Below are 72,089 nucleotides of genomic sequence, written 5' to 3' on the forward strand. Positions count from 1 at the left end.
TTAAATCCAAGGGTTCACATACTTTTTCCACCTGCACTGTGAATGTTTACATGGTGTGTTCAATAAAAACATGGCAACATTTCATTCTTTGTGTGTTATTAGTTTAAGCAGACTGTGATTGTCTATTGTTGTGACTTAGATGATGATCAGATCACATTTTATGACCAATTTGTGCAGAAATCCATATCATTCCAAAGGGTTCACATACTTTTTCTTGCAACTGTAAGTGATTTTACCTGATCTTGAGTTAAATTTCAATATATTATCTGAGATTTTTGTAAATTTATTTTATAATAAATTACAGCTCCAGTCCCCACAATTACAGCTCCTATCCCCCCATCATAGTCCCTATACCCCCATGCTACAGCCCCTATCCCACCACACTGCAGTCCCTATGGATGTAAAGGGTTAAGTGAAAGCTTTCATCTATGCTTGTTTTACATAAGGACAGGGGTCAATCTGTATCTCAAATCTGACCAATGGCTGAGTGGCAGGCATGCCATTCACCCCAACAGGTACACACAGTTCAGAGGGACTGGGTGAATGCACTTTTAGCCCATGTTTAGTTTCATCTTGCTTCCCACTCTTAACCTTTGTCATTACGAGTTGTTTTAAGAGCTCCATGCAGACGCTATGAATTTGTCCTGTCTATTTTTCCTTCTTGCTGCTCTGGTCATTGTGCAGGCCAAAGAGGTGAGTGCAAGCAAACTGATATAGGTTCTTGTATTGAATGTATAATTCTGTATCGATAAGTTGAACTTTTTTTTTTACTAGGTTGTAACTTTTAACAACCAAATATTAAAACATAAACTACAAAATATGTCCAATCCAGTCAGATTAGTTATTATTTTCCTTTTAACCCCTTAAGGACACATGACATGTGTGACATGTCATGATTCCCTTTTATTCCAGAAGTTTGGTCCTTAAGGGGTTAAATTACATAACTTTTTCTTCAAGTCATTGTTTCTCTTTGGGGTTTAGTCACTAAATTATAAATAGTGGAGAACTGACAAACTATTAGAAGTTTAGGTCACTATATAGTGCATATTCCCCTAAGAAACCCAAGAAACAAACATTTTACCAATGGCGGTTAATAGATGCTAATTTTAAACCTTTGGTGTACCATAGAAGTCTTTAATATTTAATGACAAGCAATCACTGTAGTTTGGTGTTGAATATCAGGAATTTGCACAGAGAACTCCCTCCATATTGTATGCATGATCAACAGAGGGACTGCCCGAGAGTGTAACTCCAACTCATCTCGAGAAGTGACAGACTTAGGGTGCTGTCAAAAAGATTAAAGACACCCCAACCGCAGCAATAACCAAAACTATAGGCCTAAAACCCCAAAAAGATAAATTTTACGAAAAAATAATGCTACTTTGGGCCAGTCAGCTTCAGTCTTACATATATTATTTTCACACAAAGCACAGTTCACTGTGCACACAGAGGGGTCAATTTGTAGCGGAGAGCTGGTCTTTCACAGGTTAACTCCACTAAGAATCCCAGTGAGGCTCAGGAACAAGTTATAAAATACCATAGAATAATAATCACAGCAAGCAAGGTAATCCACGAATATCCCAATACGGATCCCAATGACTGGACGACACACAGCATCAGGAGCAGAACTGAACTTTTAATCACTCAACCTTCTTTTAAAGCATTCTCCCATGCAAGGGAGGGATTTACAATAATTAGCACAGTAGCCAATCATACATGAGTTGCCGCCCACACATCCCCTCCCCTTAGTCTGACTCATAATCCTATTATGCAGGACACCAATTCCCTGGGTTTCTGGATGTACCCCTAAACATAGGGGTACCCCTTTAAATATTACATCCCCTGGTAGCCCTGATCTGGGTGAGTGACATATCCAAAAATCACCCAGATCGGACCAAGTAGTAAAAAGACCGACCGCGCTGGAGGTAACAGCCGAAATTGGTCCCATGCGTTTTGGCCCTGCGGTCGGTCACAGAAAAAGGGAATAAACTGCACGAATGACTTGGGCTATGGAGGCTGGGGAGGATTCGAATAAATCACCTTGTTCGTGGGTTTCTATACGAATTTAAGGGCAGTGTGGAGGTCTCAGCGGTGTTTGCCTAGCCGAGTGTCCGATTTGGGTTCCAGACACTCGACGGCAAAACACCGCTGTTCGGGAGTTTAAAATGGCCGCCGTCACTTGTTTGTTTCACGAATGGCGGCCACCCAGAGGACAAAACACATATTACACGAATCGCCAATTACCCGTTTGCAACATTGTTGCGAACGGTAATTGGAGGCACACTTATTCCTGGGTGGTCTGGTTGTTCGGTAGTTTCACTCATATAATGAATGGAGTGATTTTACCGAACAATCAGTCGAATGCTGCATACACATACATACATAAGGCAAAATTTAACCGAAAGCATATGAACATACAGAAGTTTGAGGACAGCCCAATGCCATCCACTACACAATTTAACCATGGTGGGAGTGGGCTGTCCTCTAACCATTAATCATCTCTTTTTTTTAGCACGAAACTCGGAATTTCGAATCAGGTATACTCGGCCATTGCACAAGTTGTTTGGTTATACATTCATGTGGTGATTTTGGAGTTATGGAATTCAGATGACCCGATTGACCAAATGATTGGCCAAATTGCAATTCGACCTAAAACGAACACACAAGTCTAGTACCCATTATAGCAAATAATTGTGAATGATCATGGTTGGCTCTCATATAATGTAATTTCCAGGAGCCTGACCAAAATATGCAAGATCATTATGGTCATATATTTAATACCGCATATGCAAACATAAGAGACATTAGGTTCCCCTGGGTATTAATATAATTTTTTTCACACATGGGTTGGGGCATAAGGAAGATTTTATACTAATATGGGGTTATATGTATTCATGTAGGTTAATTTATTTACTAACTATGATTAAATTAAATGTGATGGCTGGCTAGCAAGCACTGGCACATGGTTAACCTTCTCTCCACCTAGTTTTTTTTTGTTTTGTTTTTTTACTGTGCAATAGGAATTACATACAAGCCTGCAGTGCCACGATAGCAGTGACAGGCTAACTATTTTACCCACTGGCTGCTAGTGCAAAAATAGTTTTGATTTTTATAATTGGGGAGGGATTTGAAGTATCTGGGCCTGTGGGTCTGGATTTCCGTCTCGTTCGGTGCCACTGTTTTGGAAAATCTGGACATTGATTTACATTTTGCATTCTGAGTGACCTCATATGGAGCTGGATTGTGTGTAGTCTGTGTGTGTGTATGGGGGTACAGTGGGGGAAGTGTGTGTATGGGGGGCTGTGGGGGCAGTGTGTGTGTGTAGTTGGAGGGGCAGAGTAAAACAAATGTCTTAAATGTCTTATATTTATATCCCCCCTCCCTTCTTACCTTTGCCTGGGAGGGGGGATATTACTTCCAATCCCTGGTGGTCTGGTGGAATCCCTGGCAGTTCTAGTGGGGAGTGAACTCTAGCCTGCACCTCCTGTGGCTAGAGTTCACCATCGCGAGAACAGAGCGTTGCCGTGGTATTAAGGCTAGAGCTGCAGGCTGAGCTCCTCCTGGGTCTCCTCTACCTCCTCTCTCAGTGCCGGCTGCCAGCAATGTGCCTGCGGATCGGTGAGGGAGATCTCTGATCTCCCCTCCGGTCCGTGAAGGCACATAGCAGGAAAGAGAATCGTCTCCCCCCGAACCCTGGATCCGCCACTGGCTTGTATCTTTATCCCTCCTTCCATTTTTTATCTACTCCTTCCGATTTCTTCCTATGTCTCCTCTTTCTTTCTTCCACCTAATTCTTCTGTGATTTCTACGCTTGAGTTTTTTTACATCTGACTATTTATTAAGGGAAGGAGTCTCTAGCTCTATGCACATATTTTGTTATCATATTATTATTATATTGTTTTTGATTTCTTGTATTAACATGTGTCTGATTTGATCCCATCTTCTTTTTCTTCAGAGAGACTCTATAGGCACCCAGACCATCTCCGTTCTCCGGGAAAGGCAACGTTTTCATTGCAGGGTTAGCCTACCTCTGTGCTTCTGCTAAATAACGGAGTAAAACTCCACTATTTCAGTCAGATGTCACAGAGCAGTGTTTTGTCGCCCATGTGCACAAGACTCGCAAAGCTTTCCTATAGGAAAGTATTGGATTGGCTGAGATCATTGATCTTAATGATCTCAGCCATGGAGGCAGAGCGTCTACAAGAAGACCACCTCCAAGGGAGAAAAGCTAAGCATAGCTCCCAACTGCAGCATCCTGCAAGTCATGTCATCAGTGGAAGATAAAAGGGGCGGACCTGCCCAAAGAGATGGACCCATCCAGAAAGGGGACATGTTAGCCTGGAGTGAATGCAATTATGTAGTCTGGCCCACTGAGGGCAGACCCTGCAGGGAGCACTGAAACTAGTGCCCTAATCATCGCGTGAGTGCTATGTTGGGGACTGTTTCCTGGTATCCTACTTTTGGACAGTGGCTTGAGTGTTTACAGTGGTGGGTGCCAGAGCCCTCCTGGCATTATAACCTCTACAGTGAGCTGTTGTTGTTATGGTGTTTGCAGTGTTTCTTTAAACCAAAGTTCTGATGTCTGTATTTTCAATCTCATTTCTAAAAAAAAAAACAGTTTAGAAAAACATAAAACTATTTAATATTTTTCTACTAAAATACAGAAACATAGAGACGACAAAGAACGTAAAGACAACAAAGAACGTAAAGACTACAAAGACCATAATGAACATAGAGAAAAGACTTTGCACAAATCCAGACATGGTGAGCCTATATATGGATATGCCATGACAAATCTGTGTTATACTTTGTGACCTACTGTACTGTAACCTATTTGTCTTCCTCCCAGTTCTTACAGAGAGTGGGCAGCTGTGTCATTTCCCATTTATTTATGCTCGGAGGATATACAACACTTGTATAAGAAGAGGCAATCAAGGGCCTAAAGAATGGTAAGGCCATTCGTGTAGTAAATTATTTCTATTAGTAGATGAGTTTTATGTATGTTACTATTCAATGAACACTGCATATAATAAACACATATTGGTAATCAATGAAGAGATGTGTTTTGAAAAGCTATTCAAATTTGTAATGCATAACTACTGACACACAAAGGGTCCATTTGCACAAAATACCAAGAAACCAACTACGAATTACTGACACACTGGTACCGAAGGAGTAAAGCCGAGAAGCTCCCCGCCCGCCCAGCCGGGCCGCCACACTGCCGTGCCCAGTAGATATATGAGTGCCCGATCAACCAGACCTTGGGGGGAACCGAACCTGAGGAAGCAAAACATTTAGCTTAATAGACCGGCGGGACGCACATAGAAAACAAACCTCCTAGAGTCCCACCTCCCTATCCTCTGCACCTCTTGATCCGGCAAACCCAGCCGAGAAGCCTCCGGTGCGGCGCCAATCCGGAAAGAGTGCCCACCAAACTCCGCACCCTCCAAGCCCAACGCAGCCATCCCTAAACCAAAAACGCGTACAAATTGAAAATGGAAGAGAAAGCTCCCATCCTCTTGCACCAGTAGTGGGCCAGACAGCCCAGGGCGAACCCTGAAGAAATCCCTGAACGCCAAGACCGGACAGGTGGGCAACCCAAGGACCACAGCCAGCCTAACCCACTTATTCTTCCTGAACACGTCAGTCTTGGAGCATCGAATCTTAAAGTACACTAGGTCCTGCCCCTCCTGAACATCAGCCTGCTCGGACACACCAACTCCCCAATCCTCAAGGCCCCAGAGTATGCGAACGAAAAGGCGAGGCGAAACAGCTGCACCTCAAAGTCCGAGAAACCCCCCCCCCCGTAAAAACCTTGTATTTTATTATTTTTATGGGGCACATGAGGGCGGACCTATATAACTAGACAAAGAGACACTAAAGCGTTACAAATACAGGTTTGTCTTCCTAACACTTTAGTGTTTCTTTAAAAGAAGAGGAGAAACTATGAGAATGCAATTTGAAAGTTCATATGGGTTCAGTGCAGGATAGAAGTTGTTTGTAGGAAAAAAGACTAATAGTAGCTCATGGGCCCAGAGGAGTGATGTAAGGCTAAAAATGGAATATTAATTCATGAGTTATGGAGAAAGAAAGTAAAACCTTTGGCATAATGGAGTAGGAAGGCACGTGTGAGCATAACAAGAAGCACAAAGCAGAAATGATGATGGAAAATAGTTTAAGGGTGTTCTATTTGTTGCTTTTTAGTGGCAGCAACAATATCTCAGCTAATGATGAGAAATACCTAGTAATTCATGTGATACGATTGTATCGATATAAGAAAATAAAGTTACGGTGGGTGTGGGAAACATTAGCTTATTATGACAAAGCTTGGATGTAGTGCAATAATTAAACAGTTTAGAAAGACTGTAGTGGGTCAAACGAGTATTTTGCATTTTCTTTGATACTGTCTGAAACGTATGCTACTAGTTTGTGTGCTTAGTTTATTCTCCTTTTTATTTAACCCCTTAAGGACTGAGGCAATTGTACAGGTTCTGAGCAAAACAAAATGTAAACAAAAACTGGAATTTCTGCTATAGGTCTGTTCAACCATAATCCATCTCTTTAATATTAAGTGCACCCACACTTATTATATATCATTTGATTCAGGAGATACAGTGCTATATATACATATTTTTTTATGAATAAAATCTTTCTCCCCCAGCCCTTATGTGTGTCTCTTTCTTTCCCAGCCCTTCTGTGTCTCTCTTGGCCCCTCTTGGTGTCAATTCCCAGGCGCTCCTTTCCCTCTCCCCGGCCTGACAGGAAGCAGGTTAGCACTCACAGTGAGCACTTCCTGTCAGTCTGGTTTGGGCTTCACCACGCTACTTACAGAGACTGGTAGGAGGGGAGCACTGTGCAGTGCCGGTTACCTGAATCCTGCACCGCCTGGGCAGGTGCGCCTCAGGCAACTGCCTATGCAGCATTGTGGTAGCGACAGCCCTGTGCACATACATACTCCTTTAATAGCTCAGCAGTGATACAGAAACTATTGTAAGTATCAGTCACGTCCTGATTTGGTGAGAGATTATTTCTCATTGCAAAACTCAAACTGCAGTTTTGAGGGTTTTTTAAAAATTATTTTATTTAAATTATCCATAATGGGGATTGCAAAACAAAGGCTCCATGCCCACACATTTTGGTGTCACGCACTGGTCAAATAACAATTAGTTATGCTTTTTTAGGTTTTTATTTTTTAATTTATCTATTTTAAAAAAAAATTGTTTGGTTTAAATTATAATTTGTATTTTGTATTGTAACATAAGCCCATACATTTTGGCCATGAAGCGTTACTGTAAAACATTCATCCATTACAAAGAAAGTTAAAGGGACACTATAGTCACTAAAACAACAGCTGGCCCCTGTAGTATCACTGCTCAGTTCTCTGCCATTTAGGAGTTAAATCACTTTGTTTATTCAGCCTAGTCACCCCTTCCTGCAAGTAACATGCACAGACTTCCAAAACACTTCCTGTAAAGAGTCATCTAATGTTTACACTTTCTTTATTGAAATTCTATTTAATTTAGAATTTATTATCTCCTGCTCTGCTAATAGCTTGCAATACCTTGTAGGAGCCTCTTGTATGTTACTAGTTCAATTTACAGAGCAGGAGATAAAAACTGTTAAAGTAAGTTACATCTGATTGAAAGTGAAACCAATTTGTTTCATGCAGGCTGTGTGAGGCATAGCCAGGGAAGGTGTGGCTAGGGCTGCATAAACAGAAACAAACGTGAATTAACTCCTAACTGGTGAATGGAGAATTGAGCAATGAGACTGCAGGGACATGATCTATACACTATAACTGCTTCATTAATCTAAAGTTGTTTTGGTGACAGTAGTGTCCCTTTAAATGAGTTTGGTGAGAGTGTTACAGCAGTGATTAAGAAGCCTGGGAAGTTAAAGGAACACTATAGGGTCATGAACACAACCATTTAACCCTATAGTGTTAAAACAACCATCTAAGTGGCTTGACCCACCTTGCCCCCTTTAAAAGGTAAGAAAAGTTACATTATTTTCAGCGCCACGCGTGTCTGCTGGCACTGGCCACTCCCCCGATTCACCTCCTTGCTGACATCATCAGAATTTTGGATTTCATCCAATCAGAAAACATTGGATTGGCTGAAATCGTCAAGGAATCAATGCGTCTCTATGAGGAAAGTTCAGCGTCTCAATGCTTTCAACCACTGGAGGTGTCCTTAGGTGGCAATGTAAACACTGCCTTTATTTGAGGCAGTGTTTATATGAAAATGCCTGCAGGGAATGATTATACTCACCAGAACAACTACATTAAGCTATAGTTGTTCTGGTGTCTATAGTGTCCCTTCAAGGTAAATGATGGGACTTCAAAGCTGAGTATCTGTATTTTGTAAGTTAATTTCTCTTTGCATTCTCTTTACTTTGCTTACCTCCTCCTCCTGGCATTCCTGCGGTGTTGGTTGGGGATCCGGACCGGCCTTCCAGCATCCCTGTAGGTCTGGTGCAGAGACCGCAGTCCCATCTGCACCATCCGGCTTAGGGGTGCTGTTAGGGGTGCTGTCCCCCTGTGGTTGGGGAGAGGGATCAGCTGTCTCCTCTTCCTGCAAGAGGGATCAGCTGTCTCCTCTCACTGCCGCTGGGGAGGGAGGACGATGCTCTCCTCTCCCTGTGCCTCTGTCTGCCGCTGGAAGAGAGACCGGTCGTCTTCTCTCCCTACAAGGTACACTGCCTCTGGGGAGGGAGGACGATGCTCTCCTCTCTGTAACTCACCCTGCCCCTTGGGAGCGAGGACGATGCTCTCCTCTCCCTGTGCTTCTGTCTGCCGCTGGGGAGCGAGACCGGTTGTCTCCTCTCCCTGCAAAATATACTGCCACTGGGGAGCAGGACCGACTGTCCCTACTCCCTGAAACTCCAGCTGCCCTTGGGGATCTGGGCCCAGCATCCCTGTAGGGTCGATGGAGAGACCTCGGTCCCATCTCCACCTGCCATATGGGGTTTCCCCCAGGACCAGTCTATCAGGTCCGCTACCTCTGTAGGGGGTACCTCAGCCGAGTCTTCCCCGGCACAGGGCTTTAAGTCTGGGACTGCCACCCAACTCTCCTGCAGGGTATTCTGAATTGAGCAGAGCAGATGTAGGAAGTCCTGCTCCAGCTCCCACTCCAGTGTCGCTAGATATGCCAAGTCTCGTCTGACCTCGTTGGGCTCAGCCCAATCTCGCATACTCTCCCTGAATTCGTAAATCTCACGAAATCGGGTCTTCGTAGTGCTCCCGAACTCCGGTTCTGTGAAAGCCTCCCACAACAGGACAGGGCCATCGTAATCATACCCCTCTGGGTTGTCGTGCTCCGCCGTCCACGGTGTATGCCGAGCTGTATACCACCAGAGTGCCTGGTAGGCATCCTCCAGCCACAGCTCCTGCCATACCTGGTGCTCGAGCTCCTTCACCCACTCCTCCAGGGCACTGGCGGATCCAGAGCCTTATCTCGGGAGGGGCACTCATAGATAATTTAAAGAAACAATCCAGGCACAATAACCACTACAGCTCTCTGTAGTGGCTATAGTGCCAGGATGCCATGGTGCCCTCCCAGAGTAAACAGTCAAACCGTTTAAGAACAGTTTACCTGGGGTCTCCCAGGATAGGGGCTGTAGTATGGGGTAGGGCCTCTAGCTAGGTAGATGTGTGTGTGTGTGTATCTGGGACCGTGTGTGTATGGGGGTGCAGTGGGAGCACTGTGTGTAGGAGGGGCAGTGTGTGTTTGTGTGGGTGGTGTAGTGTGTGCATGGGAGTGCAGTGTATATATGGGGTGCAGTGGAAAAACTGTGTATGGGGCCAGTGTGTGTATGAGGGTGTAGTGGGGGTAGTGTGTGTATGGAGGTGCAGTGGCGGAAGGTGTGTGTATGGGGGTGCAATGGGGGTAAGTGTGTGGTGGGGCAGTGTGTGTTTAGTTGGGGGAGGGGGCTGATCAAAACAGATAAGTGTTGTTGTTTTTTAAATTAATAAATATGCTTTATATCCCCCCTCACTTCTTATCTTTGCCCAGGGAGGGGAGGATATAAAGCATATTTTTTTATTTTTATTTAAAAAACAAAATAAATATTTGGAATTGCTATTATAAATATTATCCCCCCTTTTCTTACCTTTGCCCAGGGAGGGGAGGATATAAAACATATTTTTTTTTAATTTAAAAACAAAACAAAACAAATATTTGGAATTGCTATTATAAATATTACTATCAGTTCCACCACGCAGGCTCGCTGCCTAGGTGTTCTCTTTGACTCCGACCTCTTCTTCAAGCCTCATGTTCAATCTATCGCCAAATCCTGTCATTTCCATCTCAAAAACATTGCACGCATCTGCCCCTACTTAACGCCTGACGCGACTAATGTGTTGGTCCATTCCACTGTCCTTTCTCGCCTTGACTACTGTAATCCACTTCTCAGTGGTCTTGCGTGCTCCCAACTTGTGCCTTTACAGTCCATAATGAATGCGGCAGCGAGGCTCATCTTCCTGTCCGCCCGCACCTCCCATGCCTCACCCTTCTGTCAGTCCCTACATTGGCTTCCTATAAAATATAGAGCTCAATTTAAAATTCTGGTTCTTGCTTTCAATTATCTCCATAATGCTGCTCCCATCTATCTATCCTCCCTTATACACAAGTATGTCCCGTCTAGGCCCTTACGATCTGCTGAAGACGTACGTCTATCTTCTGTCCGTACTCCCACCTCTGATGCTCACCTTCAAGATTTCTCGAGGGCTGCACCGTTCCTGTGGAACTCGATTACCTCCTCCATTAGATGCTCACCCAGTCTCCACTCCTTAAAAAAAAATCGTTAAAAACCCATTTCTTCATAAAAGCGTATCAATTAAACTGTTAATAGCTCCCGACTGATTCCTCTTCTGCAACTGTCACTAGTCTACTACTATCCTTACCTTTTTGTGTCATTTTACCCCACTCCCTCTAGCATGTAAGCTCATTGAACAGGGCCCTCAACCCCTCTGTTCCTGTGTGTCCAACTTGTCTGGTTACAACTACATGTCTATTCGTCCACCCATTGTAAAGCGCTGCGGAATTTGACGGCACTATATAAATATCATAATAATAATAATAATAATAATAATATTATCCCCCTTCCCTTCTTACCTTTGCCCAGCGAGGGGGATATCCATTCTGTGAAGCCCTGGTGGTCCTCGTGGGGAATCCCTGGCGGTTCTAGTGGGGGAGTGACAAGGCTCTATGTTGAGGGTAAAATAGGGACTCAACAGTCTGAGGGTTTATTGGCACTTATATATAAGTTTTCCCACAAGGTTACCACCCACGTGGACCTTGTGGGATACAGGACATGCAGTTACAATAGCCAATCAACACATTACAGTACAGTCAGACATTCCCAGCCAGGGCACACAAACCCTCCCTTCTGCCTGTGATATAATTACTGAACACAATGAGCTAACTAATTATCACAGGCAGAAAATATTCAGTTTTACACAATATTCAGAACTTCCAAACCATATATGCAATTCACAAAAAGTCACATATTCTGAACCAGCATAAGCAGTATACAAACATATGTCAAAATCATACAAATTGGTCCAGTGGTTCAAAAGTTAGGTGGAAGTCCTATTTGACCGACTGCAAGCATGGCTTTCCTGCCCAAAACAGTTTCACAGATTTAGGCGGTGCAGCCGGTCTTTCTTCTCCTCTATCCTTGAGATAATTGGCTAAAGTGGGTGTGGTAACTTAATTATCTCCAGGTACAGGGAATATCCCCATTTACAACAACAGTAAAAATACATAAAAATACATAATTCCTATTATACTGAACAGAACCCCCAGATTCAACCTATCCTCGGATAGCTTGGATCTGAGCGCTCACTATATCCAACCAGCGCTCAGATCCCATGAACAGAATAAAATCACCATGGGGTTAAAGTTTAGCAAGGGCTGATGAAAGATTGAGGAGGGACAAAGCAGCCAGTTTAACCCCTTAAGGACACATGACGTGCCTGACATGTCATTATTCCCTTTTATTTCAGAAGTTTGGTCCTTAAGGGGTTAAACTGGTCTGGCAGTGTCCCTGGGACAACGCCCTGGTGGAGAACAATAGTAAAGTTGAAAAAAAGTAATAGAACCCAGCACACACGCACATTTTGGGGGTGTGGTTATGCTAACCATGCCCCCAAACATATAAAATCTCAGTCTGCCCAAAGTACTGTGCCCTGTTGGTTCCTAGTGTCCCTATAGCACATTCTTTTGTCCCTTTTGGTATTCATTGGTATTGACCTAGCTTGCTTTCGACTACTCTGTTTTCTGTCTCCCTTGACTCTGCTTTGTTTATCATTCTTGTGTATCTATGGCTCCCCTGACTCTGCTTTTGTCTCTCGAGTTAGTGTATTTCTGGCTTCCCTTGACCGTGGCTCTTTCTTACTATCCTTGAATTATTATTATTATTCTTTATCCCGCCATTCTAAGGACCGGTTTAGGGACTTTCTATATGTCTCCATTATTCCCCAGTGGGATTTCACTCTGCGTGTTAAGTTGTACGTTAAAGCAGTGGGTGGAGACACTGAATGACAGTGGTGCACACTGTACAGCACTGTCACAGAAAGCACCTCTAGGAGCCATATGAGGTGTGACCAGTGGAGTTATCCCTAGCTGTAATGTAAAAATATTTTTCTGAAAAGACAGTGTTTACTGCAAAAAGCCTGAAGGGAATGATTATAGTCACCAGAACAAATGCAATAAGCTTTAGTTGTTCTGGTGACTATAGTGTCCCTTTAAGGTAAGACACTGTCCAAAATCTCCTGGCATCATTGATATAAAGTTCTTATGGTTCCTGTGAATAACCTCAGGCTATAATGTGAATTAGACATAGGCAGGCATTGGCAGGAAGGCATAAATACATTGTCTCAGAATTGTAGTGCGGGCTGGTGACTTATTAATACTTTACTTCCGTAGGTGCTCCCTCACTAGGAATTATGACCAAGACCAAAGTTGGTCCTACTGCAATGATCGACATGATGTTACAGGTAATAATATACAAGTTGTTTTTTTTTTTAAATTGAATTATTGTATTCTTAACTTTTCACTGGTGTTCAGAACTCTGTCATGGGAAAAAATATTAAATATTATCTTTTTTATATAAGTGTAGAACATTCCCTGTATATTCCCATATATTTAAAATAAAGCACATAGTCATGCCATTTCAAAAGCCTTACATTGTCAGTAGAATGACTTGTCCTGCAGTGATCAGAGATCGGATTCAGTTTGGCCCACCATAAAATTTCACCTTTTTTAAGATTTGAGTTCATAATATTTCTGCATATGCAACAGTTTAGCAGTATTGTTCTAGGCAACGTAAGCTTAAAAAGACCTGCATCACCTGACAATTATTTTTATAAACAAGCAAGAAAACACTTTTAAAATATTTACAAACCAAAATATTTTAAATATATGAAATAAACGTCAGATTGCATTGTTGGGGTTGCCATTTCAGGCTAAGGGAGTTTTGTTTAGCCCCCCTTTCTCTTGCCCACCCATTAATTAGGTCCACATAAAATTTGATGAGCTCAGCCAATCGAATGCTTTCTCATAGGATGAACAAATAAGGTCCTTAATGAGTGTCCTCCAACTTAAAAGGCCTAACCCTAAATTGAAATCCAAATTTTTGTTCCAAAAAAGTAAACAAATTTGTTGAAGTAACACTTTAGGATAGAACAAATTACTTTAAATTAAGCAGTGAAATCCCAAAAAAATAACTGTGCAAAAAAATATAGGGTATATGTAATAAGGCCAACAGAAGATTATAGATAAGACAATACCATAATATAACCAATGCTTTCTTTTAAGGAGTTCCTTTATTATTGCTAGGATATATGTTCCATGGTATGTCTACTAATTGTTAAAAAGATGGATAGAAACACTTCTTAAAAGGACATAAATGCCCTAAAATGTACTTCAATGTGAGTGTTAAATAGAACTTCTCGTAATAACGGACTTAGAGAGTGTGTATCCACTTGTAAATTGATGCAATAATTTGTCTGCTCACAAAGTAGTATGTATATAGCCAAAATATATCTTAAATGCGACAGATGAGCAGCAGAGTAAAAATGAAATCTCAATAAAGTGTGGATCCCTCGACCCTACAACAAACCAGTCCACCCCAGCCTCACCCTTAATAAACTCGATATTATATGGGTCGACCTGGAAATAATCAATCCGCTCGTCTCGGGTAGCTAACGGTTAGCCCACTATAATAAGATAACATACACGCAGGCTATCAGTTCCTAAATCCGTATGACTGAAGCAAAGTCTATCACTGATTAAAAAGTATGGATAAAAATCCATTAATATTACCATAAATGTAACTAGCGACAAGGCTTAAAGTAATAAACCTTAAATGGTATAACGACAGTCATGGGATGTCGAGACTACCATAGTAACAACAGACAGTCTTCTGAACACATTAACACTATTCAAGGATAGAGAGTTGCTTGTTCGATATAACTCGCTATACTATATACAAGAATGCTGAAACTGTTGTTACTGACAGCTCGTCTTCCAAAGCCTAATGCAGCTATCGGATAACCTTCTCAAGGAACTGGTAAAATCTTACTTGTTTACTCACTAGACTACCTGCAGCCCTAAATCACTCTTCTAGTCCCCCCCCCCCCCCCCCCACTATAACCAGAACACACAAAAACTCCATAACCCTAAATCCCAAATAAACCAAAAATAAATGTAAAAGAAGCGTTAAAGAACGCCCGACGTGCGTTTCGGCATCTGCAAGTTTGAAGTTGGCTTTATCAGATCAAGTTATTTTTCTTAATTCAAAATTGCCTCACAGAATTGTAAACTCCGATCTGGATCCTCCTCTAAAATCCATGGATTAATCATGGCCAATACTATTTCAGCACTAATCATTGCATTAGACAACCCAAAGATCTACGGGAATCTCGAAGCTCTCTTTTTCACTTTTTTGGGGCTTTGAGTAAATGCCAGTGTCACAAACATTCTATTTTCATCAGTAGTAACACTCACTGGTAAACCACTTTTTGGTGCATTGCAAATTTGTCACGTATTTAGTATATTTAGTTGGTGGAGTTGTTGCAAATTCTTCTTCCCATTTCTGCTGAATCTTTTGTTAAATTAAAAGCCATACTTAATTATCTAAAAAAAAAACAAAAAAAAAACAATATACGATAATAAAATAGAAACTGTGTACCTGCTTATGCACCCCCTGTATAATAATACTACCTCTTTGACTGAACTGCTTTTTAATTAATGCTTACAGAGCTTATTTTATTTTTTTCACAAACCTGTTTACCTTTCCCATTATTCCTTCTTCTGTAGGGAGGATGAGGTTCCATTGTTTGACTTTATTTACAGACTCTTCTTAGGAATTTGCATGATAGTTTGCTCAGTTTGTATGCTTAGAAAGAGCCTGCAGATATTGTTTACAAAAGATGATGTACGAATCATGGGGAATTTGCACTTAATGCCCTGGCTGCACATTTTCACGGATAATTCTGGTGAACAAATTAAATTATATCAATCTAAACATATAAATACAGAAATTTATATAAAACAACACATCAAGTCACATAGAATTAACATTTTTGGACTCAGATTTAGCAAATTCTATTTAAATGGACAATCGACCACTAAAGATTATTATAGAGGTTATGAGGCAAGAAAAGTTTAGATGCAATCCCTCTGGTTTTATCTAACTAAGGCTCTCTTGGCACCCACATTCTCTGCTGAGATAATGAGGAATTTCACTTCCACATGGCTGTAAACACTGAAGTCCATGGCTCTCAGCATATAAATGATGCCCAAATTGGATCATTATAATGATGAAGTGAAAATCCTTGTTATTTCAGGAGCAGGGATGCCAGGCTTTGAGTGCTAGTGCTAGCCCTGTTTTTTTTTATAAACTGCTGAAGATTGTCCCTTCAAAGGGTTACTGCAATCAAAAAGCACAGTTTTTCAGATAGAAACACTTGCTGGCCTGCAGCCACGAAAGGAAAAAAAAAAGGATCAACAGATCAACAGATGCAAAATAAGCACAGAATTAACATTAGCGTACCCAGAACTCCTCCGTCAGCAAAGGACTTTAACTCTGTATGCGCAGCAACACTGCACATATTGAATTCAAGCACCATAACCACTTCAAAACACTGAAGTGGTCATGATGCCTGGAGTAACCCTTTAAAGTTTTGTTACTGAAATATGCAACCTGCATGCATGGATTTTTAGTTTCAAGAGAACGTGATGAAATGTAGTTATGCATGACTACTTATTGAGAAACCCTGAAAAAAGAATATATGTACATTTTTATTCACTGTACTTTTTCCATTTTAAAACATTTCCCCAGGGCATTCATTTTTAAACATGACCCATTTCTAATTCTATTTTCTCAGACCATTGTGAGGCCAATCCATGTGGGTCCAGAGGAGTTTGTGAGAACAAATTAAAGGGGTACCATTGCGTATGCAACGAGCCTTATACTGGTCGGAACTGCCAGACAGGTAAGAATTGCCTCTATAGCTATATCCACTGGCTGGGCAGGGTTGTGTTCCAAAAGAAAAAAAACATGATTGAAAGGACCCTTATTGGAAAAGCCTCTTCCTGTTCGGGGAGAATTCCATCTGTTGCTGACAATACTCTGTGCAAATGCCACAGATTTAGGAACTTTGTTCTTTTTGCATACCTTAATGCATATATATTTTTACTGTATTATCTGTATACTGGTTTAAAGATTTGGGGTCAGTTCTGCACGTTTCCATTTTATTTTAGTTCTGGCTCCTTGACTGATGTACTGTATAGATTTATGTAAAAATATAGAGATAACATAAATATAGGATTTCTGCCAAAACGTGGGCCTTGCAGATAGAGAGCTAAAATGTTTCCATCATAACTACTGTCAATCAAAAGATATACTAAATGAATTAGCATTTTTATCACCATATACCCAAGCAGGATAGAATTTATATTGATAAAGATATAAGTATATCTTGCCAACGTTTTAGTTCAGTATTGTGCAACCATCAAAAAATTTAAAATGAGCAGATGAAATAGTGATGAAGATTCAATCATAAAGCCATCCAGTTACGAGACTCATGTTGTAAGCAACAGTACATACGAGATTAATCTTGTTAGGGTAGGCTGATGACTCATACAAACTTACTGATCAGATACTGACATGGTCAGAAGGGGGTTTTGTGACAAGGCAAGGCTATGAGAAATCAAGTAGAGATATCTGACAACACATTTTATTTCCTTTCAGAAAAGTGTTACGATAAAAAACTCGAACAGTACTTTGAACATAAGCAGACATGGCTACGATACCTCCCTCCCATTTTAGAGGAATGCACATGCCATAATAACAAGGCAGTAGTATGCAAAGTGACAACAGGGAAAGGTAAGAATAACTGAATTAACCATCAGACATATGTAGGAGATATAGGCCTTGCACCATATTGGTGCACCAATATAGCAAATACCCTACTTGGATAATATCATGCTTTGCTTTTACAGAGTGCTCATCGAACCCATGTCTGCATGGAGGGCTTTGTGTCCAAGTCAAGAAAAACACAGTGTGTGGTTGTATCAAGGGTTACAAAGGTCCTCACTGCGAAATAAGTAAGTACTTTAATACAATATGTTTTAAACAGGACTGTTGTTTGGAACAGTCTGGCTGAATTTTAAGGCCAAAATATAGATATAGCTGAACATGGAAATTTGTTTTTAATTTGTCTAATTTGTCCAATACCTGGTGCAGTGCCATCTTAACAACATTATGGGCCCCCGGGCAAAGCAGTGCTCTGGGGCCCTGCCTACACAACCAGTCGCAGGAATAAAAATGTAAATTATCTATAAAATTAAGCTTATATTTATTGGTACCTCCAACAAATGCAATCCATTCATAAAATACAAGCACATAGACTGCTGAATACATACACACGGACTGCTGAATACACACACACACACACAGAATGCAGACTACACACTGACTGCCGGAATACTTACACACAGATTGCTGAATACACACACACAGACTTCTGAATACACACACACAGAATGCAAATTACACACAGGCTGCTGTATACACACAAAGGCTGCTGAATACATACACACAGACTGCTGCATACACACATGTAGACTGCTGAATGCACACACACGGACTGCTGAATACACACACACAGACTGGTAAATAAACACACACAGACTGCTGAATACACACACCCTCCAAGCCCTTCCATATGTCTCATTCCCCCCAAAGCAAGCCCCTCCATGCGTGCCAGTCCCCGGCCACAGTCCCCTGCATGTGTCCACTCTCCCCCCCCCCTCCTGTTCCTGCTTATGCGATACCAAGTCCTCTCACTGCAGCAGTACACGGGCCCTGAAGATATGTCAATGGCCCATGGTTGCAGGGCACCCTGGAGTGACAGGCTCTGTCGCCGCTGCGACCCCTGCAATCCTGCAACCGTGGTAGTTATGCCACTGTGTGTATATACACTAGGAGTGTTAAGGGATCTGTTTGCAGTGTGTCATGTGTATTGGGAGCCGTTTGTGGTCTTGATGTGTATTTTGTATTTATAACAAGACTGTGTTGTATGAAGTATGAGGGTTACTGTCTGGGTGGGGCTGTATGTGTATGCCTGTGACTGTATGTGGGGATGAGTGTGTTTTGGGTCAGTGTGGAAAGTGGGGTGAGTGTGTGACAGTCTCTGAGGGGTCATGGGGTCATTGTGGGGGGTGAGTATAAAAGGATGACAGTGTGTGAGGGGACAGAGTGTTACAGGATGTCCGTGTGTGTGTCATGAGAGTGACAGTGTGACTGTGTGTGATGGATCAGTCTGGGTGTTAGTGTGATAGGATGACTGTCTGTGAGGTGAGTGTGATAGGGTCACTGTGTGTGGGGGGTGCATGTGGTAGATTGACTGTGTGTGAGAGATGAGTGCGGGGTGTGAGTTTAACATGGTGACAGTGTGTGGGGTCTTTGCGGGGGGTGGGTGTGACACAGTGATTTGGGGTGAGTGTGACAGGATGACATTTTGTGAGGGACTATGGGGAATTAGTGTGACAGGGTGACTATGTGTGTGGGTGAGAGTGACAGGGTGAGTGTGTGAGGGCTCAGTGTTGGAGGTGAGTGTGACAGGGTGACTGTGTGTGTGGTGTGTTTTTATAACAAGACATCCATGGATACTGTAGACAGGAATAGGTATATCATTGGTACTGCTGCAGGGTCATAGCTTTAATTCTCCTTAAGAAATGCAGGGAATGGCATCAATCAGTATTGTCCTGACTGTTTACCATTTACCCACAATCACAATGTAATAGAGAGTTTAACATTAGGAACAGTAGAGTGCTGCAGAAGGGTGATGCTAAACAAATTTCAGATCCTGTAGCAGGCATAGGTGGAAGTGCCTGGCAATGCACGTTCACAGGCAGCGTGCAACCTAGGACATCCTCAGTGACTTTGCAAGGTGGTTCAATTGCGCATACATGACAGAGTTGCACATGTGCAATTCATCTTTCTACGATTTCTAGGGATGGGACACTGATTGTTTAGATCTGTGTCTCCTTAGGAAGGGACATGGAAAGTACAATCAAGAAGTAGCAGATAAATATAAAAAAATATATTATAATAACCTGCGTTTTCAGCTTGCCGAATGAGACAATTATATGCATGCCCCTCTCTACAATTACTTTAGTTTCTTTTGCCAACTACGTTTTTTTACTTAGACTTTTAAGACTTTACTCACCCTATACTGTTGCATTAATGAGAATGTTTAGCGAATAAGATGTTTATTTCATGGTTATATTTTTTTATGCCTTTTATTTGGGGGTTTGCAGGTCCAAGTCAGGTATGTTACCTTGGAAATGGCACTGGCTACCGCGGAACTGCAAATATAACGATGACAGGAAAGCAGTGCCTCTCTTGGGACTCTGAGCTGATACACCACGAAGTTACTCTGTACAGTGGCCACAAAGCAAAAGCTCATGGGATAGGACCTCATCCATACTGCAGGTACTTCAAGGATTTGCAAATCACATGCAAGAAAAATAATTATCTGCATCACGTTAATAGTACTGAGCTGGGACTTTAATACTATCCAGAGATTCCTATGAGTTGAAATGTTACCAGATTACTCGTGGAAATGAATGTATCAGTTGAATACTATGGTTTTGGTGAGAATTTTTTTGGATTGGTGTAGGGGCTTGAGGGTGTTCTGAAATCTACTCCACTTTGCGCCACTCTCATTCAATCTGTATTATTTGCAAATACAGTATTCAGTTTACAGATGTTGAGGTACAATAAACACACTTTGGGAATGATTCAGTAAAACAGCTGCAATGGTATTAGACATTTTCTCTCAAAACAGGCATCTATCAGATCACCTGTTCTAATTGAAAACTAGCTTTTCACCCCTGCCAAAGGAAATACCTAAAATTCAGGAAAGTCTGTGGACTATACTAGTGTTTGTTTTCTCAGATTGTTGCCTAAGTTTGGGACTCGTGCTGTAAGTGGATATAATTTTAAAAGAGGAAAAATAATAACGTTCAAAAATTCTGGGGAGTGAGGACATGGAAAATCTAAAGCCCCGCCCATAAATATTATATACCTGAAAAACCTGTTTTAATACAGAAAAAAAAATCAAGACTATTTTAAGAGACATCTATGGAATCAAATAGAGCAACCCCCTCAATATCAATTGCAGATATCCACCTATGTTGCCCCATGCAGTGAATAAACAATACCTGGTTTAACGCTTATTGACTTCAAAGTGCGTTTGTTATGGTGCCATAGCTTGTTCATCTTGTATGGATTAAACTGTTTCAAACGGTTTAACCCCAAAGTCTGTGTTCTAGCACATGATCTTTCTCCCCTTGTCATTCTATTTCATGATATGCTTCAGAAGGAAAGATTAAGGTTCCTGCTGGAAGGGGCACCGATGATTGGCTGAGAGCTCTCAGCAGACACTCTAAGCCAATCAGTGGCTCCCGATTCATAAAACAGCTTTAGATATTTACTTATTTTTTCTCAAGCTGTTTCTGTGAATGGGAAGCCACGGATTCAGATTCAAAGCATTGCAGCAAACGGAAGGAAAGGGGGCCAAGAGATCCTGCGTAACTCCATTTTGAATAAGCTGTGGGAGACAAGTTATGGAGCCCAAACCAATCCTTTATTATTCTTCTGCCCATATTTGCAGACATAATTTAAGACTCAAGATTTTAAATTATAGTCACTATGACTATTAAATAGTGTCTAGTTTACAGTATTTGAAGTTTAAACTGTTTATTAAGGAAACATTTTGTTTTCAGGTGCATTGTTTTTAATAGATGGTAAATTTATAGATGGTCATATTAACCAAAAATCAATATTGCATGTTGCAGGAATCCTGATGGGGATACAGAGCCGTGGTGTTTTGTTTTGATCGAAGAAAGGCTGAGCTGGGAGCATTGCTCGATCCCGAAATGCAATGTGGTTAAAGGTACGGGCGTGCATGTATATGGGCAATAAAATCAAAGCTTGCACAGTAATTAAGGAGTGATAGGAAATTCAATGGCTGTAAATGGGCAGTAAGCAGTAAGATAGATGACTCCCATAGAATGCTCACTTAACTGTAAGGTTCTTAGGGGTTTTTTTTTACTACTAAAGTGAGAATTATTGTGATTTCAAAGTGAATTTCTAATTTAAGTCTAAAATTGGAAACTCACTTAGAATCCCTGACAATTCTCTACCAAAGCCAAATTTAGATAATTGATAATTTAAAGATAATTTTATATTCCATATGGCCATTGCCAGCACTAGCAGGCAGCAGGCAAATAACCCTGGGGTCAACCATATGGCTGTTGGCCAGCCCTTGCTAGCCAGTCACTACATTAACGGGATACTACAGTTACCAAAAGAACTGTAGCTTAAAGAAATTACTTTTGTTTCTGTTTATGCAGCTCTAGCCACAGCTCCCCTGCCTGTGACTGACACCGCCTGCATGAAAACAAAATGGTTTCATTTTCAATCAGATGTAACTTACTTTAACATTTTTTATCTCCTGCTCTGTGAAATGAACTTTAAGTCCATGGGCATGCATAGGATGGGGGACCTTGAAATAATTAATTGGGGGGGTCCACCCCTTCACCCATGGCCAGCAGATGGGGGTTATTATATAAAAGGGGCTGCATCCTAATGGTCAGTGGGTGGAGTCTCTAATTATAATATTCCTGATGCAGACCCAGTCTCCCCTTAGCCCTCACCCATGGATGGCGGGTGGGGCTGCCAAATAATTGCACTGCAACAATAAAAGTTTTGTTTCCTGTGACCAATTAATAGATTGTGAAAAAAAAACAGTCAGTAAAATCAAAACAATAGATATTCAGGGCCGCCCTTAGTCATTTAGGCGCCCTTTGTGCAAAATCTTGACAGCGCCCCTCCCTGGTCACAACAGCTCATCCATGTATAGTGTTTGTATAGGGGCTTTATTTTTTATTTTTAAAATTCTTTATTTTAATTTTCTGTGCATTAAGATGATGAGTCAAGACACGTTCTTGATGCCATACTCATAAGAACACATGATTATATAGAGGTAAAATGTACTTCTTGCCTCAGGACTATGGGCCCTGCAATATACCTTGCCCAATGCACTTTAAAAGGCTCTGTTCATGTGAGGTATGTACTTTTGTACTCCAGACTGTCAGGGTATTTATATCGGCAGACATTTTGTGCTATGATAGAAATTAAAAGTGTATATTCACTCTGAACAGACCAGACTCCATTTTGTTATTTTCAAGTTAACGAAAGACACAAGATTTCAATCCCTTCTGTAAAACTGACCGCTTTGCCAGAGCTAAGGAATGTATAGTATAGAAAAACCAAATGATAAGAGACTGTCTAAAATGCTAATGGAATGGAATAAATTCTAAACCCAGACATAGGTGACAGAGAAGATTAAATAATTAAATTTTACTTTCTATATGTATAACGTCCCATTGTAGTGGAAGTTCAAATTAAGTTTAAGGACTGTCAATTTTAGAAATTACAGTAGGAATTGGAGACACATAGTCTGAAGAAAACTCAAGAAAATAGTTTGATCTGACAGAAAATGTGACTTATAAGCAACCATAAAGATAACGTAAATGACGTCAAAATAGCCACCAGGAAAAGTTAACTCTTTCCTGGATAGGTAAGTTTAGTGGGACAAGACTGCCCTCTATAGTCCAAATACTAAAATGGTTATCTAGAAGGGAACCACACCCTAGTGCTATTGGTTTATTAGCCAGTGACGAACAGAGAATCTGTCCCTTTAAAAAGTTAAGACAAAGGGAAGAGAAGGGGATCAAGGCAGATGCAAGGAGGTATGCAGTAATCAAGAAAATCAGGAGAGAGAAAGCAGTCAGGGGCAAAAGAGTCGTGAGCAGGCTAAGAAGCAAGCAGAGTCAGAGCGAGAGAGAAACATTCCTTGACACTTAGCTACCTGAGAACATCTGGTGAGAATATCTATTTAACTGGTAAATATACTGGCTTCATTAATTAATTTAAATTAATTACAATTTTCTAATAGCATGATATATGACTGGATAAATCACGATCAGATTTCGATATTTAGAAATCTTAGTTCATTAAGAAGTATATATTATTAAACTTTCTATTCTGCAGATAGAATGAATAATGATGTATTAATGTAACATATCACATGTTAGCATATTGTGACATTTCTCCAGCTGTATTGATTTACTATAAAATAAGATTAAATATCTGTTTAGGCAAATTAAAAAAATTCAGCTTATAGAATTTCGTAGACTTCTCTTATTGGATGGATCCAGGAAATGACTAATGAACTGGTTTGAATGTTATTTTATTTCAAATTACATAAGAATAGATCTTAAATGCCTAGAAGAGGTCTAGCCAGCATTGAAAGGGTTATTCTAACTGTCAGCTAAAGTTTTTATGACCTCACGCTGCACTCTGAGGAATTCTGTTCTCTCTGTGAAACTTTTTCTTTGTCTCTGTGAAAGGCAGTCGTAAATCTTATCTTAGTCATTGGGAAATGTTTTTATATTACCATTTGTATTGCATATTCATGTTATACTGAATTTCCATTGATTATTGTCACGCATGTTACTTATTATTATTATTTAAAATGTCACAATAAATTGTATCTATTTTTATAACAAATTGTGATTTTATTTATATGAAATACATTTCACTTACACAATAACGATCTTTGGGATCTGAGAATTAAAATAGTGGGTAATTCTCAACTGTTTACTATTATTTTTCCATAAATATCCCCACAAGACAGAGAGACCGACCGTTAGCCCTAATTCTCTGGAACTGTTTTGGGCATGAGACCATGCGGGCGGGCGGTCAGTCAAAATGAAGACTTCCAGGAAATTCCTGAACCCCTGAACTGATCTGGGAGATTTTTGGATATGTTGGTCACCCAGATCAGGGCTATCAAGGGATGTAACTTTTGTGGTTTTATTTTTGTATTTTTAGGGTACTTTTGGGGTGTTTGGGAAAAAGTGTGTTTTTAGATAATTGGATTAGATAAGTACAGTTCCTGATCCAATTATCTCCCAGGCACAGAGGAGAGATTATCTGATTTTGTATGGGAGTGTCCTGGACTTGAGAGCCAATGTGATTGTGTATTTATTTCTACTGTGGTTTACTCTCAGGTCCAAGGGGTAGTGCCCCTTGCATGGGCACTGTCATAAAAGGCCAGTTGTGGCTACCATTAAAGTTAGATTCGTTTTACCCTTCATGAAGTCTAGACTCATGTTTGGGGGATTAGAGAGCTATATTCACACTCTGGGGATTGCTATAATCACTATACTTCCTTGGATCACAACACTTGCTCTTATAAGAGCAGCCTGCTTCGCTCTCTGGACTAGGAGAGGTCTACCCAATGGAAGCTAGATTCTGGTCTTGGGTCCAGGGTGGGTGGACAGTGAGACCCAACCAAGCTGCGGTGGTTTTACGGGGGTTATGGTGTTGCAGTGCAGTGCTTATGGTGCTCGCGAGTACTAGGAAGCAGCATTGACGGAGGTACAGGGTCAGGGTGCCAGGCGGTCCATCACAAGCTCTATGTGCTTAAGTTCTAATATGGGCTAGGTACGGTGTGGCGATGTTTGTGGTAGCATGAACGTGTCCTTCTTAGATTGCCGCCGTCAGGTAAGGTTTCTCTTGGTAGGGCGGTCTTTTTCTTTAAGTAAAGTATTGAGTACTCTTGGGCGTCATTTAGTACAATAGGTCACGTCTAGAAGTAGATTAGTTGGTTCATGAGACTCTAGATATGGTCGCTTGTTAGGCTAGTGTGGTCGTGGTTTGCTTTGTATAAGCTAGGGAGATTGGGGGGAGGAGGGGCGACGGCAATGGCCTGTGTCTAGTGGTGCCTATTAGGAACTCACGTACTGTGGTTACACCTGCTCTCACCCAAGCTGGCTTTTCCCCAGTCCCACAAGTGCACCGGAGTGGGGGGGTGTTATACATCATGCGTCACCGGAGCTTGCTTGCCAAGTCTTGTCTGAGTAGGCTTGGATAGTTTTGTCATTTGGTAGGTATATCATCAAGGTAAATATTAGGCAAACTGAAGGTACACTAAACAGAAACTTTAAAAGCAAATAAAACATAAACAGTGGTATGCTTGTGTAGGTGGCGCAGCTTTCAGTTCAGGACCACCATCTGCTCCACTGGTTAAGATTGGTGTGTTTGCCAAAGTCCCTGGTTGGGTGCGGGGTATTCCTGTGGTATTGTTGAGGAGTCCCAATGTGGTGAGCAAGGCTGGGCCCTCTTCCGGGTCCAAAATCTTGTAGTCTTTGTCATCTTTGGTTACCCATAATGATCTAGGGGTTGCCCACCTGTACGTGAGTCCTGCAGTTTGTAGAGTGGTGGTAATGGGCTGCATGCTTTTGCGCCCTACTAGTGTGGCCCTGCTTAAGTCCTGGACAAAGGCAATTCGGCACATTTGAAATTCGTATGGTGTTTTCCCTTTGATGATGGCCATTAGGGCTATTTTATCTGTTAGCATTTGGCACCATAAGATGAGGTTGCGGGGGCAGCGTGCAGAGCTTGTGTGGATTTGGCGATCCGGTATACACCAAAGGTGTAGTGTTTGGCTTGTCTTGCGGGTAAGAGTGAGGTTACCAGATGCCTTATTAAATGAGGCAGTTTGTCCGATTCCAAAACCCCCCTGATTTTTACATACTTCCTCCTCCCTCTGTCATCCAACAGGTTGACTTGCCTGTTGAGGGTGGTGTGTGAGGCTTGCATGTTTTACTGTGTCTCTCAGTTCGTTCAGGCCTTGTCGCAGGATTTTCACCTCCTCCTCTGTGGCCTGGATTCGGGCTGTGACTGTTTGCACTATTTGCACTTCATCTGCGAGACCCTTTAGGTCTGCCTGCCACATTTGTTGGAGATTGTGTTGGAGTCCGGCCAGCATGTCTTGGATGTCCTGTTTGGTCGCTAGGGCAACCACCCCAATGTTCTGAGGGGTCTCCCTTTCTGTTTTGGCTGCAACCATGCTCTGTGGGGAGTCTGCCTCCTCTGACCATGTGGGTAAGGCCTCCAGGGTGGTCTGGGTCTGTGCTGGTGATGGAGTTTGCAGCATGAGGCCTATGTTCTGTTGTGGCGTGGGAGTGTGTGGGGTCAGTTTTTGAGACCTCCATCCCATCTCCTCGGGGGTGTAGATGTCTGGTGCAGTGAGCTGTGTGCGAGTTTCAAACCACGTTGCTAACTCTCTGGCTAGGTCTCGTGGCCGGGTGCCTGTGTGGTAGGCCACAGTGCCTCTCTTGCGGCATTTCATGCCCGGGGCGTGAAAAAAAGGCATCTGCAGGTTCAGCTGAATGCCCGGAGATTGTGCATGCACCTTGTATCAGCAGACGGGTCGTGGATCGGCTGATATCAGCCGGATTCTGCGCTAGGCTGTTGGAGCCTTTGGAAATGGCGACCGCTACAGTGTGCTGCCAGGCTCAGCCCTTTGTATAGGGGCTTTATTAAATTAATATTTATTAAAGAACCATAAAATATATTTTCATTCCCTCTACTCTGTTGTTACATTGAGGGAAGGGGGCATGCTGATCTCTGGTGGTCCAGTGTGCTTGGAATCTGATCTGTACCTCTGTTTTCATGTGTGATATTTGCTATGGGTGTATTGACTGGGTGAAAAATGTGTGCATTGCCTGTGTGTGATATTTGTGATGGGTATTTAAGTCAGATTTTAAAAAATGCATGTAGACCGATGTGTGAATGCAGGTGTGTATTTTTGCAGTGTCACACAGACCCACAGTCAGACGCACAGACAATTGCACACAGTTATTCACATCTACTGTCAAAAACAGCCACATGCACACAGTCCCAGACACATAGTCACTCGTACAGTCACAGGCAGATAGTCACACACTCACACATTCACTAACAGGTACATGTAGACAGTCACAAACTCACACACGATTACAGGAACACAGCCACACACTCACACACAGTTATAGGAAGGCAGGTAGAGGCAGATAGTCTCTCACACACACACACACACTTACAGACAGTTACACACACACACAGAGTTACAGGCAGACAGTAGTACATACTACATATTACAAGGAGGGAGCTGCAAGTGACGAATGAATGAATAGCCAAAATACCTGTCTGAATTTCAGACAATAGCGAATGCCCAAGTATTTAACTGGGCAAGCGTAGGAATTTCACAGCGCTATTTATTGTAGGCTGATGACGTGTCCCACAGGGCCTTCATCTGCCCACACAAAGAAGGTGGCACCCAGGACCTAGGTCCGGGTACGAAATAAAGATGAAAAAGAAGGTAAAATGGGGGGCCTAGGGGCATTTAGGGTTTACAAGGGGGACAGTTAGATGTTGTGGAGTCGGGAGAAGGGTTAAAAACAACCAAAACAGATGCAGCCATAACAGTGCCGTTTTAAAAAAGATTTACAAGAAGACTTATAATAGTAAGTATATATTTTTTTATTTTACAGGTATTAGTTTAATGCCCCTCAATATTATTATGTTGAGGTAGGATTGGTAGGGTTATTTTATATTAATCAGGGGGTGAAGGCTAGGAGCTTGGGGAACCCTAGCTACCAATGTGTGTGGGCTGAAGGGGGACTATAGCTCCTCCCCCATAGTATTGCAATAATAGCCCCCACCAGTTATCAATGGGTGGGGACATTAGCCCTCCCCCAGTCATATTATACTAGTTCCCATCCGAAACCAGGCCTGGGGGCACTAGGTCACCTCCATTTAATAAGTAGCCCCCACCATCTAACCACAGGTGGTAAGAGGGGTATGTCCCTCCCCTTTTTAAAATTGCTGGCCATGGGTGGTGATGGGGGGGGGGGGGGGGGGAGCCGTTTTGAAATTGCAAAATCCAGCCGTTTTTAAATAGCGTGGACAATGTCCAGATTTTGCAGTCCAAATGGCCCTGCACAGCACCGGATGGTTTTGCCCCGTTAGGGTCAGGGCTGTTTAAACTTCCAAGTATAACCCTGTTATTCTTTATTTCGTAATTGCAACCTTGAGTTTCTTTTGGCATGAATTCTACTGACATTAAAACAAAAGTATATGCCTTTTAAAAAAATTATATTTTTAATGGAGGGAAAGGAAAGGAAACATTAGCTGGGGGCCATTGGGATGTTCAGTGTTAATGGTCTTTGACATTTTGCTTTCTTGTTCTGCGCCTAAATAGTTACCGATACAGGTAGCGGGACTGCCATTGTGCTTTATAACATTTGCAAATGTACGTAGTTCACTAATAAATTGATAACAAGATTGTGGTCCCCAAACTTGGTCTGTCTTCAGCCATTGGCTCTGTATTGATAAATCCTCTAATGTTTCACTTATATCAGCTTATTCACAAACACCAGAAATGGTGGAGGATTGATAAGGGAATTGAAGATTTGAGGTCATAGTATCAGAGCTGGAAGCATTGTTAAAGATTTTTTTCTGTTTCACTATTTTCCCTCAAACGTTTCATTACTTTAACAATTCTCTGCAATTGAGGTTTAAGTTAAAAAAAAGTAAAAAAAAATTTGACTTTCATATTTCAAAACCATATTCAAATTGTGTTACTGTAGTCTCATGTAAAAATAACACAATCAGAATTCCATTAATTAAAAATGTCTTTTTTTCCTCAGCCAGCACTCTACCCCCATTGATTAGTATAACAAAGCATTCAACTCAGGGATCCATCTCTTCACAGAACAAAGGTGATGTCCCAAAAATATAACTATTGAACATGTTGAAAGTTCACTGGCATATACTCCAACATTTGTCTGTGCAAATAGTGATTTAAAGCTGTGAATAGTTAGGAATTGCATGATTTATGCCATCAACAACGGCAAACTCTTACAGAAGACTTAATAACCAGTTTATTACCCCCTCCATCATTAGCCACCAAGTTAATAAATATTAAAGGGACACTCCACTGCCCAAATTCAAAACACATAACATTCACTGTTTAGTAGATATACCCAAAATGAAAATTTGCCTTAATTATGTATTTTTTTTAATTGGAGTTATATCTAAAAACAGCTTGCAAAACATGCAGATCTCTTGTTTGCTGCCTTTGCAAGCCCTGTTACCAGGTTCATTTATATTTCTATTGAAATTTGCACTCTTTAAAATGTCCCTTTAAAATGTTTTGCATACAAGTTATTTGTTTAGATGCTACATTCAAACTGTCAAAGGAACACTATAGCCTTAGGACTATGAACCTCTATCCCTAACGCTATAGTGCCCCTGAGCTTAATTAGACATAGGCCCATCATTTTTCTACAAAAATATAAAAATATAAAAAAAAATAAAAATTTTTTTTACTGCTGCTCACCTCTCCTCCTCCTGTCACTTCCTCCATCGCTGGTTTAATACAATAGAAGAGCACTGGGGGCTTAATGCGTATAAATTACGTTGTTATGGTGCCAGGAGGCCCCTAAAGGGACTCTTCCCTCAAGTGGTTAAACTGTTGGAGAACGGTTTAACCTACAATTTGCCTCCAGCACCGGTCTCTACTTGTCCTCTGGAGTCTTCCAGCTTCTGAATTTTCACTGAATTTTCAAGCTGACTGGAGGCAACTTAGGTGGTAATCTGTTCTTGAACTGTTTAACCCCTTGTGGTAAGAGTGCCTTCAGATGCCTCCTGGCACCATAACATCTTCATTTAGATTAAGTAGTTTTGGTGCCGAGAGTGCCCTTTTAACATAGTATTGTGTGAAAAAAAATGTCTAATTGTTTTATAATGTGCATGTTGTCTCCTCAGCCAGCACTGCACCTCCAAATATTAGTACAACAGAGTCCTCAACTCAGGGATCCATCTCCTCCGGCAGCAAAAGTGATCTTCCAAAAGGTGGTATAACCATAAAACCTGTTCAAATTAGAGGGATGCCAGTGAGCTGTGAAAAGACGTTTCAGAAAACCCCATCTGTATCCTCACGTATTGTAGGGGGGCTGGTAGCTCTCCCAGCATCACATCCTTACATGGCAGCACTGTATATCAGCAGTCACTTCTGTGGCGGGGCACTTATCTCTTCCTGCTGGATTCTCACGGCAGCTCATTGCTTGGAACGCAGGTGAGATTTCTTCTTTTTACACCTAATTCTGGGGTTCAAGTGAGATCATTTTGCTGTATATCCCAAACACAAAAATTTGTATTTCTTGAATTCTTGAGATTCATATACTGTGCTACAAGGTGCGTCCTAAGAATCCTTGCATCTCAACTGACTCTGTCAGTTTGCTTAAAGGGAAGAGTGTGTGTAAAACCTGGATCCATGCATATACCCAGTGGTGTATTCTGGTTTTGTGCTGCCCTAGGCATGACAAAACTCGGGCATCCCAGTCCCCCTCCAAATTTCTCTTCCTGACAGACACAGGCCCTCACTGATACATGCAAAGACATACACTCACTTACAGATACACAGTCATTGTCACACACACTGTTTAGCCAACACACACTTTCACTGAAACATACACATTCACAGACATACACACTCACTCATTCACAGACACACACACACACTCACATTCACTGACAGACACACATATACACTAACTGACAGACGCGCATTCACCGACAGACACATACCCATTCACTGACAAGACACACATGCACACTCACTGACAGAAATGCATACACACTCACTCAGTGTCAGACACAGACACACTGGGACACATTCATTGACAGATACACACTGACAAACACATATACAACACTAACTGACAGACTTATATGCAGTGTCAGACACAAACATTGACTGACAGACACACATACACTAGCTGACAGACACATACTGACAGACATACACATTCACTGACAGACACACACTCTCAGTGACAGACACGCACACACTAACACTCAGACAAACACTAACAGACACACACACTAACACACTAACTAACAGACACATACTAACATTCACTAACAGACACACACTAACACACTCACTAACAGACACACACACTAAGATACTCACCAACAGACACTAACACACACACACACACTCTAACTCACTCACTAACATACACACTCACTAACAGACACACATACACACAAACTAACACACTCACTAACAGACACACACACTAACACACTCACTAACAAGCACACAAACACACTCACAATTTAAAATAAAAAAAAACAATCAAGTTCAGTCCACCCAGCCTCCCTACCTTTAGGAGTGGATTCTTCCTTGTGGTCCAGTGGGGCTGGCTACAGCTCGGCAGGCAGGCAGACAGGTGCAGAGTGGAGGCGGGCGGCGAGGGAACTCTAAGTTCCCTGCTCAGCTCCCTCGTGTGCCTCTCAGTGATGCGGGAGCTGGAGTGACGTCATATTCCAGCTCTGGCATCACTGTGGTGCGCGCTAGTGAGCTGAACGGGGGGAGCTCAGGGGAGAGTGCTCCCTCGCCGCCCACCTCCCACATAAGGTATATGCCAGAACAAGAGGCTGGCAAGGCATTTGCCAGGGCATTTGGGGGGTGGCTTTTTTTGCAGCCCTCCTGAAAGTGCCGCCCAAGGCAAATGCCTTGTCAGCCTCGCACTAGATACAGCGCTCCATATACCCCCACTGCAAAATGGGTATTACATAATGATAGAATATTTATAAAATACTCATACTGACTGGTTTGAAATTTCACTGAAATTCCTACTCAGTCAAGAGATATACTGAGATGAAGTAGGGACTACTTTGTCTTAGTATTTTTCCTTGGTGGTCTGACACTTCTAGACGCTGAGTGTGCTACCGAGGTCTAGAAGTGTCAATCTCCAAGCCGTCACCAGTGTCGGCAGCAGATATATAAGCTCTGTCTATGGAGGATTCCGCGGTCTTGCGGGTTTCTCCAGAGACTTCAATGTTGTACTTTTACGTTGAGGAGAATGGTGGCACACACGAGGGACAAGTTTAGGTAAGTAAATCTAACCTTTCCCTGCCCCCCTGACCACCAGCAGCGATGTCAAAGTCAGGGGTCTTTGAAAAATTTGCAACTTCCCCAGATGGTGACAGTGCCACTTTAAATTGACATATCATATTTTTCTTGGAAATACTGAAGGATCTGGCTTTATTTTCATAAAATTGTGTAATACAGCTGTATTTCAAGTGAAACACACAACTTGCAGTGTCGGCAAATTTGTCTGGGAAATACTGATAGATCTAATAGAATTCCATTGTTTTTTTGTTTTTGTTTTTAAATATGAAAGGATCCAGTTTTATTTTTATAAAAAAAAAAAATCCAGGAGGAACCCTTTGTAAAATGAAAAAATGAAAGGATCCAGTACGATCCAACTGTATTGAACTAAAAATGCATGGATCGGCTTTTACACTCACCCCAAGGGAAGTTCTAATTTAGGTAAACGAGTGGCAAACCACTGGTTGAAGGGTTTCCATGAACTGACCATAGGTAGATGAATATTGTAGCTCACATGGACAGGGCTCTGAGATAGGCAGCATGTTAATCAGATGTGCAATTTGTTCTTTGCAGACCAGTTTTAAAAGAGATCTCCGTGGTGTTAGGGCAACACTTATTCAACACAACAGACCATCGCACAAGAAAATTCACAGTGCAGAAATATATCATACATGAGCAGTATGACGAAGAAACCTTTCAGAATGATATTGGTAAAATATTATATTGTAGAGCTTATTTTTTTGTACTGAGCAAGAATAGTAGCTACTCCAAATATATAGTGACTGGTTTGGAACCATTACAGTGGTGCATGGATCTAATCGTAGACGAGGGGACTCAAATATCTATTCACTGAAATGCAAAGGTCTGTAGCTTCACTTTAAAATTGGAACATAGCGAATACAATCTATTGTTATTTGTTTTACTGATCTAGTAGATCAAGCATGTCAAACTCAAAAGCTAGCAAGGGCCAAATAAACAAGGTTTAAGTTTATGTGGGTCACAAAAAAAAAACTAAAACGTTCAACCTAGTGAAACATAAACTAAAATTACTTGTATCATTCTCATGCAAACAATATGTTATCCTGGGTACATATAAATAATATACTCGAAAGCTTCACCTCAAGTTACTTACTGTTTCAGTAGTAATGCCATGGTCTGGAGTGTCTGTTCCGCTCGCTACCTTAGTCCCTCTGCAATCTCCAGACAGAGTAAGGTGTGGCTGCACACTCCGCTTCTACCCCCCTTTCATCCATGTCTATGTTCCCCTCCGTTTCATTTCTCTCTCCATCCATGTCTCTTTACCCTCCCATCCATATTTCTCTCCCATCCATGTCTCCCTTTCCCCTTTTCCATCCATGTCTCTCACTCTACTCTTCCATCCATGTCTCCCTCTTCCATCCATGTCTCCTCCCCTCTTCCAACCATGTCTCCCTCTCCCCTCTTCCCCTCCCTCCCATATCTCTCTCCCCCACATCTCCCTCCCCCTTCCATTCAGGTCTCTCCCCCCCCCATGTCTCCCTCCCTCCTTTCATTCATATCTCCCTCCTTCCCTACCATTCATACCTCCGTCTCCCCCTTCCATCCAAATCTCCCTCCACCCATTCCATCCATTTTTTCCTCCCCCCTTCCATTCATATCTCCCTCTCCACCTTCCATCCATATCTCCCTCCCCCCTTCCTGACATATCTCCCTCTCCCCCTTGCATTCTACGGAAAGCGGGAGGGGGAGATGGTCTTCCTCCCAGTCTACTGTGCGTGTTGCTCCATAAGGGGGCGCGGAGAGTGCAGGCCAAGGTGGGCGCAAAAAACACTTGTCAGTCTGACAAGTGATTTTTGTGCTTCCTCGACTGGCGTCCCTGATTGGCTGGGCCGCAAGGAAGTTCCTTGTTGGCTTCATGTGGCCCATGGGCTGTACCTTTGACATGCTTGTAGTACATCATCCCATACCCCGTCCTGTTTCTAGTTCAGTAAATTCTCAAACCACTTGATGACCACCAACTCCCTGCCAATTCCTTGCTCAATTTTTATAAAACAAGGGCTCCGTAACCCTTTATTCAGGGTTACAAGCCACTATATTTATTGATCACTGGGGGAATCATTCAAATAAACTGTAGTTATTGATTGGTGCTAGTGTAGTAGAAAATTGTGTATCAGTGGTTGGACAGCCAGAAATGCACAAGATGAAATGCTTAGGAAGTCAGGGAAACAGCACTGGAAACATATTTATCATGTCTGAATGGTTTCCTTTGCAAATGAGAGTAATAAATATCCGTGAAGCATTTCTGACTGACTACTTAAAAAGAACGTGTAATTTTCATGCAAAGTTCCAAATGGAGAGATAGTCCAGACACACAGATTCCATCACACCCCAGATTCTTTATTGGAATAAGCACAACATGACAACGTTTTGGCCAATAGAAATGACATGTCTGAAGCCATGAGTTGAAAAAAGCCATCTCTATCAACAGACACTTTGTCATGTTGCACTTATTTCAATAAAACAATCTGCAGTATGGTGGAATCTCTTTCTACATATAGAGGTATTCATGGTGATTCTCCATGCCCTGAGTTTGGATCTCCAGGATATTATTTGGATTAACTACCTTATAGGGTGTGTGCACACCGTATTGGAAACATATCGTCATGCAAAGTAACTGAGCTGTTTTCTGCTCTCTTAGCGCTTATGCAGCTGAAGTCTGAATCTGATGTTTGTGCTGAATTCACACAGTTTATACAACCTGTGTGTCTACCACAAAACCCAAAGAAGACTGAACCTACCAAGCAGTGTTCAGTGATTGGATGGGGCCACCAGTATTATGGTAAGGAAAAATCAGAATCAACAATGACAGAGTTAAGATAAAAAGGCATTGCTAACACAATTACATGTATTAACGAACCTCAGGATATGTTCTAATTTCACCTGTACTTCTATATACTTAGGAGCTGAAGGCTATGCATTGTTTCTACAGGAAGCACACATCCCAATCATTCCTGAAACACAATGTAAATCTCCAATCGTCCATGGTAATAAGATGTTGCCAGGAATGTTGTGTGCTGGCGTCATGGAGGGAGGAGTAGATGCATGCCAGGTGAGTTTGTCTCCTAAAGAAACGTACATAATGGGAGCTAGTAAATTTCCTTTTAGGGTCCCAGTACCCAGAAAGAGGTCTTTCACTTCATCCTGCACTTTATATATAATCAAAATCTTACATTTGTTTTGTCTCTTTGACTGTCTGTGTCTCTCGCTGGCTCTGACGATTTTCCATCTGTCAAATAAACTGTAAGATTCCCTTGTTGACTTATATACTGTAAATATACATCTGTGTACAAAGAATAATTCTACAGCTTTGACACAGCATATGTTTTACATAACATATAATATATAGTACATATAATATTTATTCTTATAAGGGCTTAAAATATTAGAGGAGTTTTAGTTATATGAACCTACATCTCCATCAGACATGCAGACATAAATGCTGTTTAGAAATCCAATGCCTTTACCAAAGTAAACTTACTTTGACACCCTTCAAATCATGTTGGTATTTAACACATCTTCATTCTTCTTATTTACCCGTTACCCTCACCACTAACATTTGATTATTACCCATGTCCACAAATATATATTTTATAACAACACCATGAGCTATGTACCATGAATAAAAAAGAGAAAGGTATCTATATTTAAAGACCCTTTCTAAAACCAGGGGGTATTAGCAATAGCCTGATGCATGTGTTTTAGTTCAACTTAAAAAAAAAATTAAAAAAAATTCTAACCTTGATTGTTCACTTACAGGAAATGAAAAATAAAGGAAATTATTATAGCAGAACTGATAGTAGGGAGACTAGCATTTCAAATAACATACGTACTAATTTATGGTCAGGGAATCCTTTCATTTTCTTTATAAGTTATTTTGCTTGGTGCCTAAATCAGTCACCCAGAATGATGACACCCATTCAATGAAATAAAAAAAAGCCTGTCAAGAACCCTCTTCTTACCCAGATACTGGTTCTATTTTCTTCTGAGTACAGGAATTTTATTTAGTTTGGTTGGAGTACAAGTTACAATGGATAAAAAAAAACAAAAAAACTTTCTTGCTAAACTCAACAACAGGAAGGAATGAAAACTAATACAGTTATCCTTTGTACTTAGTTTTAGTTGGACATGACCATGTTTCAGCTATATAAGTTGATATTGTTTCTGGATGTGATATGATGCCTACATGACAAAAATATAGGCAAAAAAACAGAAGAACAGCCTCCAGAACATCGAACTTCAACAAGTCTGATCTCGAAACATTGGGTCAAGGCAGGCAAGTGGTCTTAACCATGCCGTGTCAAGGACAACATCCCTATCTATATAGGGGACCATTCCACTATGCATGTTCAACAGCCATTCAGGATTACCTTACACCAACCGCTGCTTTATTGTTTGCATACAGGCTTAAAAGCGTAGAAATTAACTCCGTTCTTCTGACTCTGGCCTCAATTCCATTCCATCTGATAATGTTGATAATCTCCTGATAAGCCTTTGTTAAAGGAGCAGGTAAATACCCGTTTGGAATAATATTGATTTTTTAAAAAAATTGCATGTCCACCCATGTATGGAATGGGTCTGGGCAAGACATTAAGTCCCCCCGAATTATTAAAATTATAGCCCCAACAGGGAACAAGGCATAACGTGATCTCCCCCCCCCCCCATTCTTTAGTTTACCGATCCAATCCTATGGGGAATTTTTACAGGTCCCCCCTGTATGTTAACCCTCTCTTTTTACATTTCTGTGGTGTTTGTGTTTAGCTGTAATTTTCCTCTTACTCATTTACTGTACCCACACACATTATATACATTTTTCCAGTAAATAGTCTTTCAAAAGATAACATTATTTTCATCATATCATATAATTTACTATAAAAAAATTTTTATAAAATTTCTAAGTGGTATTCAAACACTTTCCATGCACTAATTCTACCACCAGTCTTTGTCAAACTTTTGGGTAGTCATTTTTTTGTGTTATGTTTCACACACATTTTACTTTAGGCATGGATTCTCAGCTCCTGTTAGGTATTACTGCCAAGAACACCCCAATATGTGTTCAGAAACATCTCTTGAGTACAGTGATACCACCTATGCATAGGTTTGTTGGGTTGTTTGGGGAATGCAATGCCAAACTTTTGACATGTGTTTTTCAAATTTTACATATCTTCTTTGCCTATCTTCTTTTTGGGGGCCTTTTTAGATATTCCAGTTTATTTTCTTTTCATGAGCGTGCATATATTTGAAAAGTTGACACCCCACGGTATTGTATATAGAGTGTTTTGATGGTGGTAATTTTTCAATTTTCATTTTTACACACACATTTGTGTGTGATTTAGGGGAGCCTGTTGTTGGTTATTGCAAGAAAACACTCCAGGTTGTTTTCTGCAAGGCCTCCTGAGTACACCCATGCCCCCCATGCATAGGTTTGCCAGGATTTTGGGAAGGTTGAGTTACAATTGTATGACTTGTCATTTGAGTTGAAATTAGGAATATTTCTTCTGATAGGCCTATCTTTAGTTTGGGACTTATCAAGTACCCCAGTTTTATTTTTTTTGCCATGAAAGTTTATATATTTGAAACGTAGACACTCCAAGAAATTGTATATGGAGTGCTTTGATGCAACCGTTTTGGCCCATAAAATTGGAGAAAATGTGTGGTGGTAATTTTTAAATTTTCATTTTTACACACACATTGCTTTTTGACTGCTTTTTGTCATCTATGTCAAAGGCAACGGCTACATGTCATCTTCTATTAACCTGTTAGTCTCTATGTTTTTAAAACCTAATTGTTTCAGGAGTGTCTATTAGATCTGAATGTTACAGTATCTCTGATCTATCATGCTCAGGCCTGATTTGAAAATGGGATGGGTTTCAGTGTAAGGGAGATCTTGGATGTATGAGTTGTTCTAAACAGAAAAGTTGTCCTACAGGATGAGTGATATTAGCCTGTGGCATCAGCCATGGATTTTACATGCCTCCTTCTTTTTTTCAAATGGAATTCCTTGGTTTGTGAGTTTCACAGTTCCCCCCAAGCAATGGATGGCAAGTCCTGACCTGTATTATTCTGCAACTACATTAGAAACATGTCATTTGTTAAACTGAAATAGGAAACCTTTTTTTTTTTATTTTAGTTTTTACCAAATTGTGAATTGTTGGAGTTTATAAGAGTTTTTCAAAATTTAGAGGGAAAAAAATTAAATTTGCTATTATTTCAGTTTCATTATTTTGGCCCAAAAAATGCAAATTCACTTTGAAGTCACAGCTGTCATTTGCAACGATACACAGAGAGTAAATATTAAACTACTTATCCCCTGTTCCTCTAGCAAAGATCAGTTTAGTCTTGTTTATATGTTAAAGGATCACTATAGTGTCAGGAAAACAAAGTGGTTTTCCTGACACTATAGTGCCCAGAGGGTACCCCCACCCTTAGGGTCCCCCTCCCGTGGTGCTGAAGGGGTTAAAACCCCTTCTGCCACTTACCTTATTCCAGAGCCTGGCTCCCTCGGCTCTGGTGACCTCTTCTCCCCTGCCAACGTCAGCTCCTTCTGCCGAGTCAGCGGAGCTAAATGCGCATGCGAGGCAAGTGCCGTGCGCATTCAAAGTGTCCATAGGAAAGCATTTCTCAATGCTTTCCTATGGACGCTCTGCGCGATGGAGGCATAATATGCCTCCAGGGTCGCAGATGCGCCTTGAGTGGCTGTCCGGAAGATAGCCACTAGAGGCTGGCTTAACCTGGGTGACTATAGTATCCCTTTAAGTTTGAAACATGAAACAAAGTAGGGAAACGTGCATAACAATAGTTAAATGTGTACTGACAACATGTAATTTTACATGACAATCTGTTCTGAAATATTTATATATTTACAATAGAATGTATATAAAATGCATTGCATTGGTAATATATTTATGTTGGCTGCTTTAAAAAAAAGTGCTTTTATCTGGAATCGAAGAGTTCCTCTTTAAACGACTTGCGTGGGGGCATTTTTGACAACTCATGTTTTGCAACTCTTTTGCAATTTCCAACTTGATGTGAAATGTAGTGTTGCACAGATGTAATGTAAAGAAGAAAACTATTGGGCGAAAGGCACATATAGAACCAGCCAGGGCACAGTGGCGAAAGAATGTTTGTCAAACTTTCAGAATTATCCGCATTCCATTGTTCATTTGACCAAATTTCTAATGAATTCTAAAGACAAGATAAAACAACATTATAGATTATATGCATGGTGATAATCTGAACATGCTCACAGAACTATTCTATAGGAATGTACAGATTCCTTCCATTGTGGATTACTTTGGTGACCTGTTTGTAAACCCTGGGTCAGCTAGTATCTAGTACCTCTGCCTTTCTCAATATTCAGTTAACTAGTATTCATAGGGTTCTATTCTCCAATCGTAACCAAATAGAGTTCAGTTGTCAATTTTTGCATGTTTTAATTTGTTTGACTATTCCAAAAAGACAAATTTGGTTATGTTATACCAAGCTAGCAGTTTTATATTGCTGCAGTTCGTTAGTCCTTTAAAATCAGCAAAAGCTCCATATAATATAGGTGATCTGGCTTTTCACAAGCAAACAAAATGGCTTTATTTGGACGCTGCAATTACAGTATACAAGGGGATTTGCACCTAACAGGGCTATTCACTAAAGAGAGAATTCAAAGTGGTTTTAAATTTAAGGCCAGAGTACTCAACGCATAGCTGGCTTACAGATTTTTTTTTTTTAGTTTAGTTACTCTGACCTTAAAGGGACAGACCACCAAAGCACTTTGGCTTGCAGACATGCTTTACGTATGAAGAGCGTTTTTTTTTTGTTTTGTTTTTTTAGCAAAACGTGCAGATTTCAATAGAAATTTTAACTTTTATTACCGTAATTAACTTGGTTACACCCCCTTGGCTTTCAAGCAGACAACAAGTCCTGTTACTTTTTGGTGTATTTAGCTCAGTGGAGCTAAACTAAAGAGGCAGCAATTTGGTGTATTTAGCTCAGTGGAGCTAAACTAAAGAGCACCTGCCCTGCAAAGACTTCTCATTGGAAATCTGACACAGAACATCTGAGCAGGTATAGAAGGGGAGGACTTACAGAGGCTGCAGACAAAAGAACTGCAGATTATGCAAGCTTAGGCAATGGGATGTACCACAATGAAAAATGCATCATTACATGGAAGTTTTTATTTGAGGTATATATAATAAATATATACTAAATAGTGATTTTGATTAATTTTGTATTTGGGCAGGGGAGTGTCTCTCTAAAGGGACAATTTAGGCATCAAAACAACTTTAACTTAATGAAGCAGTTTTGGGTGTATTGATCATGCCCCTGCAGTCTTACTGCTCAATTATCTGCCATTTAGCAGTTAAATTACTGTGTTTCCATTTATGCAGCCCTAGCCAGCCTGCGCAAAAAAAGTGAGCAGACATTTTCAGCAAATGTGATAAGTATTAGTATATTAGTATATCAGTGACCACAGGGCCGGCTTGACGGCTAGGAAAAGCCACATAGGGCACACCACCGGCCTGGGTGGTGCAATCTCCAGGTGACTGGCAGGAGAGAAACCACAAAGGGATAAGGGGAAAAGACCATAAGGGAAAGGGGGGTTAAGAGACCATATCGTGACATGGGGGATGATAGACCATAATGGGTGAAGACCACAAAAGGATGGGGGGACAAAGAGGCACACAGAGAGGTAAGGCACAAAGGAGCTGGGCAGACAAAGAGGGGCTAAGGGAGGGGTAAAGAGACACACAGAGGGCTGGAGGGGGCAAATATACATGAGACACACAGAGGGTCTCGGGACTAAGAGACACACAAAGTGGCTAGGGGGACAAAGAGACACACAGAGAGAGGGTGTGGGGGCAATACCTGTAGACACACAGAGGGGCTGGGGGGGCAAAAAGACACAGAGAGGCTGGGGGAGCAAGGAGACACACAGAGGAGCTGGGGGGGACAGAGGGGCTGGGGGAACAAAGAGACAGACAAATAAGTTGGGGGGGAAAAGACAAATAAAGGGGCTGGGGAAAGAAAGACACACAAAGCTGGAAAATTTTGTTTTGGGTGGAGTGAAGGAGTGCAAGTAGCTAGTCTTGCTTAGTGCAAAAAATTGTCTTGCACCACCCTGATTGACCAGTAAATACTGGCAGAGAAATGCTTTCCTCTATAGACTGGGGTGAATATATATACTCCCCATATTTATTTAAAAAAAAAAAATATATATATATATAGATATATAGTATAAATGAGGGTGAATGAGACTTTATGGATTTCATTCTGCAAAAATATGAAAACATTAATATTTATACTCACGCTGTAGTGAAGGGGTTAAAATATTTAAGTAAGCATTCACTGATAAAACATTTACAATAATATTCTATGTTCTTGGGATAAATTGATTTAGGCATGCCCATGATGGAGATGAACGATCCATTTACAACTTGGTTGTCACAATTGGAATCTGCTCTGCAACAAGCACTTATTATGTGAAGAATGTACCAATCAAACAGGAACTCACAAAACAGTAGGGATGTGCATTGAGAAAAAATTTGGTTCGGTTCGGCTCGGCATTCCGAAATTCCACTTCGGCACTTCGGAGGTTCTGGACTTCGGGACGTCAGGACTTCGGATGTTCTCTCGCAGCCGCTTAGTAGATCACTCTCAAATTCAGGGCCGTCTTTAACATTGATTGGACCCTGGGCATGCATTTGCTTGGGCCCCCTGGATCCTGCCCTCCTGCCCCCCCCCGCCACCCCCCCTCCCCCGGAATGTATTTGTGTGCAATGTTAGATGGGATGTATGCATTTCCACACGCATATACACACAAACACTGACACAAACACAGTGAGATACACACACCCACAGTGAGATACACACCCCCACACACACACACACACAGTGAGATACACACACACACACACAGTCAGACACACAAACAGTCAGATATACACATACACACATACAGTCAGATACACATACACACACAGTCAGATACACACACACACACTGAGATACATACACACACAGTGAGACACACATAGTTAGATACACACACACACACAGTCAGATATATACACACACACACACACACAGTCAGATATACACACATACAGTTAGACACACACATACAGTCAAATATACACACATACAGTTAGACACACACATACAGTCAAAAACACACACACAGTCAGAACACACACACACAGTCAGAACACACACACACACAGTCAGATATACAAACATACAGTCAGATACACACACACAGTCACACACACACAGTCAGATATACACACACAGTCAGATATACACATATACAGTCAGATATACACATATACAGTCAGATATACACACACACACACACACACACACACAGAGTCAGATACACACACACACACACACACACAGAGTCAGATACACACACACACACACACACAGAGTCAGATACACACACACACACACACACACACACACAGTCAGATATATATATACACACACACACACACACACAGTCAGATACACATACACACATACAGTCAGATACACATACACACACACACACACACACACAGTCAGATACACATACACACATACAGTCAGATACACACACACACACACACATACATACAGTCAGACACACACACACACACACACACACACATATCAATTTTCATAGTTTAGCCACCCTCCTTACCTTTACAGAAGTGTGGCTTCCCTGGAGTCCAGTGGGAGCTGGATGGCTGAGATTGATGGGAGTCTTCTTCTTCTTCTTGGTCTGTACCTTCTCTCTTGGTCACCTTCTCTCCCTGTATGCCTCCTCCTCCCCAGCGGCACTCAGTTAATTGGGAGGAAGTGACCTCACAACACTTCCTCCCAGCAGGCAGGAAGACAGAGGCCCGGTCTGCAGCTCTCTTAAAGGGCCGGGGGCCCCTGATTACCTCACCTGCAGCAGCCCACCGGAATATTTCTTAGTATCCCGTGGGCTATTCAGACCTGGCTGCGGGCAGGGGGCCCACAGGGCAGCTGCTTTGGGCCCCCCAGGAGCAACAGGGCCCGGGGCAGCTGCCCAGTTTGCCCCTTGTTAAAGACGGCCCTGCTCAAATTCCCACAGTATTAAAGATTACTTAGTATTAGTAAATTCGGCCCCTACTTGCTATACCGCGAGTAGGGGCATGTCTATTAAACAGTGTTCACTGTAAAAAAAAAATCCAGTGTCCCCCCTTCCGAGCCCCCACCTGTGCCACGCGAGTGGGGGCTTTTTTTTTTTTTTAATTCTTTATTTTTATTGTGCATGGGGTAACAAAACATCGTACGATGCCACAACAGCATGTGTAAGCGCATTTATAACATAGTAAATCACAGATATTGATACCGGCACAGAGAGATGGACACAGGTTTCTTCAGGAAGGAAGAGATTCTTTATTCGGTTCACCGATCGGGACTCAGAGGGACTAATGTCACCAAAATACAGCAAGTTCTGAGCCCCGGACAATAGTGCAGGCTCCTTATATAGGCACATAACTCCTCCCATATTAAGCTCCACCCGCACATTCTCTTGACCAATCAATACAAATAAGAATTAACTTCCTGCTTGACCGCATGGCCTGTCCAGCACAATGGAGGAGGGGAATACTACATCCGGTATTCTCGCACATGCTCCGTACACTACTAATCGTATCTTGCCACGTGCAACCAACTGATCGATACGTCAGCATATGCACGCACACATGCCACGTGGTAATCTCGGCCTACTAAATTTATTTTTACCGAGATTCCACCACATTCCCCCCTTTGATGCCTCTTGATATTTCACAATTACTTGAGGCATCACTTAACCTTGGTTTGCATACACCGCAAGTTACCATGAACCAGACCAGACTTGTCTATGATGTGAATATTTCAACACTCATCTTTTTGCATTGGTTCTCCCTGATCTAGAGCCTCATATTTATAAATTGCCATTATCTGTGCAGCAGCCTTCCTTTCTGCTATATTTTCTATCAGGCTTTGCACAGACCTAACTACTAAGGGTATAAGACATGGCAGGAGTAGACACAACATTAAAATCAGTAGGACTCCGCCTACCAATGCCTTAAGCCCTCCTAACTGCTCATACCAGCTACCAAACCAACTACTTGGATTATACCCTTTCCATACCTGAGTAGGCACATGCGCTAGTTTAACCATATGGCTAGTAAGCTCAGCTATTGCTTGCCCTTCGTCATCTATTTGAAGACAGCAATTGCTTAGGTTAAACTTCCCACATACACCTCCCTCTACTGCCAATAGGTAATCCAAGGCTAATCTATTTTGGTATACTGCTGTCCTCATCTTGGTATTGTGCTTTGCTAGAAGATTGAGCGCTTGTGAGGTCTCGTTAGTGATAATCTCAACCACCGCCTGTAACCTTATAATGCGGTTGAGCATATAAATTGGGGTTCTATAACCAAAAGTACCATCCTCTGCCCACGTGGCTGGCCCATAGTAATCTATAATACGCTGGGGAGGCCATTCATTATCTTCCCAGGCGCCTATCTCTATGGGTCCCCTTTTCTTCCTATGATTCACATCATACACTTTAACACCCAAAGTCTCACCTGTTTCAATGGGTAACAAGAAGAAGGATCGCTTGAGCATACCCAACACACATGCCCCTTCCCAGTCCTGTGGCAACTCCGAATAGGCTTTCTTACCACAGATCCAGTACAAGTTTGCTGGGGCTCTCCAACTAGATGTGATGGATAAATCAAACCACACGTCCTTTAAATTGGCATATCTTGCAAACGGGTTAGATGGTTCTGAGACATTTGAAGCCGACCACCAAGTTGTATTCTTTGTATCATCATCATAAGCGTTTTGCCCTAGACAAGTTAATTCTCCTACAGAAGTATTATACATCATTCCTTTCCTCGCTATGCAAACATAACCTATGATGGAGGTCTTTAATCTCCACTCAGATTTACCTCTAACACTCATATGATAATCGGCTTGTGAAGATATTAATTGTTCAACTGCCTCAGAACCGGACATTACCTCCTTTGCTTCCCAAGGCCATTGGTCTCCCATGTTAGTACCTCCACACACATAGCAGTAGGTAACATTAAGACTACCGGCAATACTTTCAGCTAAATCAATGAACAGGTTTTTAGCATTATGGGGGATCTTATTATCTATACTCATTTCTTCATAGAAGGAATGGTATACCTGATGAGTCTGGGAGGTTACCGTATCAGTCTCTATCCCTATAAACAATATTGTCCCAGGGTCTAAACCCGTCCCGTATATTTGAAACCCAAATAAATTACCATATTTATCTAAGAACTTGTCGGGGTTATTTATAAGAATATGGACCGGATTGCATTCCATAGACTTACAGTATGGATTGGTAGGCAACTTAGTCACAATCATATCCTTGTCTGCTGTCTGTCCCCAAGTTGCCCACCCCACACAAGACCAATATGGGCAAAAATTATATTCTCTATTTGGGCATCTAGGACTCACATACTTATTTTTACTGCTGGGACAAATATATTTATCATTAGACCCATACGTTCTCTCCCATCTAAGATCCCCACATACATTCCACGGCTTTCTACCACTTGATATCGCCTTACATGCACCAAATAGCAGAACACCCGAAGAATGTACGGATTCTAATATTGTTTTATTAATTAGGGTCCCCTGAGGATCTCCATTCCTGAGAGTCAACCAAATTGTACGGGGTTGATACTCTGGGCTGAAGCACTTAGGTTCTCCTATTCCTAAATGGCACACACTATACTCTATATTTAAGTATCTACATCTTGATACATCTCCTTTACACTCGTATTGCGAATGCCAAATTAGGGTCTGGGAAATATGGTTACCTGTTTTTGTAGTCTTAATGCATACCTCACAGCTAGGAGTGTCGGTACCTCTACCTTCCTGAATATAAAAATACATATATAAAAACATTATTAGAAACACATCTTTCGTCGGCATCCTCAGTCTTCGTCCGTGCGATGGCACCTCAGCTTCCAGGATGTAAGGGCTTCAGGGAATGGAGTTCTGCTCGTCTTCACAGGGGTCTCTTCGAGACTTTTCCTGACTTTTAACCCCTTAAGGACCAAACTTCTGGAATAAAAGGGAATCATGACATGTCACACATGTCATGTGTCCTTAAGGGGTTAAACTACACGTCGGTGAGCGGACAGGCTTTATTATGGCCTTCTCACTCACTTACCAATCTCTGAAACAATAAAATTTGTAATCCACAAGGTTCCTCGTCACTCCGACTGAGTTGTGCGCTTTAACCGGATCTTGCAGGGATTCTCTGGATCTGCTGTAGCTTGCCAAGAATCGACTGCTGCTGGTTTAACCCTGGAGTGATGTATCCACGGAGTCACTTCGGCCACTTTTATCGCTGTAGGGGTAGACAAAAGAACAACATAAGGACCTCTCCACTTGGGCCCTAACGGTACATTATTCCACTCTTTAATCCACACTTGGTCTCCTGGGTGGTAACTATGAACTGGGGGATAAATATTCACAGGTAATCTATCTTGTACCCATTTCTGTACCTCCTCCATAGTCTTACCCAACTCTACAACCTGCTGCCGGGTAATTCCTTCTCCCAACTGACTCAAGTCCCCCCTTAAGTTACCAAGTACGGGAGGTGGTCGCCCATACATGATTTCAAAAGGAGAGAGGCCCATCCTTCTGGTAGGTGTACTGCGGATTCGTAACAGAGCTATGGGCAAAAGAACGTTCCACTTAAGTTGGGTTTCCTGACACATTTTTGCCAACTGGTTCTTAATAGTTCTATTCATTCTCTCTACTTTACCAGAACTCTGGGGTCTATATGCCGTATGAAGCCTCCACTTTATACCAAGCATATGAGTCAGTTGTTGTAGGCACTGATGAACAAAAGCTGGACCATTGTCCGATCCTATAGAGCAGGGTAGTCCATATCGGGGTATTATTTCTCGTAACAGGAATCTCACAACTTCTCCTGCTTTCTCTGTACGAGTAGGACATGCTTCTACCCAGCCTGAATAGGTGCACACAACTACTAGTAGGTAGCGATGTCCACCAGATTTAGGCATTACTGTATAGTCAATTTGTAGATCGGACATGGGGAGTCCCCCCATAAACTGAACTCCTGGTGGCTTTACTGGTCCTTGTCTTGCATTATTTTTAGCACATGTTACACATCTTTGTACAATGGCCTGAGTCAAGTTGGACAATCTTGGTATGTAGAAATGTTTTCTGAGAGATTCTTCTGTACTGTCTCTCCCAGAATGTGTCCCGTTGTGATAGTTTTGGACAATTTCTACCGCTAGTGATGCTGGAATAACTATTCTTCCATCTTCTAACTGATACCATTTGTTCTCCAAATACTTTCCAGGTTCAGTCTTTAACCACTCCTCTTCTTGAGCTGTATAAACTGGAGTCCATTGAGACAGTGGAGTTGGTATAAGAGCAGCTATATGTTCCACATATTCCTGTCTTCCTGATTCAGCGGCACGCTTAGCTGCATTATCTGCCATCCGATTTCCTTTGGTTACATCACCATCTCCTCTCAGATGCGCTCGACAATGTATGATACCGACTTCTTTCGGCTCCCATACTGCTTCCAATAGTTGTAGGATTTCAGCTGCGTACTTGATTTCTTTGCCTTCTGAATTCAATAGTCCTCTTTCTTTATACAAAGCTCCGTGGGCATGAGTGGTTAAAAACGCATACTTGGAATCCGTGTAGATGTTCACTCTTAAACCTTCAGCCAATTGTAACGCTCGTGTCAGTGCTATCAATTCTGTTTTCTGTGCTGATGTTCCTTTTGCCAGTGGCCGAGCTTCTATCACCTTGTCTATTGTTGTTACTGCATAACCTGCATAGCGAATCCCTTCTTTCACATAACTACTGCCGTCGGTGTAATATTGAACATCGGGGTTCTGGATGGGAAAATCACGAAGATCTGGTCTACTTGAAAATACTTCATCCATCACTTCCAAACAATCATGTTGACTTTCAGTAGGTTGTGGCAAAAGGGTAGCTGGATTTAAGGTATTAACAGTCTCTAAATGCACTCTTGGGTTTTCACACAACATTGCTTGATACTTGGTCATACGGCTATTACTAAACCAATGATTTCCTTTGTAATCCAACAACGTCTGTACTGCATGTGGAACTCGTACATAAAGTTCTTGACCCAGAGTGAGTTTATCGGCTTCAGCTACTAGCAGGGCGGCTGCAGATACGGCTCTTAGACAAGGTGGAAGTCCGCTGGCCACTGCGTCCAGTTGCTTAGACATGTAGGCAACAGGTCTTTGCCATGATCCCAAGGTGGAAGTCCGCTGGCCACTGCGTCCAGTTGCTTAGACATGTAGGCAACAGGTCTTTGCCATGATCCCAAGTACTGTGTCAATACTCCCACAGCCATTCTTCTTTGCTCGTGTACATACAGGTAGAATGGTCGTGTGTGATCAGGTAGACCTAATGCTGGGGCACTCATCAAAGCCTTCTTCACATCTTCAAATGCCGTTTGCTGTTCTTGAGTCCATAGGAAGGGGTCGTGCTCTGTACCTTTGATAGCTGCATACAGAGGTTTTGCCAATATCGCATAACTAGGGATCCATATCCTACAGAAGCCTGCTGCCCCCAAGAATTCCCGCACTTGTCTTCTATTCTTGGGTGTCGGTATCTGGCACACAGCTTCTTTTCTCTCTGGCCCCATAATTCTTTGACCTTCAGAGATATGGAATCCCAGATATTTGACAGTTGGCAGACACAACTGAGCCTTCTTCCTAGACACCTTGTATCCTGCCTTCCAGAGGATGTGTAGTAGATCGTGCGTTGCTTGCTGACATATTTCCTTTGTTACTGCGGCTATCAACAAGTCATCTACATATTGTAACAATACACACTCTCCTGGGATGGACTCGAAATCCAGTAGATCTTGACTTAGGGCTGAACCAAATAGGGTAGGTGAATTTTTAAACCCTTGGGGCAGTCTTGTCCAAGTCATTTGGCGTTTTGAGCCCGTTACAGCGTTTTCCCATTGGAAAGCGAAGATACATTGGCTTTCTGCCGTAATTCGGAGGCAAAAGAAGGCATCTTTGAGGTCTAAGACTGTAAAATAGGTTGCCCCGCCCGGAATTAAAGCAAGCAGGTTATACGGATTGGGCACAACTGGATGTATACTAACAACCGCATCATTGACTGCTCTCAAGTCCTGCACAGGGCGATACTCATCTGTACCGGGCTTTTGAACAGGCAGCAATGGGGTGTTCCAGGGGGAAGTACAGAATTTTAGGATACCATACCGTATGAACTTATCCAGATAAGATTGAATGTTCTTCTTAGCCTTCTGCGGGATGTGATATTGTCTTAGGCTCACTGGATAAACCCCAAGTTTTAGTTCGATTTTAATAGGTGGAATATTGCGGGCCAGTCCTGGTGGGTTGTTCTCTGCCCAAACTCCTGGTATGTTGAATAAGGATTCATCACTCCTAGGGTTTTGACTAGTCAACGCTGTTTAAAGTCGCCACTCTTCTTCCTTTGGTACGGATAATGTCATAATACCTGAAGGTCCATTAAACTTTAAGAATGTTGTTCCGTTTGGTAGGAACGTAATCTGCGCTTGTAATTTGGAAAGCAAATCACGTCCCAGCAATTGGACTGGACATTCAGGCATGTAAAGGAATTGATGTTTTACTACGTGGCCTCCCAATGTACAGAGTCGACTTTTAAGAACCGGTTTTGCAGCACTTCTTCCAGTTGCTCCTATTACGGTATTAGTTCTTCCAGATGGAGGAGCAACTAGGTCAGTCACCACCGAATGTTCAGCACCAGTGTCGATCATGAATGCACTCCTTTTTCCCCCTATTGATACATCGACCATAGGCTCCGCTCGACCAAGGGGGATGGATCCCGGTCGGTATCAATAGTCCTCCATGACCGTGTCAGCCAATCCTACGAAGTCCCTACCTTCTCTATCGCGGGACCTTTGCGCTGCGGGATAGTATCTGTCTTCTCTTATATGTCCTCTATTTCCATTACTTCCTCTGTTACCATTACTCCCTCTGGGGCCTCCTCTATCTCTCGCTCTGCCTCTAAAGTTTCCATAACTTGCCCTGGGTGGATCTCCCTCGTACTGCTCTCTTTTCGGACACTCGCTTCTCCAATGCCCTTCTTCTCTGCAATACGCGCACTGATTCCTACTCAGGGGCTCCCTATTCCACCTACTATCGCCTCTATCCGGGCCCCGTCTATCTACGCCTGCGATCGCTACCGCTAACATATCAGCCTTTTTACGCATCCGGGCTAGAAGAAGCCTGACCGGAAGTTTGAAGTGGCGCCAAATCAGGATAATTGGGTTTAACGGGGGTTGGTTCCGGAAGGGGAGGTTTAGTAACGGGTGGGATGGATTCTGAACTGGAGGAGGAAGCGGAAGTGGATGGGGACAATGGACGAGTGGGTGTGGAACTTCCTGTACTTGTATCACTTCCTTCTACAGGGAAGTAAGGGGGCGGCATAGGGATCTCGGACTCAGGGGGCATGTCCAAAATGGGCGTAACCACGGCCCTAGTGGACAAACGAGTCCTGGCCACCATAAGGTGACATTGCTCCTCGTGGCATATTCGGACCCATCTTGGCGAGTCATTTACGGCCTGTCTCTAACAATCAATATATGGAAACTGTCCGTAAAGTTCAGGCCTACCTGATACAGCCACGTGTACACGCTGTACCAGATTTGGATCCAAACTGCCACGTGGCAGCCATGCCGCAACCAAAGTAGGCCACTCCCTAGTGCACAAAGTGACCAAACGTACAGGGGACATTTTAACCCCAAAATCACATGTTGTAAATCCCTTTTTAAAATTCTTTACCATACAACCTAAGGGATCCAAAATCGTCGACTCCGACGCGCCCATACTTATCAATGGAGCGTCGTTGACAACGAATACTATACACACGTTCTATTCAACAGTCACACCCGTTTCTTCCGGCAACAGCACCACGTGGTACAGTTACCAAGTGAAACGTACACAATAACACAATAAACACTCAGGGAATTCCCGTACACACACAGCTGTTACACCAGTCACTAAGTAATCAATATTATGCCCTTTGGCGAAACTATACAGTCACCCACGCTATAATTCTCTATATATGAATTACCCGTCTATAACACACCCCAGTAACATCGTCTTTTACAAATAGTAGTTACAGTACGGTTAGCATAGGTCAAAGTACAATTTAAGGTCACAATACAATTATTAGTGGTTATGGTGTTAAACATGCAATAGACGACAATGATTAGTACTTATATACAATGTCAGTAAATATACAGGGTTATGGTACCGTGCACTATAATACAGCAACACACTATTAACACTCTCGCTAGACGGCTGAGCTCGCGCTATCTAACAAGATATACACTTTACTAGCAATCTTTATCACATATACAATCCCAACTAAACTATTGGCCAGTACCTTGATGGACTACCTAAAACTATCTACATCCGTTTTGGTTAGCCACACTGCCCAAGCACCACATATAGCGAACTAGAGGGCGGAATTTACAACAGAACCCTTTTAGTCTTTCTACTCTATCAATAGTCTAGTGGGTTCCAAATTTACACGCCTTCCCACTTACCCAAGATAGGTTGAGATCTAGCAAACGATAATGTACATCAGAGTCTGCTTAGTCTCCCGGTCCCTCCGACCTAGCGAACGTAATATACACCCTAGAACGCTAGTCTAGACAAGACACCGGTGTCCGGCTAGGGCTATTTACATAGAACCCCGCCTGACTCCAAACCAAATCAAACGGTCTTACTAAAGAGCGTTCGATTGAGCGGTGCGCCTTCGCTCCTTCCCTCCGACAGAGGGGGCAGATTCCATACACAGATTTAAACCCCTTATGGGCCTACCGCACAATCGGTATACCCCTAGTGGGTCCGCCGTCTAAAACAGCGGTCGTCTTACCTCCTCGTTCCTGAACCTGAGTTCACACTCATCGACGGGGACACCCCAGCACTTCTTACGTAGAGGCCGATGATCTCCTGGACAACAGACCAGTGGCGCCGAGACGAAGGGAGGTCCACGCAGAAGTTCAGGGGTGCAGCCGTAGAGAACGTGGGCAAAGATAGACCGTCTCACGCCTCTGCCTCTCAGCTACCGTTGAACGATGAGTTTCCCGGCCAATGCACCAAATGATACCGGAGAAACTGACGGAAGCCAAGCACAGAGAGATGGACACAGGTTTCTTCAGGAAGGAAGAGATTCTTTATTGGATCACCGATCGGGACTCAGAGGGACTAATGTCACCAAAATACAGCAAGTTCTGAGCCCCGGACAATAGTGCAGGCTCCTTATATAGGCACATAACTCCTCCCATATTAAGCTCCACCCGCACATTCTCTTGACCAATCAATACAAATAAGAATTAACTTCCTGCTTGACCGCATGGCCTGTCCAGCACAATGGAGGAGGGGAATACTACATCCGGTATTCTCGCACATGCTCCGTACACTACTAATCGTATCTTGCCACGTGCAACCAACTGATCGATACGTCAGCATATGCACGCACACATGCCACGTGGTAATCTCGGCCTACTAAATTTATTTTTACCGAGATTCCACCACAATATGGCATTGAGATAATGGCACATTTCTAAGGTATAGGTAGTATAAACAAGTGTAGTTCGCTACGTCTGTGGTTCTTCATTAAAAGGTATGAAATTAAACAGGCTAAACTAGTTGACATATGGCTTAGAAAAATTAATGTGTATAATGAATGGCTGATGATTAGCATGTATAGTCTGCCCTCTTGACAGTAATAGGTTGCCCTCTTGACAGTAATAGGTCGTTTAGCATTAGTTTACTAGTGTGAGGCAGTACAGCCCTGTCAATTAGTGAGGAAGTCTGTCTAGGTCCTGGCATGGATAAGCAGTAAGCGATTAAAAAACATAGGGGACATAGATTACATGGGAAGGTTAATTCCTTCTGGCAGCAGTAATAGACCTGTTAGGCAGATAGAATGATAGGGAGTAGTAGAAGGCAAACAAAATAGCTTAAGGGGGAGCAGTTATGCTCTGTGAGCATGTCCCTCCTGCGCTGGTGCACCATGTCGTTACCCTATACCCTTGCTGACTAGCATGATAGAGGATAGGGATAGTGTCCCGTTAGTCCAAATTTGGTCGCTTCACCGGCCCCAGGCCTTCACGGGAGCCCATGTGCATGTCCCTCCGCTCCAGCTGCTCTCAGTGCTGCAGGCGACATGCCGGGAGGTCCTGGTGGTGGGTAGTACCTTCCAAGTAAGTGGGTTAGGCAATCGGGTGCTACCCCTTCTGCTCCTCAGCCCAGGAAGGCGGCAGTGGGCTTTGGGTTTTGCAGGATGTGGCTTTTTCCTTGCTGGTCTCGCACACTCAGGCGCTGTTGGTAGTCTCCGTCGGTTGTCAACCGCTAGGTGCAGTTTGACAGGAGGTAGGTGTCTATGCTCTGCTTGTCCCTGTTTCTCCATTAAGGCTCGGTCCTTTCTGCTCTGCAGCTTCTGCCAGAATCTGCGAAAGAGGTCGTCCAGTCGGTCTTCGAGTGGCTTTAGTAAGCTGTGTGTCTCTGCAGCAGGATCAGCAGACGCCATCTTGGCCCCTTGTACACTGCTGTGTGCTTGCATCAGGGGCTGATGGATGTCGTGGTTCCGCTGGTGATTGATATGTGCCGGGATAACCCCCACCGGCTGGGGGGGGGAGCGGGGTTTCCACCAGTTTTGGCATTTTCCAGCTGGTCTGGTAGCAGGGAGATTGGCCGCTTCTCCCACGCTCACCTCCAACTTTAGGCCGCAATTTCGCTGTCGGGTTCAGCTTGTCCGACCGGGCTCCAAATCCTCCAGTGTTGAGATCCAGGGTGTGGCCTGCTCTCTACTGTGGGGGAAAAGATATCAATATATTAGCTTTTAGAGAGTTCTCGCTCGGAGCACACGGTTCATGCAGCCATGCAGCTCGGCGGTCATGCCCCGCCCCCGCGAGTGGGGGCTTCTAAACTGAAAGGGGGACCTATTGCACCCCCCGCCGGCCCCCACCACTGAGCGGCAGGTGGGGGCCCTAAAGTAAAATAAGAGGGGGACGGGGGACCTATTGTCCTCCCCGGCCCCCACCTCTGAGCGGCGAGTGGGGACCCTAAATACCAATATGGGGGGGGGGCTATTGTCCTCCCGCCTTGCCCCCACCCCTGAGCGGCGGGTGGGGGCCCTAAATTAGAATAAGGAGGGACCTACTGTCCTCTCCCCCCAGCCCCCACCCCTGAGCAGCAGGTGGGGGCCCTAAATACCAATATGGGGGTGGATCGATTGTCATCGCCCCCGGCCCCCACCCCTGAGCGGTGGGTGAGAGCCCTAAATTAGAATAAGGGGGGGCCTATTTTCCTCCCCACTGACCCCCACCCCTTAGCAGCGGGTGGGGCCCTAAATTAGAATGAGGGGGGTCCTATTGTCTTCCCCCTGGCCCCCATTACTGAGCGGTGGGCGCTCTAAATTAGAATAAGGGGGGGACCAATTAGGCTGAGAGCACTCTGGTTGATTGGTTTAAGCCATCTAATCAGAGTGCTCTGACAGGTAAATGACGAGACCGACAGGTAAGTCTCTACATTTACCTGTCACAGGACTCTGATTGATCAGAGTGATCTGTGTCATTTTACACAGCGTGGGAAAGTTCTTTGGAATTTTCCCACACTGTAATTTGTCTCATAACAACACTCTGATTGGTTTGTGGAAAGCAACCAATCAGAGAGTTATGAGTCAAATTACACAGCGTGGGAAAATTTCAAAGAATTTTCCCACACTGTGTAAAATGACACAGAGCACTCTGATTGGTGGTGGGGGCCAGGGGGAAGAACAATAGGTCCCCCCTTATTCTAATTTAGGGTCCCCACCCGCCGCTCAGGAGTGGGGGCCAGGGGGCAGGACAATAGGCCCCTCCCTTATTTTACTTTAGGGCCCCCACCCGCCGCTCAGGGGTGGGGGCCGGGGGGAGGACAATAGGTCCCCCCTTATTCTAATTTAGGGCTCCCCACCCGCCGCTCAGGGGTGGGATCGGGGGGAAGGGCAATAGGTCCCCCCCCCTTATTTTACTTTAAGGCCCTTACCCGCCGCTCACGGGTGCGGGCTGGGGGGGTCAATAGGTCCCCCCTTTAGTTTAGTAAGTCCCCACTCGCGCAGCCACAGGCTACTCACTGTTCACTAGACATGTCTCTACTCGCGGCATAGCGAGTAGGGGCAGAACTTACTAATACTAAGTAATTTTTACTTAGTATTAGTAAATTTGTCTGAAAGAACAATTTATGTCTGGTAGATGGCTCCCTAATACCGTGGGAATTAGGGAGTTATCTACTTATTCATTCCCATCCATTGACTGACTAAATAACTTACATTTTATATGAACTTGTTACTTGATTGTTGTAAGTGTTGCAAATGCTTACAGATGAATCCTGGCTATGTTTGTATACTTTTTATTTAAACTGGTATACAGTGTAACATTCTTCATTCTTCGACTGGGTATATTAGTACTTCGGCAATTCTGTGCTTCGGAACTTCGGCAATTCAGCTATTCGGAAGTATCCGAATGTCCGAATTGCCCGAAATTCATCTGAATTGACATTCGGAACAAAACGAATAGCACATGTCTACAAAACAGTTGCCCATGCTTTTACTATTGCAAAGGGTTACAAAGCGGTTTCTAAAAATGTTGTCTTCAGTCTATTAATTGACAAGCAGATAGTATGAAGATTGGCAAAATTCAATACCTTGTATTTCTAGGTGGAGAGGTACATGAAAAGCCTGGTTGCAGTCAATGATGCTAAAAAATATGCTATTCATTCTGAAATATAATGCTTCTCAGACTTTTTATAAGAAAGACTGTAAATATTGGAATCTATGTGTGACAGACTGCCTGGCACCCTGACTGGGTGCCTCCGCCAATCGCTGCTTCCTAGTCGCCTTGAGTACTATAAGCACCACACCGGACACCATAAGCACTGTAGTCCCTTAGCCACCGCAGTTTGGCTGGGGTCTTGCTGTCCTTCAGCCACCCTTGACCTTAGACAAGGATCCAGCTTCCAGTGGGTGGACCTCTCCTCCTCCAGAGAATATAGCAGGTCTGGCTGTGTTGCTCTTACAAGAGCTAGTGATTATAGCCAGTATAGTAATCCAAAGCAGGTATAGCTGGTCCCTACAATCTCGAGATGAGGCTGCGTGTTGAGGGTGAAATGGACTGATTTTAATGGGGCCACACTTGGCCTTTTATGCAAGGGGTACTCCCACATGGACCTTGTGGGGAACTACAATAAAGTCACAGACCAATGACAACAGTGTTTAAATGCATGACACTCTCATATACAAACATACAATCCCTCCCCTTTGCCTGGGAGATAATTGAGTCAGATACTGTATTAACTCAATTATCTACAGGCCTGAAAAAACACATTTTTATAAAACCCCAAAGGTACCTCTAGCACCCATGGGAACCCTATAAAAGTTATATCCTGACAGCCCCGATCTGGGTGAACAACATATCCAAAAATCACCCAGATCGGTTCATGGGTGCTGGATTTCCATGGAGGTCTTATTTTAACCAACCGCACACAAAATTACTGTCCGAAAAGAGTTCGAGGAAATCAGGCTGTGTGGACTGTCTACTTCGGGGATTCGAAGTAGAATATAAAATACTGTACGTATAGGTTCGCGAGTAGGTTAATTTTATGTCTCTCGTTCGGGAGTTTATTCCCACCGAACGGCGTTTGATTCCCATTCGAATAGCCGAACATCAGTGGAAGGTATGTGTTTAGCGGTCTCGCGCTGTCGAGTGTCCGATTTGAGTTCCATGTACTTGACGACCAAACACCGCTCATTGAGCTTGTGGCTTAAGATGGCTGCCGCCACATGTTCGAAAGCCAGCCGACTGCTTCGACCTGCTTTGAGAGTTCGAAGTTATGCTTCGAAACGCTTCGAGAGTTTGAAGTGTTACTGAGTGAATAATGTTAATAGGTGGCACACTTCTTGTACGGGTGGTCCAGTCATTCAGTGGTTTATTCAGCATTCAAACCCAGACTCCTGATCAGTTCGGTAAATTCCGTATACCGAACCATACAAGTTCAAAAGGTACAAACAGTGTCTTTAACCACAGTTTATTACAGGGGCCATAGTCACAGGGCAGGAGGCTGGCAAATAGGCTCCTCCAAAAGCCAGTGGCGAGGTTAGTTTTCGCCACACTATATTTTTGTGTTTGTGTTCTGATCCTTTTTATCTATCATTGGGAAAGATCAAATCACATTTTAGGACAATGCAAATAATGAGGTTAAAGACTTCTGCTGTGTCTCCAAAAAACCTGTAATATTAAATTCAGATTAATTGAACACACTTTCGTCACAAATTGTTCTTTCATGTAGAATTTTATTTTTTTTTCAAAATAAACTAACGAGGACAATAATCTACTCTACGTACTGCTTTTGAGAACGGAGGTAATGTGCCAGAAAAAAAAAACAATAAAACACTTAAGCTATCCCTATAAATTCTTCTTTTGCATTATTTGTTTCTCTTATTGAACCCACAATCTCATTTTGTCTTCCCGCAGGGAGACTCTGGCGGTCCTCTTGTTTGTGAGCTGGAAGGACGGGTTGAGTTGTACGGTATTGTGAGCTGGGGAACTGGCTGTGCTGAGGTTAACAAGCCTGGCGTCTATACCGAAGTGTCCAGCTACATTAACTGGATCAATGCCAACATCAGCTGAAGCAAAGGCAGATTACCAGTGGAGTGCCTGTAACACTTAAATCCCACCTCTACTGCAGCATATGCACCATCAAAATTATTTAGAATTGCTTTACTTACAAGTGCAGAGATTGATAATACATGCTGTGTTGATGGTGTGTCAGACCTGTTTTGGAAGCCCTGAAACACACCAGTCTTTTCAGTGCTCTAAAATAGATGTTATATTTCTTTTTCTTATACTTTATTTTCTTTCTTAGTACTCCATTCTGAAAAAGCATGCTTATGTATGCACCAATTTATATACCACTGTAAAGAGAGGACCTTTTTGTAATTTGTTGTTGTAATTTTTGTTAAGAAAGATATAGCGTGTCATTTGTTAAAAAAAAAAAAAAAAAAAAAAGAGTATTGAATAACAGAAACATTTATTTTACACATTAATAAACATGAAGGCTGGATACTGTTGGCTTTGGCCAATGTGACTTTCCAAATATAACTCGTTGTCTTTGTAAATGTATCTCTGGTATAACTGTGTGGAGTTTTCTATTGAGAATGAACTACACCCACATAGAGCAGCAACATGTCTGGATGTCCATGTGCTAGATGCTAGAGTGAATTGCAAACAATGTAAATTATATATAATCTACATTTGAGAATCCTATGACGTGGGATTCATGGGCAGTTAAATACCTCCAAACATTGGGAGCTTTACAACTGTGATATGAGTGGGAGGAGTCAGAGAGGGATATCACAGTGATACAAGGCAGCAACAGGTAGATTCACTATAGAGAGCTACAGTCTAGTGTGCATGTAAACCACTTGACAGACGAGGCAGGTGAATTGCTCTTAAATGAGCACAAAGGCTTAACACATTACCGGGCTGTGATAATAATATTCCATATTAATTAAGAATCTTTGATTGATCACTATTGAGCAAATTAAACTATTATAGATAGTTAAGATGGCGCCGGTACACAGTACTGAAAATGTTAATAACCACAAAACACAGCACAAAAATGACTCATGCATGTCATCACAAGATAGTTATGAGAACAGAACTAGCTTTTTAGATCAGAGATAATAACCGCACAGACCTGGCATGGTATTGTTGTTGGGGCTGGACAGCCTGGCCAGCTGCAGGTCCCATCCAATGCTTTTGCAAGGTCTTTGCTGGGCTGCACTGAAAAGAAGATTTGTTGGAAAAGTACAGACTATTCACCCCATTGATTATTAAGAACTTATAAAAGACGAGAAAACTTGGCACACATTGGAGTACTATCCACCTGTAATACGGACGCGTATTGCTGGTTCTGCTGATTTCCAGTAAAAGAGGGTCCCCTTCAAGCCTGACTGCCAGAAGTTCTCTCAGTCGAGTGCAGCAAGCTTCTCTTATGGTGATGTATACTTGAGCTGTTTCTTTAACACCTTAAGGACCAAACTTCTGGAATAAAAGGGAATCATGAAATGTCCCACATGTCATGTGTCCTTAAGGGGTTAAGCTGAATATTAAACTGTTTCTTTTAAGTTGAATGATTACTTATTAATAAAGTCTTTGTTAATCAATAACGTTTGTATTGATTATTTACAAGTACTTGATGTCAGTGTCTTTCCCTTTCTCAAATACTCAATTCACTCATCCCGAATAGGGTTTTGGTGCCCACCAATATCTTTAAAAACCTTAGGGTAATTGATTATTGCTTTTTGATATTGGCGCTTCATGAATTTAATGATTAGGCACAACACGAGCAAACACTATGGGTCTCAATACAACTTTAATGCATTTGATAGGTTTTGGCCTCATTAATATGCTATATTGTTTGCATGCTCAAATATTTTTAGTTTTTATGCACAAAAAATGTTTTGCAGAACACTGCACCATAAGCCTGCCTCTTTAGCCACGCCCCTTCACTCCAGAAAAAAGACTTCCTTATCAAATGTATGAACACAGTTGTCACTGACAGTACTGAATGATATGAACTACAAAGCAACCTGCATTAGAATGAGAGGACACCCAGAGAGACTTATAATAAATATATCACTACCTGTTCATAGTTTCTGTCTGCAGCCTTCTTTTCATTGCCGGGAACAGGAAACAGGCCAGGATTAAGAAAGGTAGAGTTTTATTTACCAGCAAGGTAATGACTCTAACAGGATTATTCACTGTCACGAGATAGACAAAATCCAGTGAAAATTGGCAAATTCCGATTGGAATGGGAATTCTCCTATTTACTAAAGGCAAATTAGGTTGGAATTCGGTAAGTAAAACCATACTCTAGAAATTGGCTGGATGCATTCAGTGTCCAGATTAAAATTAGTGCTTTCACATCTGAACTTTTTACAAAGTATAAGATTTAGAATATTCATAAAGCGCCGGTTTAAACAAAATTCGGGACCAAATGCATCTGGCAGGATTCACGTTTGCAAATTATTGTTCACTTAATTTTCTGTACGCAAATCATAACTTTAAATACTATTTGCAATAGCAGCCAGTGGGCAAATAGCTAAATAAACAAACAAACTAGGGTTAATAGTGTAGTGGCTGGTCAGCACTTGATAGCCAGCAACCCATTTAAAGAAAAAAAAAGAAGCCTAAGGGGATCAGTATGACCCCGATATTAATACAAAAATATAAGTCCTGCGCTCACTCCCATCACTCCTGGGAGGCAGCAACGACCACAGTACCCCCAATATATAGTAAAAACCAAAGAAAAAAAAGGTTTAAAAAAAAAAAAGGGTAGACAAAAAAGATCCCGATATTACTATTATGAGGTTATAAACCTCCCTTGTGCCCCATCTGCAATGCCATGAGTGGAGGCATATCTACTAAATATTGTGGCGTGGTAAAAAAAATAGCCATTGCATGGGGATGGGTCCTGTAAAATAATGGGGGATCTAATCTGTAAAAGAAATATTGAAGGGTGAACATAACTCTGTCCACCTCCATTCCTTCACCTATGGTCCATACAGGTATGGGGGGAGCTAAATCTCTTTTGACTTATATAAAACAAATACATTCTACAGTCTATAAAAGAAAACACAATGTTTACATGCATGCACGTTCTGCCACAAGTTAAATTAGGTATGTGTCCCTAAAGAGCAAACCGGCAAGCCTTATATCTTCAGTTTATACCATTGGGACAAGTCTCTTTCAAATCTTGACATCGTTCCAGCCAAAGTTAAGTATGTGACATTTGTACATACAGTCTATTTGCTGCCAGCTTCTCCAGAACCACATTTGTGGAGGGTGATTGGAGGGGGGACTTCCAGGCTCCCGCTATACTACTTTCAGCAGCCACCCCTGCTGGGGCACACTTCTTTAAGTAGGGCAATCCTCCATGCCGATATCAGGATATAAGCATGTCACGGTGTCATTACCGCATATTAGTTCAACAAAGAATGACATTTTTGCCTCATTGTTCCATTTTAAATATGGAGTCTGTGTTTGCTGTATACAACAGCTTTGAAACACAACTCAGGAAGAGATGCAAAGGCAGTGAACCACTCATGGACAACTGTTTGAGGTTGGTTACTGGCTTGCTATTGAGGTTTTTCGTTACTTGCGAAGCACAAACCAAGAAAGTTACAGTTCAGAAAAATTGTGATTGAAAACCCCTTTCACCTGAAGTAAGTGAATAGTCAATACAATGTTAAACACAGATCTGCACACCAGTCAAGCCATAAGACTTGTTTTTCCCACAGAAACTCCAAGGAATCCATGTTTAAAATAGGATACTGAGGCAAAAGTGTGATTCTTTATTAAAGGGAAACTCCAGTGCCAGGAAAACGGATCACTGCAGGTTCCCTCTCCCTCCCACCCCCCAATCCCCGGTTGCTAAAGGGGTGAAACCCCTTCAGTAACTTACCTGAGGCAGCGACGATGTCCCTCGTCGCTGCTTCCTCCTCCGCGCCGCTCCTCCTTCTGACTCTGTCAGCCGGTGGGCGAGACTGATCCCGCCCACCGGCCGGGGAGACCTAATTTTCAATGCTTTCCTATGGGGAAGTGAGCGACGCTGGAGGTCCTCACACAGCGTAAGGACGTCCAGCGACGCTCTATTACAGGTTTCATGTGCTAGGAACCAGGAAGTGCCCTCTAGTGGCTGTCTAGTAGACAGCCACTAGAGGTGGAGTTAACCCTGCAAGGTAATTATTGCAGTTTATAAAAAACTGCAATAATTACACTTGCAGGGTTAAGAGTAGTGGGAGTTGGTACCCAGACCACTCCAATGGGCAGAAGTGGTCTGGGTGCCTGGAGTGTCCCTTTAAACTAATTTACACAATCAGAATCCTTTGCAGTAATAACATCACTGCAAATTTGTGATTTCTGTGGGAAAAGCAAGTCTTGCTTTATGTACGCTTATCATAATTTTAAATACTATTTGCACTAGCAGCCAATGGGCAAATAATTGAAAAACGAAGGTTAATAGTGTGGTGGTTGTTCAGCACTTGATAGCCAGCAACCACTTTAAAGTAGAAAAAAAAAAAAGCCTGTGGGGACCAGTATGACCACTATATAACTATAGAAGAGCTAATAAATCTCCCTTGTGCCCCCATCTGCCATCAATTGCCCCCCCTTCCCTGAGAAAACCGACGGTCTCCCTCTCCCCTGCCAGCACATGCAGGTGCTAGCCCTGCAATGTGCTGTGGACCGGAGGGGAGATCCGAGATCTCCCTCCCCAGTCTGCAGGCACTGTGATCGCAGCCGGCAGGGGAGGGAGGGAGAGAGGACCCGGGAGCTCTGCCTGCAGCTCCTCCGGGTCCTCCTCTCGCGAACATGGAGCGTTGCCTCGGTAAACACGGCAACGCTCCAAATCTCGCGAGAGTGAACTCTAGCCCTGGAGCTGCGGGCTAGAGTTCACTCTCCCCACTGGACCACCAGGGATCAAGAAATGTCCCCCCTCCTCCTCAATAAAGGTAAGAAGGGAGGGGGGACATCAATATTTATTAATTAATTATAAATAAATAGATAAATATATATATATATATATTATTAAAAAAAGCCCCCCTACCCTTATCTCACACACACACACACACACACACACACACACACACACACACACTCTACACACATACACTGCCCCCCATACTGCCCCCATACACACACATTGCCCCCCATACACACACACTGCCCCCCATACTGCCCTCATACACACACACTGCCCCCCATACACACACTGCCCCCATACACACACACTGCCCCCCATACACACACACACTGCCCCCCCATACTGCCCTCATACACACACACACTGCCCCCCATACACACACTGCCCCCATACTGCCCCCCATACACACACACTGCCCCATACACATACTGCCCCCATACACACACACTGCCCCCCTACACACATACTGCCCCCCTACACACACACTGCCCCCCATACTGCCCCCATACACACACACTGCCCCATACACATACTGCCCCCATACACACACATTGCCCCCCATACACACACACTGCCCCCCATACACACACATTGCCCCCCATACTGCCCCCCATACACACATACTGCCCCCCATACACACATACTGCCCCCCATACACATACACTGCTCCCCATACACATACACTGCTCCCCATACACACACACTGCCCCCATACACATACACTGCTCCCCATACACATACACTGCTCCCCATACACACACACCACCCCCATACACACACACACTGCCCCCATACACACACTGCCCACCATACACACATACTTCTCCCCCATACACACATACTGCTCCCCCATACACACACACTGCTCCCCCATACCGCCCTCATACACACATTTTAATTAATTAAATAAATAAATATATATATATATTATAAAAAAGCCCCCCTACCCTTATCTCTCTCACACACACACACACTCTACACACATACACTGCCCCCATACTGCCCCCATATACACACATTGCCCCCCATACACACACACTGCCCCCCATACTGCCCTCATACACACACACACTGCCCCCTATGCTGCCCCCATACACACACTGCCCCCATACACACACACTGCCCCCCATACTGCCCTCATACACACACACTGCCCCCCATACTGCCCCCCATACGCACACTGCCCCCATACTGCCCCCCATACACACACTGCCCCCATACTGCCCCCCATACACACACACTGCCCCATACACATACTGCCCCCCTACACACACACTGCCCCCCATACTGCCACCCATACACACACACACTGCCCCCTACACACATACTGCCCCCTACACACATACTGCCCCCTACACACACACTGCCCCCCATACTGCCCCCATACACACACACACTGCCCCATACACACACATTGCCCCCCTACACACATACTGCCCCCATACACACATACTGCCCCCCACACACACATTGCCCCCCATACACACACACACTGCCCCCCATACTGCCCTCTATACACACACATTGCCCCCCATACTGCCCCCCATACACACATACTGCCCCCCATACACACACACTGCCCCCCATACTGCCCTCTATACACACACATTGCCCCCCATACTGCCCCCCATACACACATACTGCCCCCCATACACATACACTGCTCCCCATACACATACACTGCTCACCATACACATACACTGCTCACCATACACATACACTGCTCACCATACACATACATTGCTCCCCATACACACACACACACTGCTCCCCATACACACACACACTGCTCCCCATACACACACACTGCCCCCATACACATACACTGCTCCCATACACACACACCGCCCCATACACACACACCGCCCCATACACACACACTGCCCCATACACACACTGCCCACCATACACACATACTTCTCCCCATACACACATACTGCTCCCCCATACACACACACACTGCTCCCCCATACACACACACACTGCTCCCCCATACACACACACACACACACTGTACACACATACACTACCCCCATACACACACACACACTGCCCCCATACACTGCCGCCCCAAACACACACATTGCCCACATTGCTCCCTGCACCCACCTCCGCCCCCTTCAACCACAACAGCACCCATCCCTCTCTTCTTTGCTACAACCCTTATAGCTACCATAGCCCATATGTCTCCAGTAACAGCCTATATCCCTCTCTACAACCACCCCTGCCTGCTCCCACTATAACCTCTATCCGCCCCTGCACCCACTACAGCTTCTATACCTCCCTGCACCCACTACAGCTTCTATAAACCCCTGCACCCACTACAGCTTCTATAAACCCCTGCACCCACTACAGCTTCTATCCACCACTGCATCCACTACAGATTCTATGCCTCACTGCTCTCACTACAGCTTTGATCCACTTCTGCTCCCACTACAGCTGCAATCCACTCCTGCTCCCACTACAGCTTCGATCCACTTCTGCACCCACTACAGCTTCTATCCCTCCCTGCACCCACTACAGCTTCTATCCCTCCCTGCACCCACTACAGCTTCTATCCCTCCCTGCACCCACTACAGCTTCTATCCCTCCCTGCACCCACTACAGCTTCTATCCACCCCTGCACCCACTACAGCTTCTATCCACCCCTGCACCCACTACAGCTTCTATCCCTCCCTGAACCCACTACAGCTTCTATCCTCCCTGCACCCACTACAGCTTCTTTCCACCCCTGCACCCACTACAGCTTATTTTCCCTACATGCACCCACTACAGCTTCTGTCCCTCCCTGCACCCACTACAACTTCTATCCCTCCCTACACCCACTACAGCTTCTATCCACCTCTTCACCCACTACAGCTTCTATCCCTCCCTGCTCCCACTACAACTTCTATCCACCCCTGCACCCACTACAGCTGTTTTCCTCCCTGCACCCACTACAGATTCTATACCTTCCTTCACCCACTACCGTTTATTTTCCCTCCCTGCACCCACTACAGCTTCTCCCTCCCTACACCCACTACAGCTTCTTACTCCCTACACCCACTACAGCTTCTTACTCCCTACACCCACTACAGCTTCTTACTCCCTACACCCACTACAGCTTCTATCCACCCCTGCACACGCTACAGCTTCTATACCTCCCTGCACCCACTACAGCTTCTATCCACCCCTGCACCCACTATAGCTTCTATAGCTCCCTGCACCCACTACCACTTCTATCCACCCCTGCACCCACTACTGCTTCTATCCACCCATGCACTCACTACAGCTTCTATCCCTTCCTGCACTAACTACAGCTTCTATCCACCACTGCACCCACTATAGCTTCTATAGCTCCCTGCACCCACTACCACTTCTATCCACCCCTGCACCCACTACAGCTTCTATCCACCCATGCACTCACTACAGCTTCTATCCCTCCCTGCACTAACTACAGCTTCTTTCTACCCCTGCACCCACTATAGCTTATATAGCTCCCTGCACCCACTACCACTTCTATCCACCCCTGCACCCACTACAGCTTCTATCCACCCATGCACTCACTACAGCTTCTATCCACCCATGCACTCACTACAGCTTCTATCCACCCATGCACTCACTACAGCTTCTATCCCTCCCTGCACTAACTACAGCTTCTATCCACCACTGCTCCTACTACAGCAGATTGTTTTCGGTTGGATTAACTACTTAAAAGTAAACCTGGACCTGTTTGGGGGCCCTACTCTCACACAACCATTCTGGGTGCTAGACAGGGTGCACATAATATCTGTGTGAGAATCGCACAAAAAAAAAAAAGAAGAGAATAACACTAGCCTAAAAATCTTGTGCCAGGAGGGGGCCCCTGATCCTCCATTGCCAGAGGGACCTGTGAGCTGTCAGTTCAGCCCTGGTATTAGAATACTACACGTTGGTATCTGTATGGAACTGTTCTGATATATGAGATTTCAGATTCTTAGTACCCTACAGAAACATTAAGTAGGGGGATAAAAAGCATTACAGATATTTAGTAGATATTCCTCCAGTGAATACATGCATGAATTTTTCATGTGTGTATTCATTGGGGATATATCTTAAAGAGCTTGCTAAGGCTGCAAATTCATATGAACTGCAGCCTTAGCAGGTCCTCCCTTTTTTCCAGGAAGAGACTCTCAGTCTTTTCACAGGGAAATGACCAATCAGAGGCTTCTCATTGAGAAACCTCTGACTTGGTTCATTTGTGCCTACGTGGGAGTCTGGAGCGGAGGAGCTGTTTGAGGTCTATGAGGGAGAGGGAGGCAGGTACACTCAAGTAGAGCATGCCCGACACTTCCGTTAGCTCCCCTTAGAAGGAATCCTCCCTGGCTGTTTAATTGACAGCCAGTGGGGTGTTCCCTAGTTACTTTATAAAGTGCTGATCGGGTTAAACCAGGGCCCCCCCTCACCCAGAAAGCACTTTGGGGTATGGAGTGGTTCTTTAAGTTTCCATTCAGCTAATTTAGCTCAAAACGTAAAATCCATTTTTAAAGCGGCACTGTCATGGCATCTGTTGTTTTTTTGTTTGTTTTTTTAACACCCTCATGACTCCACTACATCTTATTGCCCTAATTACCCTCAAATGCCCATAGGCATCCCCATATTACCTTTTTTTCAACTTTATTTTGTGCCTGGTCCTGGGCGCCGCCATCTTTGTGTGGACAGATGAAGGCCCTGTGGGACACACACTAGATAGCACTGTGAAATGCCCAGGTCCTCCTCCCCCTATTGTAATTTAGGGCCCCCCGCCTTCTGCTCATGGGTGGAAGTCAGGGGGGACGACAAATGGTCCTCTCCCCTCCTACTGTCATTAAGGGCCCGAGAAGCCGCTTATAGGTGGGGCCAGGGGGGGCACCAGGTCCTCCCTTGCTATTATAATTTAGAGCCCCTACCCGCCGCTCATGGGTGGGGGGGACAATAGGTACCTCCTATGTCCACCCTGCTAGTTAATAGATGCCCCACCATGGGGCACTTTATCGGAAGAGGGGTCTTTTTTTTTTTTTTACAACAGTCAGCAGCCACAGGCTCTGCAGTTTAGTAGACATGCTGTTACTCACGGACTGTCTCCCTTATTTACTAATATTAAATAATTTTTACTTGGTATTAGTAAAGTTGGCTGAAAGACCAATTTTGATCTTTTAGCCTATTTGTAGATAGCTCCTTGATACCATGGGAATTAGGGAGTTATCTACTAAGCGACTGCAAGATGCAGCCACAGCACGGATCGGATTTTAATTGATAAATAATGAAATTTCAAACCGAACTAAAAGAACCAAATGTCGTCCTAACACGAATGAACAAACTATACTCATTCTGCTAGGACAAAATTCGGTAGTTTCACCAGCGTCCTGTCTACAGTTGTGCTGAAAAGTTTGCATACCCTTGGAGGATTGGTAATATATGTACTATTTTTAAAGTGAGCAGACAAAACACATTTCTTTTATTTCTTATGGGATTCATATTCAACTGTAGGTTATAACTGAATGGCACAATCATAAAACAAAACAAAACATGGAAACAAATGAAATGACCCCTGTTCAAAAGTCTGCATACCCTTAGTTCTTAATACTGTGTATTTCCCCCTTTAGCATCAATGACAGCGTGCAGTCTTTTGTAATAGTTGTCTATGATGCCCCTAATTCGTGCAGGTGGTATAGCTGCCCATTCCTCTTGGCAAATTGCCTCCAGGTCATGCAAAGTCTTTGGTCATCTTGCATGAACCGCACGTTTGAGATCTCCCCGGAGTGGCTTGATGATATTAAGGTAAGGAGACTGTGATGGCCACTTCAGAACCTTCACCTTTTTCTGATGTAACCACTGGAGGGTCAACTTGGCCTTGTGCTTAGGGTCAATGTCATGCTGGAAAGTCTAAGAGCGTTCCATGAGCAGCCTTTCTGCAGTAGAATGCTAATTGTCTGCCAATATTTTGCTGCACTCATCTTGCCATCAGTTTTCACAAAATTCCCTGTGCCTTTAGAGCTCACACACCCCAAAACATCAGTGAGCCACCACCATGCTTCACAGTGGGAATGGTATTCTTTTCACTATAGGCCTTGTTGACCCCTCTTCATTTTGGTCTCATCACTCCAAATTACAGTGTGCCAGCAGCTGTGAGGTGTGTCAAGGTGTTGTCGAGCAAATTGTAACCGTGCTTTTTTGTGGCATTGGCGCAGTAAAGGCTTCTGTCTTGCAACTCGACCATGCAGCTCATTTTTGTTCAAGTACTGTCGCATTGTGCTCCTTGAAACAACCACACCGTCTTTGTCAAGAGCAGTCTATATTTCTCCTAAGGCTACCTGTGGGTTTTTATTTGTATTCCGAACAATTCTTCTGGCAGTACTGGTGGAAATCTTTTTTGGTCTACCTGACCTTGGCTTGGTATCGAGAGATCCCTGAATTTTCCACTTCTTAATAAATGATTTAACAGTACTGACTGATTTTCAAGGCTTTGGATATCGTTTTATATCCTTTTCCATCTTTATAAAGTTCCATTACCTTGTTACGCAGGTCTTTTGACAGTTCTTTTCTGCTTCCCATGACTCAGTATCTAACCACGTGCATCCACGTGAGAGCCAACAAACTCATTGACTATTTATACACAGACACTAATTGCAATTTAAAAAGCCACTGGTGTGGGAAATTAACCTTTTATTTGCCATTTTAACCCATGTGTGTCACCTTTGTGTCTGTAACAAGACCAAACATTTAAGGGTATGTAAACTTTTGATCAGGGTGATTTGGGTGATTTCTGTTATCATTGTGATTTAAAAAGGAGCCAGACAGCTATGTGATAATTAATGGCTTCATATGATCACTATCCTTCAATAAAATATTTTTTTTTTTTTTTGCAAGATCAGTCATATTTTCAAAATCAATGCAAAAATTTCACAATTTCTGCCAGGGTATGCAAACTTTTGAGCACAACGGTACATGACAGGACGCTCGGGAATAGTGAAAAGTGAAAGTGAAAGGAGGTGAGAGGGAGAGTATTGTGGCAAAATTTCTTTGACCACAGGTAATGGATGAAAGCTGGTCGAGCGTAGGAAAAATACATAAGACAAAGTACTCCCTCCTAAGTGTAAATTCATATTATTACAAATGTTCCATCGTCAAATAGCTTCCAATTGGCTATATATCAGAAGATGTATTCTAGAATTGCCATTATACATGTTACCACTAGATGGCACCAAAGCATAATAAATGTTTCAGATGAAGTCAGCGCACAATGCTATCACAGATCATAGTTCACAACTTTTTTATTTAAGAGTTTACTATGGGTTTTGCAGGTTTCTTTTTTAGTTGTTTTTTAAAAATGTTTTTATTTATTTATATCACAGCCAGACATATGATCTAAAGGGGTTTTACTTTTTGCATCTTTAAAGGGTTATGCAAACATCATTACCACTAGTGTAGTGGTAATATTGATGTGATAAGTACCCCGGTGCTGTACCTCGATACACATTTTGCCTCTTACCTGGGTCCTGCCGGGCTCAGAGTCTCTCCCAGTGCCTGATGAATGGCATCCAGCTTCTTTAGAGGTGCAGAATCTAGATGCAGATCCCACCCCCCCCCCACCCCAGTTATTCATTAGCTGAGAGCATCAGCTGAGCGCTGTGACAATGAATGAGTGTCTGTGCAAGTCGCGTTCTGGGTTAGCTAATGACGCTGCCAGCAGCTAAATTATTATTACTATTTATAAAGCGCCAACAAATTCATCAGCGCTGTACAATGGGAATAACGCTAGCGGAGTTACACCTCCAGCAGCATTAAATATCTGAGTATGTGCATTATAAAATACAGGCTAAAGTTAAAGGGACACTCCTATTTGGACTGAATTTTGCAGTTTGATTTCCTGTTCAGTACAATTCACTGCTTAGTTGAAAAAAAAAAAAAGTTGTGTTTTTAAATAAGTCCACTCTGATAGTAAATAATTATGGTATTAATATTCAGTATTAGTGCATACGTGATGTTCAAACAACTTTTAAACGTAAACCACAGATTGGATGTCTCCAATTATCATCTGGCAATAATAATAATAAAAAAAAAAAAATTATATATATATATATATATATATATATATATATATATATATATAACAAATTCAGGATGCTCGTGAGGGAAAACTTTGAACAGGTATAATTTGAAATCATTCATTTGCAAGCTCACCAAAGGGTTACTCATACATAACTCCCAAGTGTCCAATTGTATGAGGGACACCAACACTGTGGCCTGAAAAGTCTGTAAAACACCCTTATACCACCATTTAGGTGTGCACAGTGAGCTAGTCAGTGCATACATGCTGTTAGTGGTATATCAATACAGGGTGGGGGCTGGAAGGACCAGTAGGGGGCGTGCCAGTGGAAAAGAGTTCATTTTGTGCAGTGCAAGAGCATCTACCTAATGATACACTCATATAAGCTAAGTGTATAGTGGATTTGACTACTTCATCTCAATGATGAACCTGGAGTAACAATTTTCAAAATATAAGATAAAAGAAAGAGTCTCCGAATTAAAAGCAGTGCTCTTGCATCCAAACCCAGCACAAAGTATAGGATTCATAAGATTTCATTCTGGACCAAATGCATCAGGCAGGATGCACATAAACAAATTATTATGCACGCCCTTATGTGGAAGTGAATGATCATTTTAAGTACTATTTTCCTGCTCACAGCACTAACAGCTAGTGAGTAAATTGTTAAAAATCCTCAGCAATGTATGTGGGCAGCAGAGGGACGGGAGCCAGAGTGCTGCCATGTTAGGCACAATCCAGGCAAGTGGCTTGGTGACAGTCCCCAGGTGGTGTACTTGCGGTTTTTAGTCCTGTGCTTGCCTCTGGTGGGAGCCAGGACCCTGCAGCCGTGTTGGTTGTCGGGTTGGACCTCGCGGCTATGGGCTGTCGGTCCGAGTGTGTCGGTCTCCGCTAGTTGCTTTGAGAGGCTCAGCTTGCAGGGCTTCATCGCTGGGTGTAGCTCCTTCTGCGAGCTCGCTTAGGTGGTCAGGACTGTGAGGTCCTCGCCGGTCGTGTACCTTGCCACCAGCCCTGAGTC

General features: G+C 43.0%; 1 protein-coding gene across 2 annotated transcripts; it reads left to right on the forward strand.

The window, feature by feature from the left end:
- Window positions 1–517: 517 nt before the first annotated feature.
- On the forward strand, window positions 518–59,560 carry F12 (coagulation factor XII). 2 transcript variants are annotated; one of them, XM_063447315.1, is made up of 15 exons: window positions 519–693; window positions 4,665–4,764; window positions 4,850–4,949; window positions 12,930–13,000; window positions 16,394–16,501; window positions 17,260–17,394; window positions 17,511–17,615; window positions 19,833–20,007; window positions 21,375–21,472; window positions 29,124–29,195; window positions 30,244–30,553; window positions 32,954–33,090; window positions 35,058–35,198; window positions 35,320–35,468; window positions 58,014–59,560. In XM_063447315.1, exons 1-15 carry the CDS (start codon window positions 634–636, stop codon window positions 58,167–58,169), a joined length of 1,917 nt encoding a protein of 638 aa, XP_063303385.1. In that variant the 5' UTR covers window positions 519–633; the 3' UTR covers window positions 58,170–59,560. The 2 variants fall into 2 exon arrangements, with proteins under 2 accessions (XP_063303386.1, XP_063303385.1); XM_063447316.1 differs by lacking the exon at window positions 29,124–29,195 and having other exon boundaries at window positions 518–693.
- Window positions 59,561–72,089: the final 12,529 nt, after the last annotated feature.

Source organism: Pelobates fuscus, chromosome 3 (assembly GCF_036172605.1).
Source record: "Pelobates fuscus isolate aPelFus1 chromosome 3, aPelFus1.pri, whole genome shotgun sequence".
In the NCBI taxonomy this organism is placed as follows: domain Eukaryota; kingdom Metazoa; phylum Chordata; class Amphibia; order Anura; family Pelobatidae; genus Pelobates; species Pelobates fuscus.

Bases quoted from the DNA above. Each gene is read 5' to 3' on its own strand.
- F12 (XM_063447315.1), top strand. From the start codon at position 634: ATGAATTTGTCCTGTCTATTTTTCCTTCTTGCTGCTCTGGTCATTGTG. The intron at 13,001-16,393 runs GTAATAATATAC...CTATTTTCTCAG, and splicing joins TGATCGACATGATGTTACAG to ACCATTGTGAGGCCAATCCA. The intron at 29,196-30,243 runs GTGATGTCCCAA...TTGTCTCCTCAG, and splicing joins CATCTCTTCACAGAACAAAG to CCAGCACTGCACCTCCAAAT.